Raw genomic sequence first — 72,089 nt, 5'->3', positions numbered from 1 at the left:
TTAATCCAACTTCGATCCATTATATATTCTGGAATATAGTTAGGATTTTCTAATAATTAGTATTCTCTTCAATCTCACACATTTGCTGAGGGTCGAACACCCCCGGACTCAATCCAAACACGATATTTCTATTCTAAAAGTAACAATAACTAACATAACATAAAACTTTTATTAAAATGTAATTAACAACTAACTAAATATGTCACTTCTAAAATTAAAATTCTAGAACAAAGTTTAATACACTATAGAATTATAATTCCATAAAGATTAATATCATATTCATTTTTATTTAAGTAAAAGTAGTTTAAAGTGACAATTATAAAAAATAAATGATGCCAGGGAAAAAAAGAAAGATATGCAAAGAGAAAGTGCAAAAAATAAAAATAATTACATGCAGAATTAGTGTTGTATGCTCATATTCTAGTTATTTGTTATTTATTATATATACTATAAAAAAACCAGCGAACCCAATAGAACAGTAACCACCTATATGCAGAAAACGAGTAAGGAAACGAAATGACAATGCCAAGGAAGTGAATAATGACAATGACAAAAACGAAAACGAAAACAAACGTTGAAGCAGAGAGAGCTGAAACTTACAATGCAAAGCGGAGAGAGCTGAGAACGTTGAAACGAAGAGCGGAGAAGACGAAAGTGAAAGTGAAAACTAGTGGCGCGCTTCTATTTTTAGGGTAAAATTGATTTACAAATGCAGTTCTAGGGTAAGACCGCATTTGTAAATCAATTAAAATGAATTACAACTGCGGTCATAGTAAAGACCGCATTTGTAATTCATTCTGAATTGAATTACAAATGCGGTCTTTAGTATGACCACAGTTGTAATTCAATTCAGAATGAATTACAAATGCGGTCTTTACTATGACCGCAGTTGTAATTCATTTTAATTGATTTACAAATGCGGTCTTACCCTAGAACCGCATTTGTAAATCAATTTAATTACAAAAATGCCACCGCGTTTTTTACAAATGCGTTTAAACGCAAAGCCGCACTAAATAAATGGTCGTTGTTTTCAAATTTTGTACTAGTGAACACTTCAAAAAGCTTTGGGGACTAAACTCATACTTAGTTCGGCATACCATCCTCAGACTGATGGACAATCAGAGAGAACTATCCAGTCCTTAGAGGATTTGCTTAGGACTTGTGTGTTAGATCATTTGGGCAGTTGGGATGAAATTCTACCACTGGTAGAGTTCACTTACAATAATAGTTACCACGCTAGCATAGGAATGGCTCCTTTTGAGGCATTATACGGAAGAAAGTGCAAGACACCTCTGTGTTGGTTTCAGGATGGTGAGAGTGTGTTAATTGGACCAGAATTAATACAACAAACCAATGAGAAAGTCAAAATGATTCAGGAAAGATTGAAAATATCTCTCAGCAGGCAAAAATCTTATGCAGATCAAAGAAGAAGACCTTTAATTATTCTCTGCGGGTGAGCATGTCTTTTTTAGAGTTACACCGTTCACTGATGTAGGAAGAGCACTCAAATCCAAGAAATTGACTCCTAAGTTCATAGGACCTTATCAGATTCACAGGAGAATAGGCCCTGTGGCTTATGAAATTGCTTTGCCTCCTCCTTTAGCTAACATTCACAATATTTTTCATGTATCTCAGCTAAGAAAGTATGTACCTGATCCCAGTCACATTCTAGAGTCTGATTCAATCCAGGTGAAAGAAAATTTGTCATTTGAAGTGAAGCCAATCAGAATTTTAGATTCACAAGTGAAACAACTTCTTGGAAGAAGTATTCTCATGGTGAAAGTATGATGGGATCTCATATCTGGAGATTCCACTTGGGAAATTGAAGAGGAGATACAAGCAACATACCCTAATCTCTTTCTTGGTAATTTCATTTTCGAGGACGAAAATTTTTGTAGTTGGAGATAATGAAACAGCGTGTTTTTTTTTTAAAACACCAACAAGAACCTTATCCCCCTGCACCACAGTACCTCTTTTATTTCTTTCTCTTTCTCTTTCTCTTTCTCTTTCTAAATCTTTCCCTTCTCTCTTAATTTTCCCCTCCCAATCTTCATCTATTTTAGAATCTGATCGGATCACGTTGTAGCTGACGAGTTAAGGAACATTTCTACCCGATCAGATTTTCAAACAGAGTCCGTAAATCTTGAAGCTTATCCAGACTGTGGGAAATAAAATTCTAGAAAGTTGCTTGGAAAGCAAGCAATTAAGGTAAGGGAAGCTAAATTTAATTTTTAATAGCACCCTAGGATAGAAGATCTGGATGCGGAAGGGACGTGGTCCCAATATTCAATTTCTCTTGCAGGGATGTTGTTTGTTTATATATTATTTAAATTTGTAAAAATATTAGATTTTGATGGTTTAATATTTAAGGTGTTGTTTTCTTATGTTAATTACGCTTTTGAATGTTGTGGATCGTGTTTGGAATGATATTGTATGATGAAATAAAGGTGGAATTGAATTCATACATTTGGGATAATGTATGGACTGATGTTCGCTGTGTATTAAGTATTGATGTCAGGATAATGTATGGACTGATGTTTGTTGTGTATTAAGTATTGATGCCTATGTGGTAACAGAGATCTCCGAGCTTCACTGATGATCTAAGTCACATAGACTAAGATATCAGGTGGTGAGAAGCTAATGGGGGACTTCATGCACACCGTGACATATGAGATGCACAACTTGGGTTGTATTGAACTTACCCTGATCCTTTCTATTGGATTCGCTGGTAATCTTTGGATCAGGTGCTAGTCTCTGGTAGGACTTACTTAATACGGGTCTTCCGGAAGACGTTTTTTGTTGAATATTCTGGATGTGTAGATCCATGTGAGATCTATGTGATTGTTTATTGTTGAGATTTGAAGAAAATTGAATAATTTGAGAAATTGATCATGTAACTTGGTTTTCTCTTTTGATTTAATTGTGTATGTTATAAAATTCTATTTTCATTAGCTTACCCTTGCTTTTCTTGTTGTGTTTGAACTGCGATGACTGTACTACGTACACGAGTAGATGATCTTACAGGTGTCTGAGGATCAAAAGAGTTTTAAGGCGTTGATTTTGAAACTTATATTGTAAATATTTGTATTTCTATACGTCCTAATCACGTATTAGGAATGTTTTGGAAAACTGTAAGCTTGTATAGAAATATGTAGAACCGGTATTGTCATAGTTATATGTAAATTATGGGGTGTTACAGAACACATGATTTAAGGAATAACAATATCATACATCACTGTTCATGAACTCAATTAAGAGAATCAGAAACCAGAGACACATAATTGATGATGAAGCAATTATTTCCATATTCAACATCCAAGGTAATTACAGTGAAGCAAGTGACAAAGTTATGATTGAAGAATCAGTCATAGGCTTTAAAGGGTTAACGTTCATATCAAAGATAATAAAGGTAACAATTCAAATTATTTCGTATGCTCAGAGACCCAAAGAATATAATTAAAGCAAAAGTTGTGATATTCAATGTCTAACATGAAGAAGATGATGAACAATGCACGAGAATGAAGAATACCCAAAGATTACAATATTAAAGAATCATCATTCACATTTGAACTCATAGAAGAAACAATTCAAATATAATTAAAGTCCAAGACCCAGAAGAATCAATCAAAAGCGAAAATATTCATATCAAGCGTCTAATGTCAAAGTGAACAAAGAGAAGAATCAAAGCTTCAAGGATCACAATCTAAAAACTTATATAAACACTTTCAAGATGAAGAAGACACACACAAGTATACAAGAATACAAGGTTACTACAAGTGATTAAGCGTTCGATTGTGTACATTCTTTCTGAGAGAGTACTTTATATTTGTTGTTGAGGGCACTCATAGTTTGGGGAATGTGCCTTATTGTAAATCCTTCACTGTGTGAAGATAACCTTTGAGCTTTCACTATTTGCTCTCTTGTCGGGAGTGTTTTTCTCACTTGTTGGGAGGTCTTAGTTTGAGGGGGAGATTAAGACTTGTTGTCTAGAGAGGTGTTCAATACTTACTACCTGGAGAGGTATTTAATACTTTGCCTGGAGAGGTGGAAAGTACTTGTGTACCTAGAGAGGAGGAGAATAGTTGTTGTAACATGCCTAATTTTATTATATAATAATCATAATATGCATGAAATATCAAAATAAATATATAAACATAAACAAATATATATATATATATATATATAATTAAAACTCATACAAATTCTCAAAATGTAATCCCTCTTCATAGGTATTTTAATATTTACATACACATATCAAACAAAACACAAAGGAAATATAAGCATCTTCATCTCCCTACTATGTAACTCTCTCACCTGCAGCATAATCTGCTCTCGTGCAAATTAACACAATCATCACAAATTAAAGGAAACAAAGACAAAGCAAAACACATGGTAAGCTAGCTATTTTTTAGAATTCTAATATAAATTTAACTTTTATTAACAAGCATAATGCATCAAATTCTCATAATTTGTACAAAATCATCAAGTGTGTATCAACATTCATCATCCATATTACTCATGTCAGATATATATTGACTCACATACTCAAACACTTGACTCTACTTCCGGAAGACTCATGTATTGAAATTAACATTCAGAGACCTACACCTGTCATACTACCCACTGTGAATCCACACAACCATGTTCATAATCATCTCAATATCTTTTCATCTCATATGACAGGATAAATCCATATGATATGCTCTTATCGGTTCTTTCAAACCTCAGACTTAGTCCAATGAACCTCCTTTGACTCTCACCAACTGAATAACTTCATCTATATAATTCCATTACATCAGGATCGTCTCATTCACATGATACAAAAAATTCAACACACCCTAATAACAATCTCAACACAGTATTTCCTTTCTTGAAAATACTATCTCTTGATCACACTTTCACCTCATTACATACTTCAGTTAACACATCAATACACCATTCAATCACTTCATATTTTAAACTTTATAAGAAATTCAAATATATCACAAAATTCACTTAAACATAGAGCTAAGTTCCTTTAATCATATTTTTAAATAATTTAAAATTTGCACTTAAAAACAATAAGCAATAATAAACTAGGCTATCAAAAGAAAGAATAAAAAATTAATTTTGAAAGTTTTTTTACTGGCTTGAGCGAAAATTTGCTAGCGAGAATGGGTCTCGCCCAACAAAACTCCTCTCGCTTGAGCAAGTTTGAACCCTAGAATTTACCCCATTTTCGCCTAGGCAAGATTCCTTCTCACTTGAGAGAGAATGAACCTGAGAGTACCCCAACTTTTCATTCTATTCTTGCTTCAGTTAGAATTATCTTGCCTGAGCGAGATAAGTAGAAAAATCTGCCTAATTTCATCATACATATACAATCAAATTTAACAATTTAAACACACATATCTTATTCAACATGGTAGGAATACTCTCATTAATTCACTCTATCAATCTATAGAGAGTCATTATATCTAACCCAATTTACATCATTCAGAGTCATTCAAATTCAATACTCATTCAACATTTTCAGAGTCATTCAAACAATAACAAATTCAATACTCATTCACTTGAAAAGTAACTTACACTATACCAACTGTACAAATCAACCAATTTTTCAGATTCAAACAAAAACATCTAAGATAAATCTTACATATCAAAATCAACATTTTTACATTTTATTTTAAAAAAATCACTACATTATTAAAAAACAATCAATTCTGCAAACAAATTTTGGAACTAGTGACCACGTCACCCCCACATCCAGATCTTCTAACCTAGGGTTCTATTTGAAATTAAAACTAGTTTCCCTAACCTGATTTTGAGCAGGTGCTGACTACGAGTTCCAAAGCATATATAAAAATGGAATGTATTGATTATTCTAAGATATTAAGAGAATATTATTCAGTGATATATTTGCTCTGAAATATTGAAAATATTAATATCACTGTAAATCACAAAATTTTCTGAATGTGAGTTTAGGAATAATTAAGACGTAAAGGAGAACATGCACACTTTTCCTTATTGAGCGTCCAACGAACGTAATGAAAATGAAGTTATTGCAGAGCGCAACTCATGGAAAGTCATTAATGACATTCAAATATGCTTCAAATAACCAAAAAGAAAATCTCATAATAGATACAGTTAAAAAGAATACAAGTGATATAAAGCATTAAATACGCAAATAAGAACTTTCCTAATACAACGTCTAACATAGTGAGGAGTTAGTACAAAGTCCAGAATTGGATACAAAGTTCAAGAACGCATTAATGCAAAGACGTATTTCAAGAAACACAAAACATGATTCAAGAAATATCAATATCACACATCAACATTTACGAACTCAAGCAATTATTTCCATATTTAGCATCGAAGGAAATTATAGTGAAGCAAGTGACAAAGATATGATTGAAGAATCAGTCACATGCTTTAAATGGTTAACTTTCACATTAAAGATCACAAAGAAAACAATTTAAATTATTTCATATGCTCGAAGACGCAAAAAATATAATCAAAGATAAAGTTGTCATATTGAATGTGAAACCTGAAGAAGATGATTAACAATGCACGAAAATGAAGGATACCCAGAGAATGCAATATTAAAGAATCAACATTCACATTTGGAATAAAAGAAGAAACAATTCAAATAGAATTAAAGTCTAAGATGCATTGGAATCAATAAAGAGTGAGGATTTTCATATCAAGCGTCCAATGTCAAAGTGAACAAAGAGAAGAATCAAAGCCTCAACAGTCACAATCTAAAACTTATATAAATACCTTGAAAATAAAGAAGACATTCACAGGTATACAAGAATACAAGATTACTACAAGCGATTTAGGATTTGAATGTGTATAGTCTTTTTGAGAGAATACATTATATATGTTGTTTAGAGCACTTATATTTCGGGGAGTGAGTCTTATTGTATATCCTTCACTTTGTGAAGATAACCCTATGAGCTTTCACTCTTTTCTCTCTTATTGAGAGTGCTTTTCTCAATTGTTGAGAGGTCTTAGTCTCAGGGAGATTAAGGCTTGCTGCCTGGAGAGATGTTTAATACTTGCTACCTAGAGAGGTGTTTAATACTTTTCCTAGAGAATTGGAGAATACTCATTACCTGGAGAGGTGTGTAATACTTAAGGGTCCTAAATGGGGAGTTTAAGAGGACTGGTTGAGCCCTAGTGTTTGGGGTGAACTAGTATAAATCTTTGTGTCCTTCATCTATTATATTTTGTGAATTATCTTGAGTTGGAAAGGCCAATTGAGTTCAAGCTCCATTCAACCTCCCTTTTTGGAGCCAATTGTACCTACAATAATAGCAGACATCTTAAGAGCATCAGAGAAACTAAAATTATCAACCTCTGTAAATATACTTTATTTTAGGGAACTTATATATGCTTGTGCAGTGGCCTCACTACTGGTGATGTCTCCATTGTTATTTTCGCAAAAACAACTTTATACAATCCTGACAAAAAAACAACAAATTGTTTTACAAAACAACAGGTTAAAATTTCCTTAACAGAATACTATTATAAGAAAAACAACAAATTAAAATTTCCACTTACACAAATTCAAAACCAATTTCAAGATATTCAAATAAAAGAAACTTTATGAGATTTTTCTTGAAAAAGAACAAATCATGATTTCAATCTTAGCTACCCAGATTTAACAGTTTAAAATACAAAAGAACAAATTGAAATTTTGATACAATTTTCAGTCAAGAAAATATAATAGATTATCTTCCCAATTAACAAATTAATTTTTTTAGAACAGAACCAGCAAATGAAAAACAATTGATTCATTTGTAAAACTGTACATTAAAAATTTCACACCAGATTACCCAGTTATGCAAAAAGGAAGTAGTGAGTAAGAAAGCTTTAAAGCACTCAAAGATTTATACTAGTTCACTCAAAACTGAGCTACATCCAGTCCCATCTCACACTAAGATGAATTTCACTAAACCACAATATTCTTTTACAAAAGATTGCTCAAGAACAACTATTTTTGAACCCTACAAGAACTACAAACACACCCTGTAAAACACTATTATAGCAATGTTATGCTTCAAGAAACACTATCTTAGAAGCAAATCAACACAACCTTACAAAAAAGAAGTGGTATGAAACAAATACACCTTTCTTGCAGACTTAGTAGACTTAAACAGGGACTTTGATGAATCCTTTGATCTCAAACTAGTGATGAAAATGACAACACAAAGAATTCTCAAAGACTCAAAGAACTCTCCGAAAATCAAATTCATTCAGAACTTTTTAAATATTTGTAAACAAGTATGTAAGTGTGTTTTTAAATAAGAAAACCAATCTTCCTTTTATAGACTTTACAACAAAAACAATTTTAGAAACAATTTTAAATTTGTTAAGAAAACAACAGGTGAAATGTGAAAATTGTTAGGTCTATTAGTGTCTAAGTTCAAGAGGGGAAGGGTGAATTGAACATATAAATTTTTTCGCAAATGCACACAGATTTTAGTATATCAGAAGAAAAAGAACAGATTGTTTTTAAAAGGAACAAATTGATTCTTCAGAACAGTCTAACACAATTTGAACTTGTTCAGATTAAAATTGCAATCAACCAGAGAGATATAACAGAATCAGATTGGTTAGCTTTTATCAACTTGAGGAATACAGATTATGCCAAGAAATCAACCAAGTTTATTCAGCACAAGGTTTCGCAGTGAATGAATCTTTGTCAGGTTTTAATGAATAAGACTATTTGTTCATAAACCAATTAAAACCTCATATACAAATACCTTGTTAGTGTTTAGAGAACTTTAACAGATCAGGAAGGACAGTTTTTATTAAACCCAGAAATAACAGATTTGATCTCAAAAGAACAGATTTAGTTCTTGACAGAATTAAGCAAAAACTTGAAACGAGTGCATGGATGAAGGAGAAAGACAAGCAAGTTTTTATACTGGTTCACTAATACAAAGCTACATCCAGTTTCACCTTACTCCAAGGTGGAATCCACTAAAAACAGTATCAATCACTTACAAACACAACAGTTCTTGAACACTAGAAGAACAATACAACCAATGCTGAAAAATCCTATTTCAGCACACCTTGCACTCCAAGAAACCCTATCAAGGAGTGACTAACACTTACACCTTTACAAACCAAAATAAAGGAAAGATAACACCTCAAAATAAGATGCAAGAACTCAAAACCAGTAGTTCAATTTGATGCTGAACTGCACCAGCACCTTCACCAAGATCAAAGTTTTCCTAGAACAATTACACTTGAAAATCCCTTTGGAAAACCTTTCAAAAATTCTTTCCAATCCTTCTTCTCACATAGAAAGTGTTTAATCTCTGTCAAAAACGTAATTGCTCAGCATCCTTTCATGTGAGAGAAGCTTTTCTTTTTATAGAAAACAGTTTCTAACTTCTTTTCAAAAAATAGTTGAAAAGCTGTTATGAAAATAACATATTCAGTTTTAAACTGAACAGATTTATTTTATGAAAACTGCCAACTCAGCTAACTGAAATAACTGTCTGAGTTGTACCTTTGGTGCCTTAACTAACTTTCGAAAATCCTTTCAGCAAATCAAAGAATAAACCTGTTCTTTTACAGAGAAACAGATTTAATTTTGTGCAGTATCCTGATTTTTGGAGAAAACTCTAAAAAGCTTTTGGGAAAACTTTTAACCACTTCAAGTGCTTATTCTAGGCTTGGTTAGGCATCTAGGATAGATCATGTAGCAAAAGGCAACCTTACACATACACAAGCCTAAATACAAGATCATCTAAACCTATTACAAACTTCAAAGCAAACTAGATATTTTCTACATCAAACACACACTAAAACTAGGTAGAGAAGAAGCTTCATCCATCTTCAACAAAAATAACAGGTTGATTTTTCTGAAATACACTTGTTCAGATTAAAACAAATTTTTGAGTAGTTGAAACTAAAAAAGGAAACAAAACAGAAAATGGAAAAAAAACTAACTCAAAAACAACTTCTAGAAGAGAACACATCAAAAAAAAAAAAATTAATCTACTGTTTCTTCAAATAACCAATTGAAAAATTCTACTTTTCAGGAAAAGAAAAAATTTAAACCATTTGAAAAACAATTTTCATCAAACATATTTAGTTGAGTAGCTTGAGATATCCAACAATCTCCCCTTGTTTGATGAAGACAAATAAACATTATTTAGTGGAGTGACGGTGACAAGACGAGAAGAAAGGAGAAGGTTGCACGATGAAGAAAGAGTGGAAATTTAATCCTATTTTTTTCCAGATCAATTGAAAAGGAAAGAAAGACCATAGAAACAAAGGAAATGAGATAACAGAATAAATATATGTTCGTGAGTGTGTGGACAAATAAAGCTGACTGAGAAAAAGGTTGAATTAACCATGATTTTATATGCATTTAATTAATTAGACAGACAAGTAGATTGCTTGTCCCGTCCCCGATTGAGGAAACCCTGAGAGATAGAGCACCCACTCAGCTAGCCCAACCTTCTAAAAGGATGACTAGGAGCATGACACATGACCCAGGGCTAGGTCAGAATCAGTCCATAGTCAGTGCATCAAAGCCCATCATTCCTTAAGGATTACCTGGACCAAAGCCCACATGATTGGAGCTGAGCACCAGCTAGTTTCATTGTTTATAATTTCTGTAGAATAGGGTGTATTTAGTATAAATTGGACTTGAGTCAAATCCAACTCTCCTTATCTTCTAGAAACCTTGATCGCCCCTTTGCTCAATCCTTTTACCCTAATTTCTAGAAGCTTTCCCTAGCTTCGGCGCCACATTAGGTTTATCGTAGTTTCTAGAAAGCTTCTTGTCTTTTCCGCCCCTCCTCTCTCTTGTCCATCAAGGCACCCTCTCCTATAATTAGAGTACCCTGTCCCATGTATTTTCACCTTAAATTTATAATAGATTTAATAGAAAATAAATTTATCATAGTGTTTAGTAAGAAGTAATACATGACACACAATATTCACATTTCAAAGAAAACAAAATAACACTTCATAGTTATTTAATATACATTTAAAAACATCAACCTCATTATTTAGAAATATCTTAAAAGCCTTAATCAATACATTTTATATCAAGTACATAATATTAACGTAGGGTTTAAAAACCCTTATGCACAATATCAATCCATTGTCATAAAAACATACCATAAATACAATTCTTTCAAAAATTTAAAATACAAAATTTTCTTAATTTTTTTTAAATTTTTCTGTCATAATACAATTCTTTCAATTTCAAGAATATAGGATTTTTTTTTTCGTAATTTATTAAATCATTATATATTTTTTTTTCAATCTGTAAAACTTTGTCCTTATTGTGTTCGAATTATTTTAAAATTGAAATACATGATATATGTAATATCTTAAAAGAATATTTGTATTGATAAATAGTAATGATAAATAAATCAAAATTAAAAAAAAAAAGTGTCGTTGGTGAGGGTAGGTCTAGGTATAGGTATAGGTCTATCAATAGGACAGGAACCAAATCGGAGAGAAAAGTCCAAAATGAGATGACGTCACAGAATAGAAGTAAAGAAGTAATGTCCCCACCAAAGCATTTGAATAGTGTAGTTTTAGGCAAAGATGTTACAGATTCATGGAACATAGTCCATCCCTTCCCTTTACCCACCAAACTTTCCTTTCAAACTCTTGTTATCATTATCACTCTCCCGTGCCCTTCCCACCAACCTAATCACCTCCTCTATCTTCATCACGTGTCCCTTATCTGCTACAAACTTTTTTCTTCATTATTCTAAATGTGTTTCACAATGTCCTTCTACCACAACATGCATCATGTATAACAGCAGGGGATAAACGATCAAATTTAAACAGTATTGTTGTGTTTAGCCCCGTTTTCATAACCCATCCACAATCCAAGTACGATGTTTTGTTTTGTCATCATAAAGGACTACATCATAAACGTCAAACTTTCAATCAATATGTATATATATTATGGATTCTTACGTCTTGTTTTACAATACTAATTACCTTCCTTCCTTCTGCACTCTATCCGAGAGTGGTAAACACTATGCCAGGAGATTGAATGCTTCAAATTAAATTAAAATGTCTTGGAAAATAAGGAACAGTATTTATTAAATGTTTAGGACATTTTTTTAAAAAAGGTTATATATTTATGAGTGTACTGATTTAACTTCAAATTATAATGGCCAATTAATTTTATTTTTTAAAGTAGTTATTAGTACAAGAAAATTATTAATGAGTAATTAAAATTTTAGATAAAAATAATTAGTCACTATATTAACTCAATTAAATATTATTTCAGTCACTATACAATTATTGGTATTTAGAGTGATTTCTATTATTAATAAAAAATTATAAAATAGTTTTTAAAAGATTTTAGTTACAAATATTTTGAATTCTAAATTAGTCTTTAAAAGATTAATAGAGACTAATTTAGAATACAAAGTAGTTAGTAGATAAAATCTTGGTAGTTAATGGTTAAATACCAATATAAAAACTAATTGATAATTTTTTATTAATAAAAAAAAAACTATTGTAGATACCAATATTCTTTTAGTTTATAAAATGATCTCTAATTTAGTCAATATAGTAACTATATATTTTGGTCTCTAAAATTAGTTTCTATCTAATGATTTTGTTGTAGTGCATATGGTAAAACATGTAAGGACCTAGAAAATAGTTTTTGAGTGGAAGTGATATATGTTAAATGACACCTGGATATTTTATTATTAAAGTTAAAAAAGTATATAAATAGAAAAATCAGTTATTCATGTTTCATTGTAAAAGAACCATCATCTCTCTATAAATTTTCTTTTTCCTTCCCGTACCTTCTTTCTAACTTTTTGAACCTCTTTGTCTTCAAAATGATGATTAGAGTCCGTCATTGGATTCTTGGCAGCAAATACTACAAGATTGTCCGATCAGAATCTTAGATAGAATAAGTTAATTTTTAATCTTTTACTTTGAGTCAGATTTTGAACTTGTTAGGTTTGTCTCAGTTAGGCTTTGCATGTGACACTTTCAAGATTAGTCTTTATTAGTTCAAAATTGTAGTGATATAGTTAGATTTTTTATCAGGACTATGTTGTGCAGGTTAAGCTACCATTGAGTTTTTGTAGGATTGGAACTTGATAAGTGTCATATTTCAGTATTATTTCATATTAAAATATAAACACTTATGGATATTTATTGATAAAATATCTATAATTTAATCCCTAATTTATGAATTTAAATATTTTTACATATTTTGTGACTATAATATGAATTAGAATGATTTATTCCCAAATTTGTGTTAATTTTAGAATTGTAGGGGAAAATAGAGATCAAAGGGCTAAAGGAGAATAAACAAGATGAAAAGGGAAGGTTGGAACGCTGATTCAACTCGCCCTAAACCCTAAGCCAAAAGCCTTCTAGAGGAACTCGCCCAAGTGAGCTCAATCTTGCCCAGATGATAAGTGCCTAATTTCAGTAATATTTCATATTAAAATATAGCCATTTATGAGTATTAATTGCTAAAATAAATATAAAATATTTCCTAATTTATGATTTTATACCTTTTTACATATTTTATGATCTTTATTTGAATAAGAACAATTTATTCCCAAATTTGGTGTTAATTTCAGGTTTTTAGGGAAGAATACAAATGATGAGGCTAAAGAAGAATAATATGAGCTAAAACGAGAAAGCTGAAAGGCCGCGAAATGCACAAGGGCACAAAAGGCCCAAATCATGTTTTCTTTGTTATCTTTGTTTTGATTTTACCTTTGAAAAATAATGTTTTCTTGCAGGAATTCTCGCCCAAGCGAGTCTAATCTTGCTTAGGCGAGTTAAACGACGAAAAGTGGGGTGCTCTCTGGAGTCATCTAGCTGAAGCGAGATAAATCTCGCTAAAGTGAGTTTTACGACGAAAAAATGAGTTACTTACAGGGATCTCGCTCAAGCGAGTAAATTTTCACTCAAACAAGCAATTTTTGAAGAAAAAAAAAGAATTAATTTTTTTTCTTAAAGGTAACCCCCCTCCCTTATGTATTTTGACCAAGGGACAGGTTCTATTATTCAGGGGGGGCAAATCCAACAAATAAACCAGGATCATCTACAACTATAGATGAAGATTTTAACACGGTAGATAAATTCTTAGGAAGCAAGGATTGAGCCAAAATATAATTTTGTCTTTGTAATTTTCTTTTATTTTCAGTTACTTGAATTTTGTTTATTTTTTATTTATTTTCAATTGTATTGTTTTTTGTTTATTTGCTTAGTTGTTTTATTTACTGCTTTAATTTTCTGTTATCTGCTTATTTGGTTATTTTTATGTTTTGAATTTCAATTTTAATTTAATTTGTTTTCTAGTTTATTTTTCTCAAATAAAAAAAATAAAATATTAATTTTGTTGTGAAAAAAAAAATGTGTTTAAATATTAAATAGTGAAATGAATTAGACACATGTTAACCGGACGATTGATTAGAACAAAAAATGACAAAACAAAAAGAAATGAGACTAATTAAACTAAGTGAATGTGTGATCCTTAAACGTTTGAGAGTTTTACTGATGAATTGACAGTCGTGGTTGCTTAATTTTTATTTTTTTGTTACATCATAAAACAACATGAAGATGATTGAGGCATTTGTGTTAATTAGGAACCCAGGGCCAAATAACCAACCTTTATCTTATTATAATTAATTTTTTTCGTATATCCCTTTTGAGCAAAGGATTTTTGTTGTTATTTCACCTTAACTCTTCAATGATATACTTTCCTATGTTTAAGGAAGGAGAACATAGATACAATTTACATAGAAAAAGGAATGGTTGGTTCTAATTGTGAAAATTCAAAAGGTTGAAAATAGTAAGAATCTAGTCCTATTGATGAAAAAAAAGAGAGACAAATTCCCAAAGAAAAAAAAAGAGGAAAATTCTGGCGGAACTTTATTACAGGGAGAAATGGTGTTTTCTCTGCCCATTTGAGTTTGAGTTGTTTTAAAATTGCACTATGTTTAATTTTGAACTGTTTTAGGTTTTGATGAAAGGTATGTGGTTTTTTTTATGCAACACTCCTAATCAAAATGCAGCAGCGACTTTGAGAATGGTCGTATTTCTTCCTTCAAAGCATTGGGGATTTGTCTCCAACAAACATGGGGAGATTGTTGAGGATAGTGAAGATTCTACTCAACTTTCATGAAAGAAGTTTTTCATGAAGAAAATATGTTTAAAGGTGTATAAAAATTGTATATCATGTTCAACCTCATATCTCATAGCCATGATGATGATCTTAAGCACAAGGATCTTTTAAAAGGAGTTTTAAAAATCTTCTCATATTTTACAAAATTGATTTTACTTCAATAAAATTTTAATATCTTGTTTGATAAAACAATTGATTCATTTGCACTGCACCAAAACTGTTTTGTTCTTTCAAAATTCTATTTTTTTTCTCCAAAATTCAGTTTTGTTCTTTCAAAATTCTATTTTGCCTCCAAAATTCAATTTTGTTCACATATTCAGTTTTTAACTTATCAAAATGCCTTTTCAAAATACAATATGTTCTTTCAAGTTTTAACCTATTGTTTTATAACAGCTTTTAAAAATGTTTTGGGCAAACTATTGTAATTTGAATCCTATAAAAGGATTGTTATATCATAGTTCAAATCATCCGTTGAAATTATAAAGTGCTTACACTTTTCAAGTAATTTTCATTGAGGTTCTCATGTAAGCTTAGTTTTTAAATAATTCTTGAGTCAGAAACAATATGTTTCTTCTAAAAGTAATCTATTTTAGTTTTGAAATTGCTTCCTGAACAAGAAAATCAATTTGTTTTTCTTTAAATAAATATGTTCTTTGTCTGTCAGGAGTTCTTAAATAGTGTATTTGCGAAAATTATCCTATGGACAATAAACCCCCTTCTTGAACTTAGACTCCCTTAATCTCAATACAATTATTCTTCAATCATGTTCTCTTAAGCAAAGAACTTCTCACTCAAGCGAAAAAAAAACACTAAAAACTCATCTCTCTCTCTCTGCCAATATCTCGTTCAAGTGAATCTATTCTCGCTCGAGCTAAAAGTCCATTCTTGTTTGATCTAAAAAAATAACTTATTCTTTAATTCTTTCTTTTATTTTCTTCTTGTCTTTTCAATTATTTGAATTATGTATGAATATATTTTTTTAATACAAATTGGATTGTGAAATTTATGAATAATATGGATTATATGAAGATGATGGAATTGTATGGAATGGAGATATTAAGTATTCATCTATGTTTTAACGGATATCCTCTAACTTCATTGATGATCTAAGTCATGTAGACTAAGATATCAGTAGGTGAGAAGTTGATGAGGAAGTTCATACACTGTGATCGCTTGTAGTCACATTGTACTGGATGTTTAAATATACCCTGATCATTTCTCTTATATTCACTTGTAAATCTAAGTCTTGGGTATTGGATCAGATGTTAGTCTAGAGTGTACTTAATACGAGTTTTCCAAAAGGCATCTGTTGGATATCTTTGATGTATGGATCCATGTGTGGTCCATATGATTATTGATGACGTTATTGGAATGAAATTGGGTTGTGGTGATTAGTATTGAATATTATATGATTATGATTGATGAAAAAATTAAATGGAATTATGTATATGAATCATTAATATGATTGATTATTTTTACTTATATTTTCATGTTAGAATTTTATTTTGATAGCTTACCATTGCGTGTTTTGTTTGTGTATGAATTGTTATGACTATACTATGTACATGAGCATATATATTTGCAGGTGTACAAGGGACTTTGAGAAAAGATTGGAGATCATTGTTTTCTTTTATTCCCTTTTTATTTTACTTTTTGTATATTTTAGAGTGCTACATTTATGGTATCAGAGCTGTTCATCCTAAGGATGACCCGATGTTAGTGGGTTTATTGTGTTTCTTTTGCACGTGAATTTTTTTTTTTAAGTTTAGTTTAAAGACATATGCAAAATGTTTCTAGTATTGGATGTTTAAAAAGTGATTTTTGAAATCTTGTTTATGCTTGACTTAAATGATTGTTATGAATGAAGAGGAAAGTATTAAGAATGAAAATAATCTTGATAAAGTAGTGAGGATGCACATTCATAATTAAATGAAGGTTCTGTATCTTAATTCTACAAGTTTGAAGTATATTTAAAAGATATATTTTTTATGATTAGTTATATTTTGTATGTAATTTTGGTGTTGGACGTATGCTGAATTTTAGAGTAAAATGTTTTTGTTTTATGTATTAGTGGTAGATTTTGAAGTTGTCTTTTAGGCCAATAACTTTACACAAATATTTGTGTTGGTGAAATATTTTTGTACACAAGAAGTGTTTCTTATTATTAATGACTCAAATGCTAAGTAAATATTAATAGAAGGTAATATTAATAATATTATTTTATTAATCATGATATTTATATTGATATTAATTTTTTTATTAATATTACAAATATTTTAAATATTTTTATGAGTGTTACTAATATTATTATTAATAGCATCATTAATATTATTATTCATATTAATAATATTAATAATATTATGGTTAAATTATTATTAATATTAATATTATTATTAATATTTTTAATGTTATTATTAAAATGATTTTCAATATTATTATAAAAATTATTATTAATACTATTATCATTATTATTAATATTATTATTGTTCTTGTCGGTTGACCTGGTCGCTGGTTAACTTCAAAGACAAACAGTGACTCCTCTTATTTCTGGTGGATCCTGTTTTTAGGTTAACTCACTATTCCCACCTCTCTCTCACTAGAGCCTTATCTCTAGTGAAATTAGGTTTACTCGGAGGACATTCTATTACGTTGTTACACAATCTTAGCATAACAATCGCACAAAATCATCCTCTTTGGAGTGCACAATCTTAACAGCAGGGTCGCCAGGGTACCAACTCATGTACTAGCGCTGCAGGACCCATCTGTTTTGTAGGTGCCCTAATCCTTTACGTATCATGCATGCAGCTTGCCCTGAAAACCCTAGTGCTCTTGGGCCTTGGCGTATTCAGGGAATGTTTACTTGTGCTAGACCCGAATGTACTATACGCACCCCATGCATGAACTTTCTCGTTGACTAGGCCTTTCTTATACACGGGTTTCAACATACGCATCTTTGGGGGCCCACTTACGTGGCCCACTATCACGACCAGACCATCGAGTCGACCTACTCCTCAGATGCCAATGTCCGATGTCGATGTTCGAAGTCTGGTCCAGTACAATTATTATAATTAGTATTAATATTAGTATTATAAGTAATATTAATATTTTTAATATTACTATTATTATTAATGTTAATATTATTAATATTTTTAATATTCTTCTTATGGATATTATTAATAATATTATTAATACTATTATTAATATTATTAGTATTTATATTAATATTACTATTATTATTATTGAAAAAAATAAAAATAATATTAATAATAATATGATTATTAACAATAATACTAATGATAATAATAATAATAATAATCATATGTGAATCAATCTTAGTCATGGCTAGCTATGATTTTGGGCACCCGAGTTCAGAGTCTTACTGAGCTTGGGTCGTTCCATGTGAATCTCCATATACCTCGACACTCTTATGCTTGAAATCTTACCAAGGAAAGGCTGTCTTTCTTGGGATAAGCCACCTAGACACTTCTCTCATATCTTTTGCCTTTAGGACATCTGACCTGGGTGTCATTTCACACGCCATGTCTATCATATTAATGCCTTTTGCTTGGAGTTTCTGACTTGGGCATTAACTTACAATGCCAAGTCTCATTATCAACATCGAGGTAGGTTGGATTACCTGCCTTCGAATAAAAAATCTTAAATTCACTAGGAATTATGGAAAACAGAAGTTCAGAGCACCTGAACTCAAAATCTTACTGAGACAAAGGTCATCTTGCCTTATAGCAAATACTCAGGGCGCCTGAACTCAAAATCTTTTACCAAGATAGATCGTCTTCCCCGACTTAAGCCAAACGATGGCGAGTTGCGATTCATGGTACCCGAGCTCGAAGTCTTACTGAGCAAGAGGTCATCGCGCCTTAATGGCTTTAACTGTATATACTCCCTAAAGGGAGGTTTCACCGTGATTCGCTATGAACCTTACTGCTCCCCAAAGGGAGATTTCACTGTGGTTCGTTATGAACCTAATTGCTCCCTAAAGGGAGATTTTACTGTGGTTCGCTATGAACCTAATTGCTCCCACTCTTGGGATCTTACCAAGGGGAGATTTTGCTTTTACTCTTGGTATCTTACCAAAGGGAGAGGTCCGCTAGGAACCCTGGTTTTCCCAACCTTGGCGTATTTACCCAAATGAGAGGTTCATTTGGAATCTTACTGTTTCTCGAATTTGGCGTATAATCCATGGGAGAGGTTCACTTGGAACCCTACTGTTCCTCGACCTTGGCATATAACCCAAGGGAGAGGTTCACTTGGAACCTTACTATTTCTCGATCTCGGCGTATAACCCAAGGGAGAGGTTCACTTGGAACCTCACTGTTTCTCGACCTTGGTCTATAAAGGCAAGGGAGAGGTACACTTACTGTTCTCGACCTTGGCGTATAAAGGCAAGGGAGATGCTTTCCTTGGAACCTTAATATTCTTGACCTTGGCGTATAAAAGCAAGGGAAAGGTTCACTTACTGTTCTCGACCTTGGCGTATAAAGGCAAGGCAGATGTCTTACTTGGAACCTTACTATTCTCGACCTTGGCATACAAAGGGAGAGGTTCACTTACTCTACAATATATTGCAAACATATTTTTCAACTAACTTTTTTATTGGGTGACCTCATTAAAAAACCTGAAATAGAACTTGAGGCTTGTCGCGTTCCCTGCCCGAGGAATGGCTCCATCGTCTTGAATTTCCAGCCGATGGGTTTCGTCACCCAACACTTCTATGAACCTGTATGGTATAAAAGTTTGGTGTTATACTGCCATTTACCGTCGAGCTACGGGAGGACATAATCATTTGTGATTCTCGACACATGAGTTCTGGAAAGTTTGTCAAAGTAGATCTTTGTTGCATATTGTAGATCATGAACTAGTACACCAGGTAAGTTCCCAGGAAAGAGAGGTGGGTCACCAATGGACGCGTTTAAATACCAAGTCTTTCCTCGCCAGAACTTTCCTAGACATGTACTCTTACACTACTACGCTCTGTATCCAGCAACAAGAATAAATTCTCTCCTGCGAGAGATCATGATCATGATAACAATATCACAACAGATTTAAATGATTATTAATCGTTCACGTCATCTTCAGAATAACATGATAACAAATTTATACATATCCGTTTATTTCCATAATAATATGATAACATATTTAATAATAATTATATCTTCCATCTTCAGACTAATATCACAACATACTCAAAAGAAATAATCATTATATTTGGAATAACATCACAACAAATAAAATATCTCTTTACCCTTTATCCTCAAAATAATATCACAACAGACTTAACAGATAATAATCATTTATCTTGGGAATAACATTGCAACAAATAAATATATCTTTATCTTTTATCTTCAAAATAATATCACAACAGATAAAATATCTCTTTATCTTTTATCTCTAGAATAATATCACAACAAATAAAATATATCTTTATCTTTTGTCTCTAGAATAATATCACAATATATAAAATAAAAAATATAATATCACAACAGATAAAATATTTCTTTATCTTTGTTACCTTTTCTGGGCTGACCAACATTTGAGCCAAGCTCACGACTCACCTCTTGTGTCCAAATACCGAGATGACATCTCCCAAACACTTGGGTCGAGCTGACAAGCTCTCCTGCACGCCCTCCGTCTTACCTGCCACTAGGTAATCATTTACTCATTGAGTGCCTATACTCGAGTGGTTGTACTGACACCGAGCTAGGTTGACTTAGTTGTGTTGTGCTTAAGCAAATCAACAAACAAATCAATCCCATAGAGCGCCTATGCTCGTTCTTATGTCGAGCTAGGTCGACTTACCATGTGCCAATTCAAATAAATCAAAAAAGTTAAATGCCTAATCTTTCAAGAACAAACTTATCACACATCATTCAAAAAGAAAGCATTAGACTAGAATATCTTAGCTGAAAATACAACACGAGGTTTGCCACATTCCACACTCGAGGAATGGCCTCAACCGGTCAGCCTTGGCTTCTTCGTTTACTAATTGGAGGACTCTCATAGTCTCCATGATTTGTTGCAAGGTGGGGTCATTGCTCCCTTCAGATTCCAGTGGACATTGCCTCGCGTTTCTCATCACGTCAAAAATCTCAAACACAATTGTGGATGGGATCAGGTTTTACTGAGCCCCACGGTGGGCGCCAAATATTCTTGTCAGTTGACCTAGTCGTCGGTTGACTTCAAAGGCAAGCGGTGGCCCCTCCTATTTTTGGTGGATTATGTGCTTCCCTTGAATGTTGGAAGGCGACTCCATTGAAACAGAGGGGGCCCTACCTGTTGATTGCACTCCGACGATCAAGTCAGTTTAGGGCTTATAGAAACAATGAGTAAATAAGCAAGTAGTTTCAGTCTTAGAAACTGTGTACCTTTACTAAAGATCTCAACTCCCTTTTATAGGTTGTTTTTAGGTTAACTCACTATCCCCACCTCTCTCTCACCAGATCCTTATCTCTAGTTAAATTAGTTTTACTCGGAGGACATTCTGTTACGTTGTTATACAATCTTTGCCTAACAACCGCACAAAATCATCCTCTTTGGAATGAACAAACTTAACAGCAAGGTCACCAGGGTACCAACTCATGTACCAGCACTGTGGGGCCCATCTGTTCTGTAGGTGCCCTAATCCTTTACGTATCATGCATGCAGCTTTCCCTGAAAACCCTAGCGCTATTGGGCATTGGTGTATTCAGGGAATGTTTACTTGCGCTACACCCGAATGTACTATACACACCCCATGCATGAACTTTCTCGCTGACTAGGCCTTTCTTATACACGGGTTTCAACATACGCATCTCTGGGGACCCACTTACGTGGCCCACTATGACGACCAGACCACCGAGCCCACCTGCTCCTCAGGTGTCGATGTCTGATGCCGATACCCGAAGTCTGGTTCAGTATAATTATTATAATTAGTATTAATAGTAGTATTATAAGTAATATTAATATTTTTAATATTACTATTATGATTAATGTTAATATTATTAATATTTTTAATATTCTTCTTATGAATATTATTAATACTATTATTAATATTATTAGTATTTATAGTAATATTACTATTATTGTTATTGAAAAAAATAAAAATAATATTAATAATAATATGATTATTAAAAATAATACTAATAATAATAATAATAATTATTATTATTATTATAATATGATCACAAATTTATCTTGTGTAATGGTTCAAAGTTCTTTATTGACTCAAAAGGAGCATGAGTTCAATTCTTTGATCTTTGATAGTAGTTTGTTAATAGCATTAATAATAATCATGGTTTTAACTATGGATAAAATTTTATGAAAAAATAAAAATTTGTGAGAAATTTACCTATGGATTTTGAGTCGTCCATAATTCATCAGTAATGTTTGATTACCTACGAACTTTTTTTATAGGTAAATCTATTTTTTTTTGTAGTGTATGAAAAGGTAGCAAGGCGATGATCAAGTCTAAGTAATTAGATCCCTGATTTGAATATGTAGTTTAATGTATTCTCGAGATAAGAGAAGTATATTCTTGAAAGTAAAAGAAGGGAAATTTATTTATATGTATGCTGCATTAGATTAGGGGATTTAATATTAGAATCTAATAAATGGAATGATTGTTTAAATGTGTGAAAAGTGTTATTACATAATTAGTTAGTATGTGAAACCAAAATGTTTGAATAAAGGTTATATGAAAGTATTGGTTAGTATAATATTTTATTATTAAGGTAGTTAGTGGTTTGGAATGATTTAATTATAATATTTGTATGATTTTTTAAAATTAAATTTTTTGTTTCTATATAATTGTTTCTTTGGATAATGATATCGCTCACATGGTGGTGACATATTGTTGTAGTAACACCTAATTAGTGTGTAAAAATATATGTTTATTATCATTTGAATGACAAAAAGAACATTGGAACTCAAGTGATGACTTCTATTTTGAGTGAAAGAGATCAAAACAACTATATCTCATTTGGAATAACTAACGTTCAAGTGAGAACATGGTTGTTCAAGCATTAAGTAGGTTTTCCTTAATTGTACGAAGCAAGGTCACTCAAGCAAGCTTTAACTGTGATTATGGTGATGGTGATACTTACTATGTTGTTAATTATGTATGTTGTTGAATATGATTATTGTGTGATATAAATGTTGTTATGTTTATTGATTAAAATATTGAGACTAATCATTGGTTATATATATATATATATATATTATGGTGTTATATAGATTGTGATATTTGTGTGATATATTGGTCTTCATGAGTATGATTCTTTATGAGCGTGTGGTGGTAATACTTGAGAAGGTAATGTGGTCTTAAGGGGTCATAATATTTAGCACATAACTCATTAAAGATATAATAAATCTTATGCTTCACTAATGATATGATAAAGTATATTAAGACATCAAATGCAGAGAAACTTAAAAAATGTTTTGCATTAGATTATTACAAAGTAGATGCATGAACTACCTTGACATAGGAAGATGATGATGGATTTCAACCAGGTTTCTGTAAGAATTGATGGCTTAAACAAGAGGGGGTGATTTTTTTTATGAAAGATTTTCGCAAAGACTTGATTTAGAATGAATATTTATCAAACAATCCAGATAAGCAAATAAGAAAAACAATCAAACAATCCAACAGAAACAGTTATCAGAATTTTAACCGGTTAAACCTTCGTTTTAATCGGTTGTTTATACCAGCAGCAGAAATGAAATTATCAAACAGTTATGGAGAGTTTGAGAGAAAGAGAGATTTACACAAAAGGTTTATACTGGTTCACTGACACAGAGCTACATCCAGTTCTCAGACAACCTCTAAGTTCCACTAGTAACCAATACCAGATTACAAAACACACAAAGAGGTAACCTTGCAACTCACAAGACTCCCTCACTCTCTTTGAAATACCAAACACCTCAAGATAGAACAACCTTTGTCTTTATAGGATTTCAAACACACAAAACAGTTAAAAAGAAGTATTATTAAAAGTATCTAAACAAGGATAGAAAACACCTGAATTTGCACAATACAGGAAACTCCTATGATAAGAACTTGTTACCACAAAAAAGATTGAACAACAATCTTGCCCTTTGAAAAAAAAAATTGAAAACAAATCAATTTCTTTGATCTCAAATCTGTATCAATACTTGTTGTATTTGAATTGTTATTTTGCTTTGAAAGAAAAGTTATATTTATAGCTTTGAAATGTAGTCGTTTAAGGTAGATTTAAATAACTGAATGAGTTAAAACAAGTTTTCAAAAAATTGTTATGAAAACAAACATTTAACCGGTTGAAACCACGATTTAACTGATTGAATGAGTCAAGCAATTGCATAAATAATTCAAAAAGCAGTTTTAAAAACCTCAAGCCAGCTAAGTGACAAAAAACTGATTATCTCGATGATTCAACCGGTTGTTTTCCCTTTGCTTGGAAAAAAACTTTGTTTCTTTTAAAACTGTTTGATCAAGCTTTGTGTAGGATTAAGAACTGATCTTAAAAAATATTCTAAACTCCCTAATCTAAACCCAAACCAAAAAGCAGCACAACTTCAGGCTTCATGTGGATTTGAAACATCAAAGCTCCCATGTTCAACAATTTCTATGGGTTTGGTGTCAGTCTGTAATGAAATATGTTATATGTGAGTCTTTCAATAGGTGAGAGTGTGACGAATGGCAATGTTTTATTGAGATGTGTGGTTAAGAATTTCTACATCTTGATTCACAAGGATTTGGTTGTAATTTGTGGTATGTGATGTGTTATGTGTTGATAGAAATGTGGTTGATATATGTATGTTTTATGTATATCATGTCATAGATTCTTCATGTTTAAATTAGATCACCCTTGCATGTATGATTTTAAAGTTATATAATCATACATGAGCATATAATGTTACAGGTAGTAGAAGTGAAGATAAACATAGTTAGTTAAATATTTTATTTTCCTAAACTCTATGTATATATTCTTATGTGGAACTTGAGGTTTCATTATTATGTAAATATATTACATATACATAGTGATGCATGTATGTTTAGGGATGATAATAAGACGGGTGGGGTGGGGTTTGATTATACTTGTCCTTGAAGTGAAAGTTCATACTCATCATCGTACTCATTATAGGTAAAAAAAAATCTATTTCATCCCCATCCCATTAGGTAATGAGTATAAGTGTACTCTCGCCTGTACCCCTTTGTATTGTCTCAAATATTAATTGCATTACATTTTAACAAAATAAAAACCACAACAAAGACACATTTTATTTTCTTCAATTTCAAATATCAAGGAAAAAATTTGTAGAAATCTTCTAGTAGAGTATCAAATAAAATTTACATAGATTTCAAGTAATTACAAGAAAAAATAAATGATTACACATAATTGAAATCATGTGACAACATCTATTATTTTTTGCATATATATAAATGGAAAGTTGATTGAGGATAAGAGTAACCTTACTAGATATCAAAAGAGTCAAACAATTAAAAAATAATAAAAAATTGTGTCATTAAAAAATATTCTTCAAATGAAATGAAACTAAGAAACAAAGAGAAAATAGAAGATAAGTATTTTTAGGTTACTAATAAACTAATGATTTAAACGATTGAAGATTCGGAATTGAAAGTGAAACATTCTCGCGTGAAAAAAATAAATAAAAAATAAAATATTAACAATGTGTATAAAATGATCAAATGTATGTATTAAAAATGATTTAATTCAATGAAATTAATGTTTGTGTTTCTTGTAATGCAATATATTATTTGAATGAAACCACACAAAGAAAAAACATGTACAATAAAGGTTAATGTGAAAATAAAAATACCTTGGAAAACTAATGAAATTGGTGGATATCAAACATGTTAAACGATTGAAAGAAAATAAAAAATTTGTGAAACAAGAAAATAATTATACAAATTAAATGAAACTAAGAACTAAAGAGAATTTTTTTTTAAAATGATCTAATAAATTAAAAATATTTTAATAATTTGAACAACCTGGCGTACCTTCACCGAGGGTCTCAAGCCCCTTTTATAGATATTCCGCCAACAATTTTTTCTATCAATAATGTAATCTCAAAAGAAGAGCATTTGATCATAACATAAAAATCACCTGCTAACGGGCACCACTTATCTTCAGGTGCTAACAGCAGGAAAACATTTTGCTTTACGAGTGCACCATTATTCTCGGATGCTTACTTTTTTATTCTCAACAGTTTTTTAATTAATATGTAACTAACACGTATTGATATATAACTAACATGCATATTATAACCAAAAAAAAATATCTCTTTATTTTTTATCTTAATTACCTTTCTTGAGCCGACCCACCTCTAGAGCCTAAATGCCAAGCGGACCTCTCCAAATACCTGTGCCAAGGTCACGAAACCTCTTGTACAATACAATACATATTCAAAACAAAAATAAATATTTTATATTAGATAAAAAAAATTATTAACTGCATGATTTCATGGCATCATCAATTAATTTAGTTTTCATTAAAAAAAAAATTATCGATGCATGAATTTCATGACATCATCAATTAATTTAGTTTTCATTAAAAAAATGAAATTAATGAAGTTGACTTTCATCAACCAAGTCAATTCCAAATTACAATCATATTTTAAAAAGAGAATTATTTGGAAATTTAAAAAATAAAGTAATTACCATAACTCCTTCTAAATTTAAATTTATTTTAAAGAAAACTTAATCATCAGAGTGTAATAAAAAGGTAGAACTCCCTCTGTCCAACAGAGTCGAGTTCCAAACTTGTAAGAGAAGAAAGAACAGAAACAGAGCTCTCCATCCAGTCCACTCGAGGTCAATTGGTGAGAACATTTGGCGCCAACTGTGGGACACGATAAAACCTTATCCCATCCACATTCATTTTTTAGCTTTCTTACTAGATGAGAAACAACAGACAGGGATCGTTGGGATCCAAAGGAAGTGATATCCTTGCTTTACAACAACTCATGGACACCATGAGAGCCCTTTAGGACGCAAAAGAAGAATTCAAAGCTTAGTAGGAGAGGCTGCAAGCGAAAGCTAAAGCTGAGAGAAGAGCCTTTGTCTTCGACACGACCAAGCACCCCATAGCAAACGCTTGCCCCATATGCTTCATGGCGTCTAGATAAAGGTTAACTTCATCTTGGGCCATGAGCCAGTCTTTGTCATCGCTGGGTAAGAAAGTGGGTTCACCATGGGTGGGGATGTCGAAGCTTGGGTCCCATAAGCTTTTCCCCCTTGAGCTCCCCGCCTCGCACTCTGGGACGATGTTGACCTCTTGATGGCCTTTAGAGTGAGCAGTGCCAAGGTAGGGAGTTCGACCATCAGAATGTGAGTGCTTAGCAGGGGGAGTAGTCGCCCTTCTTTTTCTCTTAATGACCAACCTAGAGGTGGTCTTCTCGTCCCGCTCGGTTGAAGTTTGGACAACTATCGCTAGGGCTTCTTTGGTTTAAGAGATTCATTGGGCATCTTAGCAGTTGCCCTCATCCTTTTTGCCATCTCTGCTAGCTCTTCTTTGTTGATTTTGGACAACATTTTTTTTGCAAAGAAAACAAGGGAATGGTTAATAACAATGGTGAAATTAGTCGTACCAAGGATAGGGAATGGAAAATACCAGTATAAGCCTTTAGAGCACCAGAAGTGAAATATTAGCTCAGAAGAGAAGTGATGTCGAAGAAGACCTTTAGGTTCGTCAGGAATTTACAGACCTCCTGATCTGAAGGGGGCAGGTCCTCCAGGCGCTGAGCAGTATGGAATCGAGGTTCTTTGGTCCAATACAAAGGAAACCCATCCAGAAGGGTTGAATCTCCTTTTTTGATAATTTACCTTTAAAAATTTTATAAGAGGATTGGAAGAAGGTGAGAAAAACTTCAACAATCGACGAAAGGCCGAGCTGGGAACAAAGAATGGTGAAAACATGAATGAATGCCCAGCTATTCGAGTGTAGCTGGGCAGGAGCTACATTATGCTCGGTTAACAACTCTTTTTCAAAGATTGATAAAGGAAGACGAAAGAGAACTTTTTAGAAAACGGTGGCATAAAAAAAACATAATGGACCATCGAGGTCAGAGGATTCATCACAACATACTGGCTCATCCTCCCTACATGGAATTATTCTTACAAATCTATCATGTTCTTTACCGAAATGACAACCACTTTTGCGTAAAGCTACAACAGTTTCACGAGAGGTATAGGAGGAGGTTTCATCTAAAAGGTTTTGGGGTGCCCAGAGGTACACGGTTTTGTAATCCATTACAGATTATATCTAGAATAAACACAAACACGAAACAGTCACAAGCATTGTTCAGAGTAAAATAAGGGCACATTCTAAAGTCATACAATGCAATCAGCAAGTAAGCAACAATCATCGGCAGAAAATGATAAATCCAGAAAGAAACCTAGCTTAGGCAATATGATTAATAATGTGAATGCTCGATGATGAGCTCAGGAAGTACAATCGACAAGATGAATGCTCGATGATGGAGAAAGCTAAAGAGAAAATACATGTTACGATAAGTGATTAAGAGGCAGGAGTTTCTTTGCTACGGAAGATCTTGAGTACACGAGGGTTTTTGGAGTGAGGAAGTGGAAGTGTGGAGAAGAAGCTGAAAAGTCTGCGAGGGTTTTAGAGGTTTAAGAGAAATGGAACAGTGACGTAAGAGTAAGTTTATGAACATTGGCTTATATGAGTATGGGAATGCCAAGCGATAATGCTTTCCCACCGTTGATGAGGATGTCACGTGTACGCTCAGGATTAAGTATGGAGAGACGTCACTTCATAGACACTTCATTTAGCGTGCCTTACCTACCTCGTGGGAAGACGTCGCGTCAGTCACCAAAACACTAAAAAGACTCTTCGCTTAACCAAGCTCAGCTAGAGCCTGGGGGCTTGTGTACTATGCAAGAGGGCTTGTGACCTCGACCCAAGTATTTGGGGAGGTCCGCTTGGCATTTGGGCCCTAGAGGTGGGTCGGGAGCTCGACCTAGGTGGGGGTTGTCTAGGAGAGGTAATTAAGATAAAAGATAAAGAGATATTTATTTTTTGTTATAATGTGCATGTTAGTTATATTTCAATACGTGTTAGTTACATATTAATTAAAAAAGTTGTTGAGAATAAAAGAGTAAGCACTCGATAATAATGGTGTACACGTAAAATATAATGTTTTCCTACTGTTAGCTCCTAAAGATAAGTGGTTCCCGTTAGCAGGTGTTTTTTCTGTTATGATTAAATGCTCTTTTGTTGAGATTACATTATTGATAGAAAAGTTGCTAGCGGGATATCTATAAAAGGGACTTGAGACCCTCGGTGAAGATACGATGTTTCTGAATACTAAGAATGAAATTGATTTGATATCTCTAATGCTTTCACTGACTTGATCGGAGTGTAATCAACAGGTAGAGTCCCCTCTGTCCAACGGAGTCGAGTTCCATACTTGCCAGAAAAGACAAATCAGAAGCGGAGCTCTCCATCCAGTCCACCTAAAATCAACCGACGAAACATGTATAAATGTATAAATGTGTTACATTCTTATTTTAATATTTTAAAATTATGTTCTCAAAAAATGTCATATGATTATAATGCATCAAGCAGTCATTTGACAAGTGTCAAATAAATGTCAGATGACTATTATGTCACCAAACATACCCATTTGACATAGTTATAGTACTATTTATTAGACACCTTTGCATTTAGCAATTCAAAATTAACATAGAATATAACCTGAAATGCAAGTAAAAAGTGTACTACAAGAAAATCATGGAATAAAAACCAATTTTTAGAGACCAAAATAATTAGTTACAATAGGAACTAAAATAGAGACCATTTTAGAAACTAAAAAAAAATGGTTTCTAAATTAGTTTCTATTATTGTTAAATAGTTTCTAAATTGGTATCTAATTAGCAACTAGAGTTTTAACTACCAATTATTTAGTTTCTAAATTTGGTAGCAAAAATCTTGGTTGCTAGATACCAATTTAGAAACTATTTAACAATAATAGAAAATAATATAAACTAATTTAGAAATCAAATTTCTTTTTAGTTTCTAAAATGGTCTTTAATTTAGTTACTATTGCAACTAATTATTTTGGTTTTTATAAATTGGTTTCTATTTCATGATTTTTTTAGTGGTGAAAGAATATAATATATAAATGTCTAACCCAGAGTTTGACTTTACAGATAGTAGAAGAAGAAAATAATATATATATATAAGATGGAATAAAAGGAATAAATATAATTTTAACAAATGGTGAGACTCAGTTTTATTTCCATATGTTTTTGTCGATCTCTCTTTTGATATTTTTTCCAATTAAACACATTTAATTTCATACTACTTCTTATTTATTTTCACTTTATTTATTTATTTTGTCTTACCTAGTCTTTTTCTCCTATTCACCAAGCACAGTCTGATTGAGAGAGTTGAGTTACTAAAGGAACGCGAGAATCTTATATTGCAAATTATGAACTATAAATTATGATATATTAGTATATTTTTAAAATTAAATAAATATAATGAATAATATTAAATATAGATACATTTATTTTACTATTCATAAAAAAAATTTCTATTTAATAATAATTTTATTATTACATTTTTTAATTTAAAATTCAAACTTCTACAAGATTAAGATATCTTATTTCACATATATGCAATATTATTTTATAAAATAACATTGTATATACATAATAAATAAATTTTATATATATATATATATATATATATATATATATATATATTTAGGGCTTACCCCTTTGATTCCAAAATACATATTTTATCCTTTATACTTCACACGATACATAGATTATAATAAATAAGTATATTTAGAAATATAAATTTATGATATATTTATATGAATAGTTTCAATTGTATTATAGGACTTTTTTTAAAAAAAAAAAAAATCCTGTTTATAATTTCTGTTTAAAAAGTTAATGTAACTCAAGTGATTGTTGTAGATAAAGATAAAAGATGGTAGATTAAACCAAATAAATAAAAAATTGTAATTTTGAATTGGGTTAGATAATATATTTCTGGACAATTATAAGAGTAGATATTTAATTAAAAAATAATTTTTTTAACTTATATAAATATTTTTAATTTATAATACAAAAATAAATAAATAAATGTTAAGGAATTGATGGAGAGTTATCGTAAACTTCATGTATTCAATTCCTGCGTATAAAAACAATTTTTGACTATAAATAAACCAGGTGATCTATGGGAGCTAAACTACTATGTAGATTTTGAAATCTGATCAATTCTTTCTGCAGAAGAAATGAATAATTTCGTGGGATTCGATGGTGGATTTACTGAAAAATAAATGCTAGTTACAGGATAGGATATAATAATAATATTTACCGCTGATAATTAATGAAGAATTGAATCAACGTTCTTTATGTTACTGGTGCATGAATCTGTGCATCCCAACAAATTAAAACTATCCTATATATAAAAAATATATATACTCCAATAAAATGCAAATGGACAAAAGCTAAAGTTGCTCATCAGTAGACTAATATCAAATCCTGTTTTATTTTGTATACAGTTAAGTCAAACAATAATTAAGTTTGAAGTGGGGCATTTTGTCTTCTCTGTAATATAAATATTCCAATAATTTCTTTGTGACTGTAGTTATCCTTTTATGAAAATGATGTTATTCTTTTATTATTATTATTATTATTAAAACAAGTAATGTTTTAAATATTTTGGATTTGAATAAATTTTGTTTGAAAATATAATTTTAAAGTGAAGAAGTCTTTAAAAACTATTCTTTAAACGTACTATTTTTTTTATTTTTTTTAGTGAAGAAGTCATGAAAAGCTCTTTATTTAATAATTAAGAATGATAAGATAGTTTTTTTTTGTGAGAGAGACCAATATGGCGAGAAATGCGTTCAATGCTTCCTAGATACAATCGTAACATTTTTTATTTTTTATTGTTTGAATGAGTTTTCTTCTATAATTTATTTTTATTATTTTTATATATTAAGAATTGAATTCAAGTTTTCCTCCTGATAAAATTGATTATAAAATGAGAATTATCTTCATTTATATAGTATAAATTAGTTTTATTTTTAGTTTATGTAAGATCTTTAACACATTTTTTTTATGTCGAAACATGTACATTTCGTGCATGAAACTAGATATTTGTGAGTAGTCCGATAACGATCTAATAACGAATGACACAATAAATCTACTCAACCTCACTAGGATAGACTCTGATAGTATATTAAAAATGAGTTTAAGTCTATTTCATTCTTATAAAACCAACTTATAAGAGGAGAATTCTTCCAACTTATTTGTATATTATAAATTGATGTAGGACCTAAAATTGATTGATAGTAAATATTACACTAAAGCCCATGATAAACTTTGCTCTTTGCTACTTTTATCAATGGTGTTGCATTTTATGCATCCCTTCGAGGCCAACTATTTTTTCGGTGGATTGGTGACAAGATGGAAGGAATGTGATGATCATTATGCTTATGATTATAACCTCAATTATTTCAGTCTCCTAATCTTGCTTCTTGTAGAGGTATTTCTCATGGGAATGCAGAAGAGTTTATTGGTGATTTCTCTGCGTTTCTTTAAGTTTAGACTGCTATGATTGCTAAGTTTTATGGAGTTATACATGCTATGGAGGAAAATCAAAAGATGGGGCTTACTATGGCTAGAATGAGATTATGTCTTGGTTTGTGATGCGTGTATTGCTAGGACTAATGTTCTGTGGATGCTTCGTAATAGATAGAATACTTGTCTTAATTACTGTGGGAAAATCATGTTTAGAATTACTCATATTTTTCGTGAAGGGAATGCGTGTGCTGGTAAGTTGGTTAATTTGAGATTTATTCATAGAGAACCATTTCATTGGTATAATAGACTTCCATCTAGTCTATTCTTAGAATTCCTCATGAATATGTATAGTCTACATATGTATCATTTTTGTTAACATATGAGTTTTGGTCTAGTCTCCCCATATTTTTTTTTATATTTTATTTCTTTTTTCTTTTTTTAATAATACTTTTTTCATGTAATGATAGATGATTGTTGTTACTTGACGTGTCGGCTTACCTAAGATATCAAGTTACATAATGATACCTAACATGAATGTTTTTATAAAAAAAAGACGCTAAAGTTGTTATAACCATCCATTATCACTTCTAGTTTCTTTCCGTCACTATTATGTTCAAGTATGTCAAAATTAAGAAAAAAAAGTGTGGTTTAAAAAAAACAAAAAAGTGTTACGAAGCAAAAGAAATTAAAAAATAAACTAAAATCGTATTTGGAAACACAATTTAAAAAATAAAAATAAAAAATGGAAAAACACAATTTTATTAAAAAGAAAAAAATGTCTTTAGAAACACCATTTTAATGCAATGCGAACGGTTTGAGTGAAATTCATGGTTGAAATCCTAAATTTTTTCAATTTGAATTTAAAAGTGCTTCAAAACATGATTTATTTAAATTTAATTTTTTAAAAAATTTATCCATTTTGATAATATAAAAAGGAATGGCAGTGTTTAAAAAAAAAACTGGGTAGTGGGTTACTTTGCATCCACATTTATATGCGAGTAGAACCATATCTTTTATAATGGGACAAAAACATTGCTTCATGAATCACATATCTGGTTTGCTCTATCTCAATATTATGGCTAGGCTCATTGTACCTACGCTTAGACAATGATTGGGGCTCATATTTCTTAAGTGTCTTCTCTCATTCACATTACTGCATCTTCTAAAACTAATGGGTAGATCGACATCACACTCTCACCATATACGAATATAAAATTATCAATGTAAATGTGAAAACTCAACTTTCACTCAAAAATTTAATATCTTTTTCAATTTCTTTAGATTATACAAGTTTAGTTAGGAATATGAAGATAAACAGATTGAAAAACAATGATAAATGATAGTTTAATTTTACTAAAATTATATTGGATGTAAGAGATTGGAGAATATGTATTGTGACCCTTGCCTATTTAAAAAGTATTTTACTATGTCTTTTCTAAATCTAAATTAATAATATTTTTCTTTATATTTTATCTACTACTAATCAATCCAATCATATGATTTTTAAGAAATCTTTCCACTTTGTCTCTTACTAGTTTCTATTGTACTAGTCAATTACACACTAAATCCTATTTCTTTCCTATTTTGATTTTAAGCAAAAGAAATTTGATTAGATGTAATAAGGATTAAAGTGTAAGGTGTGTTCACCTAACTCCAACCCACCACTGCCAAAACAGGTTAGTGATCTAACCATCCCTCAAAATTGAAATGGGTCCGTCAAGAAGTTGAAATTAGTAACTTACTTCATTAAAGGATAACTTGGTGGACTCACACACCACTTGTTCAATATTTTACCTTTTTATTTTGAATTTAATTATTTGATTATAGTCATTAATATTATTTTTTGGACAATAAAATAAAATAAAATAAAATAAAATAAAATTTAATATTTTAATAAAATAAAATTTAATATTTTAATAAAATAAAATTTAATATTTTAATAAAATAAAATTTAATATTTTAATAAAATAAAATTTAATATTTTAATAAAATAAAATTTAATATTTTAATAAAATAAAATTTAATATTTTAATAAAATAAAATTTAATATTTTAATAAAATAAAATTTAATATTTAAAATAAAGTAAATATCAATAATATTTTAATAAATTAAATGATTTATAAAAACATTAATATTAATAAAATTGTATATAAAACGTTGATCGCCACCAATTTTAATTCAAAAAAAACTTAAGATTTCTCTTCAAAACACAAAGAAGAAAGAAGTCGGGTTGGTAAACTAACTCGCTCCGTCTTTGTCCTATCAAGTTAATGACTTAGTCAAACTGAACCGATACAAGTTGACAGGTTAAAAAAATTAATTGCCCTATCCTTTTTATCATCTACCCACTAGGAGTCTTCTACTACAAACTAACATATAAAAAAAATTAAAAATAAACGTTTTCACGACCCCTTGCATCCCATTGATGTTTATGATTAGGGTATAAGCCTCCAACTTAGCTTTAGTTTAATATAATTTTATACTAAATTTAAATAAATTTAATTCAATTATGTTAAATTGGAAATACCTTTTTTTTTCTATATAGCCACTCAATTAAATTTTGGGTTGAACTTGATCATAATTTAAAAATAAAATAATTAGTTATTATGAAAACAAATATTTTAAAATACATATCTAATATTTTTTTAACAATTATCGGATAACATATAAAAAAATACTTATTTGATAAATTATAAAATTATTTTTATAATGAAATTGTTAAACAAATAGTCTTTTTATAATCGGGTTGGACGGGGTTTACTTGATTTGAATTCATACACCTATCCAACACAAGAAATATAATTAAGTGGAGTTAGATTATGCGAATTCACATATTAGGTTGGGCATAACAAGCTTACACTCCAATATCTACTCAATACAAATTTTCTATTTTATTAATGGCAGTTTCTTCCTACACTCCCACATTTTTCTTCCTGCACCCCCACATTGTTTATGCAAAGACTAAACTGTCTCTACTATTATTTAAAAACCCTAAAATGCACTTGAACTGTATTTATTTTTTGCATTCTGGATTATGAAATCCAGAAAATTTTCAGATTCGCACTTCCAGTTAAATTTTGGATCCACCAATCCATAATTCAAAATATGCATTTCACATTCAAAAATTCATCATTAAAAAAAAACATTACGAATTCACCAATCTGTAACAGAAGTATGCATTCTGGATTCAGAAATCCATAATTAAAAAAAAAAGCATTTTGGATCCATCAATTCGTAACAAAATTAGGCTTTCAGATTCAGCAATTCGGAAAACAATAATATATGCAAAATTTGCTTTTGAAACACCTCATCCAGAAAAAAAAATGATTCAGTTTCGAATTGATGAATCCGTAACACACTCCCAGATCTCAATTTTCAGTAACCACGGTGCCCTTTTTCGAATAAAAGTTATGGCCAGTTTCGAGATTTAGAAAATTGTGGGGGTGCAGGAAGAAAAACATAGGGGTGCAGGAAGAAGAAGCCTTTATTAATTCCTGCTAGAGTTTTAGTAAAGGCCCATTAGAATGCGTGATGGCCCCAACATAATTGGATTTCTCAGGTTTCTCTTTCGGCTGATTCTTCCTGCACCATACTATTTTTACATGCATCCAACAACATTATCTAAAAAGTCTTTTGTACCTTAATGAGAAATCTTTGCCTTCCAAATATTAATATCCCTAAGCTTAATCAAATCATTATGAAAATCCAGAATTCAGAAAATACTTTTAGATATGGATATCCGGAACTCATAGCTCATATACACTTTTGGATATGAATATACAAAACTCATAGCTCACTTTTGGATATGTCCATTCAGAAGCTTAAATGAGAAATAAAAATCACTTTCTAGATTTCTATATCCAGAAGCCGCGACAATGAATTCTGGATTCTTGCATCTGTAACCATACTACAGGCTTCCGGATATCGAGATCCAGTAACATTTCAGCTAAAAAAAACCGAAAAACGAACATGGAGGTTGGTTTCTTACCTTAGAACAATTTGCACTGCAACTAAGTATGAAAACTTCCCTTCACCACCATAGCAACTCACTACACCACCATCAACTTCGTTCAAAATGCACACCAAGCACTTCTCTGTAGGTCTTTTTCAAAACAACACAAGGACAATTTTGGATTTAAAAATTTATGTTGAGTGCATATAAAAAATATATGGTGCAAAGAGAAACTTCCTTCTCTTTTTGTCAATTGGTTCCTTCACTAGTACAAAAAGGTAAATTAACGACGGTTAAAATCGACATTTAAAGACGGTTCCAGAACCGTCGTTATTACAGGCGTCGTTAAAAGATATGAATTTTTAACGACGGTTCTGGGAACCGTCGTTAAAAGGTATGGACTTATAACGACGGTTGTGAAAACCGTCGTTAAAAGTGGTTTCTATTTTTCAAAAAAAAAAATTACCGTGACTTTCAAAGACGTATAAGTGTCCCTTTTAAAGACGGTTCCAAGTGGAACCGTCGTTATATGTACTGTTTAAAAAAAAAATAAAAAATTTTATTTTTTAAAAAATCTCAAATAGCCTGCATAAAGTTTTCAATTCCAGAAAATAAAAACATTTCAAATCATAATTTAAATATAAAAATTACATACAACAAATTATAACATAATACAAAAAAGTTTGGTAATATATGAAAAAATTTGTCATTGTAATGATTTATCTATACTAGAGTGTTATACATGGTTACAAAATACTTTGACCATGTTGTTCTCACATACTCCAATGCTTCTAAATCTAGCGGGTGTTGGTCGTTGAACAACTGTGACATTTGAAATATTTTGAATTAGTGCATGATTAATAAATCTCAAATTTTAAAGTGTTTATTGTATTGAGGTATTACCTTATCCCAACCTTTCATAATTTCAGCTTGCAAAATAGTCAACATCCACTGCATAACATAATAACCGCACTCATAATTTTGAGGTTGCCTGTTGGACTGCATGTGAAAATAAATGTATTAAATGAATGAGTGAAACACATTAAATTAAGTGAACAAATATACTTTAAATACCTTAAGGTACATCCAAGTGAGTTTTTGTGCGTTTGAAGTTCTCCTCCCACACAACATATTATATCCAGAGTAAGCACTAAAATAATAAGATTTCATGTTAGAATACATAACATTATATAATATATAAGTAATAATAAATGTTAAATGAAACTGTCGTACCTATCTATAATGTTTTTAAAATAGGCAGGAAGTTTTTTATGCAAGGAGCAAAACCATGCAGCGGTATGATCTTGAACAGATATGATCAATAGTTGCCAATGACGCCTGTATAACAAATCAGTTAATTAGTTTCTCTTATTTCAATAATTTATTAAAACTTATTTAATAATTAAGAACTTACTCATGGATGTACGGAGCAAAATAAATGTGTTTTCCACCATTCTTTAAGGCAGTGGTGATGTATGTTTGTGTTTCCGACTTCTTGTTTCCAATTGATTGAGTGATTTGAGGGTCTAAAAACCCATATATATTATGTTTCCCCTCATCAAAGCATAATCCAGAAAGATACCTAAATTTCAATAAGTTAGTACTAGTATATTTAATAAATCAAAAGTATAAAGAATTTAAAATTTGAACTTACATCATCCATAATTGCAGAACTATTATGTTAATCTCTTGATCTCCGGATGCAAGGTCCAACAAATCAGACATGTGAACGTACAACAGTAGATTACTATGCCTTCCAAAAACATTGGCATCCCATGGAACCTCTAAGACGGTTGTATCTAAAGCTGTAGCAACTTCCACCAATGCCGCCAGAGGATCATCAATGGAGACTATTTTCTTCTTTCCCAGAGGCAAATTTGTCTTAGGTTCCTGCTACTCATCAAAACAAAAAATACTTAAATTAGTTAGAATGTAATATATCATAATTGTATTAGTATTAGTGCAAATATATACCATAGAGTCTATAGGTCTGACGAGATGTCTAGGCCAGGCAACGAAAGTATGTAATGCCTCTGCCACAATTGTCACCTCTGATGTCGGCACAGGAACTGCAAGATCACCATAAAGGACCTTCTCCACCGTGACCTTCATCAAATTAGAAGAAAGAGGCACATTGTGTAACATTGTGACCCCTTCATAACACTTACCCAAGGCAACGAATCGGGTTGAGGAATTACACTCAACATATAATTCGCATTGGCTAGTTGAGCCAAAGTCATCCCCTGATAGATCAACTGCCGAACAACTCCCTTTAGTGCTGACTTTCTTAATAGGAGGCGGAGGTGGTTCATCTTCTACCATAGTAGGTGGTTGCTGTGAGTGTCCTAAACCCTCCAACCGCTTTTTGAACTCCATTTCCATTCGCGCACTAAACTCCTCCATGAAGCTTTCTTTAAGCTCTTGAGTTACCTCAGCCTTTAACTGCTCACGTAGTTGTAGTAAATACTCTTGGCTAGGTTCATTGGACAATTGTTCCTTGCTGTGTGATGGAGGTCCAAAGTATGACCGAATCCCAACCCCATATCCAGCTACACGAACACGTCCAGGGTGTTCAGGTCGTCCGAGAGCAACATTAAGAATATCATTGCGACCACATGGTTTAAAAGTCCCCTGTGTTGATTGCTCATTAAGAGAATCCTAAAACAAATGAAAAGAAATTGACAAACTTCAACACATTGAATTTAAAATAACACATAGAATTTAAAATAACACATTGAAAAGAAATTGTCAAACTTACAATGCGTTCAACTGTTTCTTCTGTAGACTTAGAACTCCATGTCCCTAATGTGTTTATACGGGCACCCTTCCACATCTCATGTCGGAATGGTGGGGATGGAGGTCTTAAAGAATCTACACTATTCATTTCCTCAATGGAAGTAGAACGTGCTTTAATCTTTTCTTCAAGCATCCTTTGCTCTAGCAACTTATAACCACCATGAGACAATAGGTGTGGGGTATCACTATGTGCCTGATTGGCTTTTGCTTTGTTTCGAACCTCCTATCATAACACTCAAAATTTAGTAATACGTTAATATAAACTATATTCAAATATAAAAGTGATACTAACCTGCCATTTTTCAGTTTGTCGAATATTGACAAACTGCTGCCAAGTTTCTTCATCAATGGATGCATATTTTGCACAAGGATTTTCTTCTTTCCTTTTCCCATATATATAATCTGTTGTCAATTTTGATTTAAACTGACGAAACTTGACACCCACATCTGAAAGAACCTTCGCTTTCAAGGTTTCCACATTCGGGATGTTGTAATGTGTCTACATTGTTTGAAAGAATTAGTTCATAAACAAAAACAAAGTATAAAAGAACTTTAGATTTAGCAAAGTAAAAACAGTTACATACCAGAATATCTTGCCAAATCATGTTTTTCTCGTGGTCAGTCACGTGATCCCAAGACTGAGTTAAGATAGAGATCCTTTCACGAGAAAGTACTCCGAGATAACTCCTATATTTCTTTGCATGTTGCCCAGTGGGCACACCAGTGTGGATATCAATAGACAAAGGTATTTTGTCATCTTTACTAATCTTCTTAAACATATTCTTCAATCTTGTAGGTCCTCTACCAGTTTTTGAATGGGAAACTTTATCATCTGCCATGTTCCTGTTATCAAAAAAATATAATAAGCATCAAGAATATGAAATATAATAAAAATGAAATATATTGTAAAACTAAACATGAATCACATGTACATACAAATATATATTCCTTCATCATGATCATTTCGAGTTGCATGTACAACATCAGCAACATCCTCGTACTCTTTATTGATGGTCGTTCTTGTAAGTGATTCAATCTCACAAATGTCATTGTTTGTATCTTTTGGGTCATTATGTTGTTTTTTTCCATGTAGCACAACAGACCAGTGGTCAGACGTAGGATCTTGGATATAGAAAACTTGGGAAGCTTGATGTGCCATTATAAATGGTTCGTCATGATAACCTATCTTTCGAAAGTCAACCAAAGTCATTCCTGATTCATCAACTTTGACACCAGTCTTATTGTCAACCCACTTGCATTTGAAAACAGGTACAGTAAACTTGGTATAATTAACTTCCCAAATCTCTACTATGACACCATAATAAGGCATTGATCCCACAACAGGATTTTGATCCTTTGCAGTTGAAAACTGCATAGACTCTGCCTCCAAGGTGACTCCGCTATTTTGCACTGTACTCCTATCATCTCGAGACTTTGTGTAAAACAAACAACCATTTACTTCATAGCCAGAACAACATAAAACATCAAATTTGAGACCGTTTGCAAGCCATGTTAATGTTTCAGATGCTGATGGATCATTCATTATTTGTTGCTTAAACCATGACATGAAAGTTTTGTTATGCTCAATTAACACCCATTTTTCTGATTGTCTTGGATTTTTATATTTGACAATGTCTTTGTGTGTATCTAAGTATGGTAACACCTCATCAGTGTTATTCAAGATATACAAGTGTGCTTGCAGAACCTCTTCTTTAGATTTGCTTATGACATGTACACCTCTTGAAGATTTACTTATGAATCTACGAGAGTGCCAAGCTTTTTCAGGAACTCCTATACATTTGGCTTTTGACATGTACTCGGAACAAAACTCAATAGATTCTTCTGAAATGTATCTTTCAATAATGGAAGCTTCTGGACGACATTGATTCTTCACATATCCCTTCAAAATCTTCATGTATCGTTCAACTGGATACATCCATCGCATATAAACTGGCCCACACAATCTGATTTCTCTTACAAGATGAACAACCAAGTGTACCATAATATCAAAAAAAGATGGAGGAAAAAACATCTCGAGTTGACACAAGATAACAATTATTTCTTCTTCAAGTTCATCCAACTTCTGAGAGTCAATCTCTTTACTACATATGGAATTGAAAAATGAACATAGTCGAGTGATTGTATGCCTAACATTTTTGGGCAAGATTCCACGAATAGCCACTGGTAATAATTGTTGCATCAGAACGTGACAATCATGTGACTTTAAACCAATTAGTTTCAAATCATTCATAGATACAAGACTCTTCACATTTGAAGAGTAGCCTTGTGGTACCTTAACACCTTTAAGACATTCACAAAAACTTGTTTTCTCTTTCTTTGACAAAGTGTAACACGCTGCAGGCAAGTATGTACGTTTACCAACTTCTCTCGGTGCCAATTCCTCTCGTATATTCATTTCAATCAAATCCAGACGTGCATTCACACCATCCTTTGTTTTGCCTTTAATGTTCAGAAGTGTTCCTATTAGACTGTCACACACATTCTTCTCTACGTGCATTACATCTAGACAGTGTCTAACATCCAACTTACACCAATACGGAAGATCAAAAAAGATTGATCTCTTCTTCCATATTTCACTCACCGTTTGCTTCTTCTTCATTTTTCCAAAAGTCACATTAACATTTTTGATTTTTTCATAAATTTCAACACCACTTAAGGGAGTGGGACAAATGTCATGTTCTTGGTATCCGTTAAAAGCTTTTTTCAATCGACGATACAGATGATATTTCTTTAGAAATCTACGATGCCCAAGATACACGGTTTTTCTTCCATGTTTCAACTGCTCATAAGATGTCTTGTCTTGACATATTGGACATGCTCTATGGCCTTTCACACTATAACCTGACAAGTTCCCATATGCAGGGAAGTCATTGATAGTACAAAACAACATCGCATGCAATCGGAAAGATTCATTTTTAAACGCGTCAAACACATCAACCCCTTCATTCCACAATAATTTCAAATCTTCAATCAATGGATTAAGATAAACATCTATGTCATTTCCAGGTTGTTTTGGACCAGAGATCATCATAGATAACATCATGTATTTGCGCTTCATACACAACGCAGGAGGTAAGTTGTAAATCACTAACAAAACGGGCCATGAACTATGATTACTACTTAAATTTCCAAAGGGATTCATTCCATCAGTTGCCAATCCAAGTCTTAAGTTTCTTGATTCTTTTCCAAATTCAGGAAATTCTTTATCAATATTCTTCCACTGCAAAGAATCAGCAGGATGACGAAGTAATCCATCACATTTTCTATTATCTGCATGCCACCTAAGGTTTTTAGCGTCATCTGCATTTGCAAACAAACGCTTAAGCCTTGGAATTATCGGAAGATACCAAACAACCTTAGCAGGAGGACCTTCCTTTGTCAATTCATCAATTTCATCATTCTGACCAACCTTAACCTTATAGCGTGACAAACCACACCTGGGACATCTTCTTAAATCTTCATACTCATTTCTGTATAAAATACAATCGTTAGGACATGAATGTATTTTTCTATACTCCATACCCATTGGACAAAGTATTTTTTTCGCCTCATAATTTCGATTGGGCAAGGTATTTCCTTCTGGAAGCATGTCCTTAAGCAATTGAAGCAATTCTGTAAAACTTTTGTCGGTCCATCCATTCATTGCCTTCAAATTCATCAACCTTAACACTGCTGATAATCGTGTGAAGTTAGTTGAACCAGGATACAAAGGAGTCTCTGCATCATTAGACATATTTTCAAAAACTACATTAGCAAATGATTCTGCTCCCACGTCACGAATCATGTCTTCTAATCTATCATCCATTGAGAAATGAACTTCCTCCGAACCTCCGTGCACACTTGGCAAGTCTAACAATTCACCATGCCACGTCCATGTCGTATAACTTTTCAAAAATCCATCACACAAAAGATGTTCTCTAATTTCAGAAACAGTCAATATCCTTCCATTTAAACAATTGATACAAGGGCACCTTATCCTTACTCCATTATTATAACTAACGACATTATGTTCTGCGAATTGTATGAACTCTTCCACCCCTTTTTCGTAAGTATCACTTATTCGTGATGTATTAATCCAACTCCGATCCATAGAACTGTTAAACTAAGAACCAATACTTTCAATATGTAATCATGAAAAAATAAAACAAAAATGCCGAAGGTCGGACACCTCCGGACTCAGAACCAATGCGTTCAATATGTCAAAACAATATATAATCATTGAAAATTAAATCAAAACTGCCGAAGGTCGGACACCTCTGAACTCAGAATAAATTCGTTCAATATATGCAATCAATATCTAATCATGAAAAACTAAATTCAGATTGCCGAAGGTCGGACACCCTCGGACTCAGACTTAGTACATTCAATATATAAAATCAATATCTAAATCAGAACAAACACTCTCAAAATATAATAAATCAAAATTTAATACATAATTAAATAATAAATAAACATATACTAACCTCAAAATATAAACACTGGTCGCAGGGGTAGAGCAAGATGGCGCTGGTGTTGAGTGGGGCGGCGCTGGTTGCAGGGTTGTGGCAGCGTGAGGCCACGCTGGTCACAGGGGGCCGCGGGTGAGCTCTAGTCGCGGCAAAGCAAGGCGCGTGCGAGGCTAGGCGGCGCGGGTGAGTGCTAATCGCGGCAGGGCACGCGCGAGGCTAGGACGCACGCGAGTCTAGGGCGGCGCGGGGAGCTGGGGCGGCGCGGGGAGCTGGGCCGGCACGGAGCGCACAGGGGCGCGCGAGTAGCAGGGGCGGCGCGGTGGTTGTCGGTGTGAGCGCGAGGTCTAGGGTGGAGAGCTAGGTCGCGCGGGCGGTGGAGCGGCGACACTGGCGATGGCGTGAAGGTACTGGGTGCGGGTGAGAATGAGAGAAAGAGGGAAACTGGAATGTGAAAATGAAGAGAGGGAAGGCGCGCTGGTAAGGGAAAAATTAAAAAAGCAACTCACTTTTAACGACGGTTCTGGGAGAACCGTAGCGAAAAAACCTACTTTTAACGACGGTTCAGTAGGGAACCGTCGTTAAAACCTCCTCATCCACATTTAACGACGGTTCAAGCTATAACTGTCGTTAAAAAGCCAAAAAAAATTCAATATATTTACGGAACTGCCACCGCCTCGCTTATTACAATGGTTCTTTTCTAACCGTCTTTAAAGGGAGTCGTTAATGAAGTTTTTTGTACTAGTGCTTGTACAATAAACGATTTTTTATTTAAGTATTAGAGCTATTTTGTTTTACACCCTATTTACTCATGTATTTTTATAGGATGTAAAAAAAAGATAAAATCGTCTCCTAGTTTATTTTAGGATTGAACAATGTATAAAATACTTCTAAATTATATAATTTAAAAGTTTATTTTAAATCTAAAAATCTATTAGAAATTACACATTGTAGAAATATTTTTCTTTTCTAAATTATATAGTCTAAAAGTAAAATTAACCTCCAAATTGTTTAGTAATTTAATATATATTTTTAAGTTTTAAATTACACAATTTTAGATATTTTTGAATTAAACATTTTAAAAATAACTTTAAATGAAAGAGAAAAGTAAAAAATTTAATATTTATATAAATAAGATATTTTGTATTTGAGAAACAATAGAAAAAAAGCAATAACATACCTTATGGTAGAGGGTAAAGCTTTGAAGTGGCACACAACTCTAACAAATTTTTTTCCCTATTCATCTATATTATCGTGGTCTGATTTTACTAAAAGACTGATTGAGCGTTTTGGAAATATATGTGATGACCCTATGGTAGAGTTAATGAGATTAAGACAAAGGCATTTAGTTAATGACTATCATGAAGAATTTAATTAAATTATTACAAGATTGAATATTTTAGATGTCTATGTTTTAAGTTGTTTTATTGGAGGCCTCAAGAAAGATGTACAGATGATGGTCAAAATGTTTCAGCCTACAACTGTGAGTCGTGTTTTCCCTTGCAAGGATGTATGGAGATGCTAACCTTGTATTTAATTCTAACAAGAGAAAAAGAGGAGTATTGAGTCCTACACCGACATGTCCAATGAGATTTCAACCAATTTTCTCTATGAAGCCAAAATCCTAGAGAAATCTTACACCTGCATACATGTCTAAAAGGAGAGTGAAAATACTATGTTATTTTTGTGATGAGCCTTACTCCATGGAACATAGTTTGGTTTGTAAGAAATTGCATATTCATGTGATGGAGATGGAGGACGAAAACATTATTGTCGAGGAAACTACAAACAAGGATGGGGGTAGACACAGTTGCCTGAATCGCAAATTCTGTTAATGCATTAACAAGGATAAGAGGATTTCAAGTCATGCGGATTACATCTGTGCTGTTGTGGAATGTTTAAAGTTTGTTGGTTGGTGGCGGAATAGAGAAACGAAGGGGGTTAGTTTATTGGTGAACCTACATGCTGTACAGAGGATGGCTGTGGAGTTGAGTGGATGTATGAGTGGTTGAATTTGGAGCAGGGATCTTGCTGGCAGTATGAGTTGAGGTCTGAGGAAGGTGCTAGTTTCGAGCTGAGACCGGTTAGATAAAAATCTTGTTCCCCTGTTCTCTGTTTGAATCAGCTTTAGGCCCTTGTAGGTGTAAGTATATTCAGGTCACGGGTGTGAATATGCTGGAGTTGTGTGGAAGCACCTCAGGCACTGCAGAAGCTAGTTTTTAAAAGAAAGGAATTAAAGTCCTCTCATGGCGTGTCCATTGGAAGAAAGGCTGGTGTTGGGATTCCAATGCTGGCTGCAGTTCGTCAATGGGAATATCAGTATAAGTCTGCTGTTGACTCTGATGAAGGTGTCTTTGGTAGATGATGGAAGTGAGAGCTCAAGGGGTACCCCTAATCTGCTTGGGGTGCAGTTGCAGGAAGTGATTTGGGTGGCTGTGGAGCCATGGGGCTGATCCCGGGATGGTTAGGCTTTTTATGCTGGAGACACCTTGCATGGTTGAGAGTAAGCACTGGTAATTTCTTAGGACTGTGCTGAATCGCAGTGGATATAGTGTTGACAGTGGATAGTGGTGTTCATGGTTCAGAAAACTTTTCAAATGGCAATATCATCTTGGTTGTTTTGACAAGGATCGTGGTGCGAACGCTGTGAAAAGGTAAAAGCTGTAAGTGCAGGTCATGGACGGAAGTGGAGTGAAGGTGCTGAAGCAATAAGCAGGGGTAACGAAGGAAGGCTACCTGCGGCTAAATAAATGTAGGAGTGTTTTTTGGGTTTGTATATAGTGATGCAGGAAAGAAGTTGGGTACGTATGTGGTTTCTATAGCCTTACCACATCTTTTTGGGGTTTTATCACGTTTGCTGCACCTTTCGAGATGTATTTGTTTCTGTTTAAATGTGTGAGCTGGTGGGTTAAATACCCACTATGTGTGATGTTGGCTACTTGTCTGTTGGGTGTGCCTCTGTTTATATCCTACGGAGAAGTATCTTTAGTTAGTGTATACGGGTTGGGATACCCCTGAAGTATCCCACTAATTTAATTTATTTCATTGCTGATAAAAAAAAAGTCATGCGGATTACGGGATATTACCAAAAAACACCAATGCACATTTTGATTGATAGTAACCACAATTTATTGAATGTTGTTGTGTCAGATGAGTCTAAAATATTGATTTCTTCTATGGTTAAGAATTTTAATTGGACTATTTAACATACAAATTTTACAATACACATGTTGTTACTTCCCCTAAGGTGTTGTGATTTGGTCTTGGGCATAGAATGGTTGATACAAATAGGAGATATCATTTAAAACTTGATAAACTTACTATGGAGTTTAAAGTTCAAGGAGGGAGACATGTGTTGAAAGGAGCTACAACAAACAAGGTAAAAAACTGTTAAGAAACAACAATTTGTAAAGCATTAACAAATGATGTGCACTTGTCAATGATGCAAGTAGGGGATGAAACATGAACTTTATTGCAGTCTTTAACAACCCATGAGGACCAATCAAGATTACCTATCAAAGTAGAAGAATTACTAAGAGAAGTAACCTACAAATTAGAATTTCCTGTAAACTCAAAAATTCATAATGTGTTTGCAGTCTCCACTTTGTTGCCTTATCAAGTTGAGGAGAGGTTGCAGGAGAAGGAGCCCGAAGACATCTTGGATAAGATAACTGTAAAGAGGAGGAGAATGACAACCACCAAGGTGCTTGTGAAAAGGAAGCATGAACTTTCAAAAAATTTTACATGGGAGTTTTATTACGATATGACAAGAAAATACCCTTCATTTCATTTTTGAGGACAAAAATGTGCTGATAGAAGAAGCATTGTTACATATTAAGTTTATTTTTAAGGGTTTTTTCAGTTAAGCAATTCCTTGAACTGGATTCACCACCTCTTCATTACCTAAATAAATAAGACATTGTATTTGAGAAAAGATAGAAAAAAACAATAAAATACCACATTTCCCTTCTCACCCTTTCTGTTCATTTCCTTTTTTCTCTCTCTATTTCTAATTCATTTTCGTTAATAAATACCAATCAAGGATTTTCTTTTTCAGCGGTGATCTTCAGTGACTCTAAGGTGGAACTCTATACCGTTTTTGACTTATCAATATAACATTTGTATAATTTTTTTTCTATATTTCTCTTTATCACTTCACTCTTCCTATTTCATATTTTGATTCATTTTTCTCTAATTCTTCTTGTAGAATTAAAAGTTAAACAATATAAATCAAAATATAATTTCCTTTTTATAAATTATCTTCAAGTACTTCTAAAATTTCTCATTTTTAGACTTTAACAAGAGAATTGGATAAATATATAATTAAATAAAACTATTTAAAATTAGATAAAATATTCCTAAATTTCAATTATTTTTTTATCAACAAAATGTTAGATGTCAACACGATAATTTATTTGATAGTGATATCTCATCTTTCATTTCCTTTTTACTATTAAACTAATCTTATAACTCGTCATTTTAAGTAATTAATGTTGTAACAACCTAAAAAGAAAAGAAAGAAACACAAACACCCACATGGTCTTTTTCTCTTTCTTTTTTCTCTCTCCATCTCTCTTCATCTCTCCCTTCTCTCTTCATTTCTCACTCCATACCTCATCTATTTTAGAATCTGATCGTACCACGCTGTAGTAGAGGAATTAAGAAACATTTCTACCCGAACAGATTCTCTAACAGAGTAAGTTCATATTTGCTCTAAAGATCCTTTATTATCTATTTTTCCTTAGGATTTAGTCATCAATCTTGGTGGGTCACTTGAGAAAAGTTATTTGCTCAATTTATTTTGCTATATATTGAATATTTGTTATATTTGGATAACTTGCATTAGGCCCTTATATTTTGAAGCTTATCCAGACTGAAAGACTCAAATTTTAGAGGTTGCTTTGAAAGCAAACAATTACGGTAAGGGAAGCTAAGTTTAACTTTCAATAGTACCTAAGGTTAGAAGATCTGAATGTAGAGGGGATATGGTCTCAACTTTCAATTTCTCTTGCAGGAATGTTATTTGATACAATTGTTTGATTTTATGTTGTGTGAACATGTATAAATATTAGATTTTGATAGTTTGGAAGTTAAATATGGTTTTTGATGTTGGAAAGGTTCTTAAATGTTATGAATTTTTATGTGTTATGTGATTGAATGATATGTATTATATATGAATGATGAAAATTGTATGAAAATGATGTCATACATTATAATGTATGAGTTGTTGTTTGATGATACTTTAAGTATGAAATTGCAATGTTTAATAAAGATCCTCTAGCTTCATTGATGATCTAAGTCATATAGACTAAGATATCAGGTGGTTAGAAGCTTATGAGAGAATTCATACACACCGGGTCTCGTTGTATACACTCGGTATTGGATGTTTAAAGTTATCCTGATCCTTGATGTATGGATTAGATGTTAGTCTCTGGTAGGGACATACTTAACGAGTCTTCCGGAAGATGATGGATTCATGTGTAGTTATTGGATTGAAATGAAATCCAATGATTGTGATTGAAAATAGATCCATGTGTGATCTATATGAATGATGGAATTGGTATTAAAATTTTATATGACAACATTTAAAGAAATGTTTATAAATGATTAGTCTAATTGGTTCTTTTTGCATGAATTAAGTATGTTATGGAATTTCTTTTCATTAGCTTACCATTACTTTTCTTGTTGTGTTGTGAACTGTGATGATTGTACTACGTAGATGGGAAAATGATCATATAGGTGCTGGGGTGCTTTAGGATGTTGTTTTGAACCTTATATTGTAAATATTTGTATTTGTATAAGTTCTAATCATGTAGTAGGAATGTTTTGAAAAACTCCAAGCTTGTGTAGAAACATTTAGAATTGGTATTGTAATAGTTAGATGTATTTTTGGTGTATTAAATTTAATGGTATTAGAGCAGTTCATCCTTAGCTTAACCTAAGGGTAGTGGGTTTATTGTGTTTCTCTTGCGTGTAGATTTTTGTTTAGTCTAACTTCAAGACTTAGTTAAAAGTTTCTAATAGGATGTTTAACAAAGTTGTTTTCTTGAAATCCTGTTTGTGCTGAAGTCAAACTAGTTGTTATAAATAAACATGAAAGTATTAAGATTTAAAAGAATCTTGATAGAGTGGTGAGGGTGCACACTCATGACTAGATCAAGATTATTTTCTATCTTAATTCTAATTAGTTAGAGTACATTTTAGAGCTAAGTATTTATTGTTTTTTTACTTGTTTCGTGTGATTATTTCTTTTAAGTTAATTTGTCTTAAAGATGTAGTTGGAAATTTTTAGTAATTTCTAACCCAATTCTTTATTTGCTTAGAAAATGGCACATAGATTGTTGGAATTAATGGCTTAAAGAAAATGGGGGTGAATTGTTTATCAAAGATTTTCGCAAAGATTGAATAAGAATGAAGCTTTAATACAATTCACATATTAAGCAATCAAGGAAAGCAATCAAACAATGATTAAGAAACTGTTTGCAGAATTTCAATCGGTTGAAACTTCGTTTTAACCAGTTGTTTATAGCAAGTATTAAAGGAAAAGAAAGAATAGGGTAAATCCCTTGTGTATATTGAACACATAGGGTTATGTTTATATAGGAAAAGAAACATATGGGCGAAGCCCATTACATAAATACGAGATATCTAACAATATCTATAGTATCTAATAATATCTAACACTCCCCCTCAAGCTGGTGTATATAGATCATATGTACCCAGCTTGTTACAAATGTAATCAATCCTAGGCCCTCGTAAGGGTTTAGTAAAAATATCTACTAATTGATTATTTGAATTAACAAACTCAGTCTTGATATCTCCCGATATAATCTTTTCTCGAATGAAATGACAATCAATCTCAATATGTTTTGTCCTTTCATGAAAAACTAGATTTGAGCTAATACGAAGAGCAGCCTGATTATCACATATAAGTGTCATTTGAGTAACCTCTCCAAATTGCAATTCTTTAAGTAACTGTTTAAGCCAAATAAGCTCACAAGTAGCCGAGGCCATACCTCTATATTTTGCTTCTGCACTAGATCTTGCCACAACACTTTGTGTCTTGCTCTTCCAAGAGATCAAGTTATCACCAATGGAGACACAATAACCAGAAGTTGATCTTCTATCAGATGGAGATCCTGCCCAATCAGCATCTGAATAACAAATGACTTTAGTATGGTTATTATGACCATATAACAAACCTTTTCCAGGAGAGCCTTTAATGTAATTTACTATACGAATGACTGCATTCCAATAATCTTCACATGAAGAATTAAGAAATTGACTCACCACACTGACTGCAAAGGAAATATCAGGACGAGTAACAGTGAGATAGTTCAATTTTCCAACTAATCTTCTGTACTTCTCAGGATCTGAAAGAGGCTCCCCCTGATTGGGTAGAAGCTTGACATTGGGATCCATGGGAGTATCAACAGATTTCGAATTCATCAACCTAATTTCCTCCAAAATATCTAATGCATATTTTCTTTGAGAGATAACAATACCAGTATTGGATTGTGCTACCTCAATCCCTAAGAAATATTTGAGTTTGCCAAGATCTTTGGTCTGAAAGTGTTGACAGGTGTTGTTTTACTTGTGAGATGCCATGGTGATCACTGCCTGTAAGAACAATGTCATCAACATATACTACAAGATAGATACACCCAACACTCGAGTGACGATAAAAAACTGAATGATCTCCTTCACTGCGAGTCATACCAAATTGTTGAACAACATTGCTAAATTTTCCAAACCAAGCCCTAGGAGACTGCTTGAGGCCATATAAGGATTTGCGAAGATGACATACCAATCCAGAAGACTCCCCCTGAGCAACAAAACCGGGAGGTTGCTCCATATAAATTTCTTCCTGCGAAGAAAAGCATTTTTAACATCCAGTTGATAAAGAGGCCACTGTTGAAGAGCAGCCATAGCTATGAATAAGCGAATAAAGGCCATCTTTGCTACTGAAGAAAAAGTATCACCATAGTCTAAACCAAAAATTTTGGTATGACCCTTAGCCACAAGACAAGCTTTGAGACGATCAATAGTACCATCAAGACCAACTTTGATAGCAAAAATCCACCTGTAACCAACAACAGATTTCCTAGAAGGTAAAGGAACAAGTTCCCAAGTTCCATTATTCTGAAGCGCATTCATTTCATCAAACATGGCCTGACGCCAACCAGAATGAGCTAAGGCATCACCTACAGATTTTGGAATGGATACAGAAGAAATAAATGAAAGGCAGGTATAAAAGGGTTGAGATAGTCTATGGTAACTCAAAGAAGTATAATGTGGAGAGGGATTACGAGTAGAACGTATACCTTTACAGATTGCAATAGGAAGATCAGGTTCAACAGTCGGAGGTTCAACTGTAGGAGCCGAAGGGGGATGAGGTGTTGGCACCGGAATAGAGTTTGCTGATGGACGATGAGACGTTTGACGACGACTATACACTTGAAGAGTTGGTGGCGGTGGTGAATCGTTAGGTGCACTAGGCACAACAAGAGGAATATTAACTTGATTAGATGAAGAAATTGAAGGAGAAAGACAAGACTTAAAGTAAAGGGAAGATTCACTGAAGGTGACATCTGTTGAAATAAAATAACGGTTTAAAGACGGTGAGAAACATTTATATCCTTTTTGTGATCTAGTGAACCCTAAAAAGACACATTTGTGTGACTTAGGAGATAATTTATCAAGACGAGGACTAAAATTATGAACAAAACATGTGGACCCAAAAACTTTGGGAGGTAAAGAGTGGAGAGGGTCTTGTGGAAATAAAATAGAATGAGGAATTTTGTTATCTAAAACTGAAGATGACATGCGATTAATGAGATAACATGCACTAAGAACAACATCACCCAAAAAACGCTGAGGAATATCACCATGGATTAAAATAGTACGAGTTGTTTCTACAAGATGTCTATTCTTGCGCTCAGCCACCCCATTTTGTTGAGGCGTATAAGAACATGAAGTTTGATGAAGAATACCATGAGAAGCCATAAATTTTTTAAAAGAATGAGAAAGATACTCACGTCCATTATCACTGCGCAAAATTCGGATGGAAATTCCAAATTGATTTTTAATTTCATTGTAAAATATTTGAAATATAGAAAACAACTCAGAACGGTTTTTCATTCAAAATACCCAAGTACATCTTGAATAATCATCAATAAAAGTAATAAAATACTGAAATCCTAAATTAGACTTAATACGACTTGGTCCCCAAATGTCAAAGTGAACTAAGGCAAAAGGAGATGAAGCACGTTGTGAGACACTACTAGGAAAAGAACTACGAATGTGATTCCCTAACTGACACGACTCACGATAAAGTAGACACATTAGACAAACTTGGAACAAGCTACTACATCTTGGCAAGAATAGGATGACCCAACCAAGCATGAATGAGAGATGGAGAATCCATAATTGCGCCAACATGTGCAAAGATCTATAGTTGATAAAGTCCATGAGACTCACATTCGGTGCCAATCATCTGTCCCGAACTCCGGTCCTGTAAAGTAACACAATCTTTGGTAAAAGAAATAACACAATCAAGGGAACGGGTGAGACGACTAATGGATAATAAGTTAAATGGAGACCCAGAGTCATAAAGAACATTATCAATAGATAAAAAAGAAAAAAGATTAATAGTACCAACACGATGTGATGGTACCCTATATCCATTGGCAATGGTAACCGAAGGTAAATAACCTGTAGTAGATAGGGAAGAGAAAAAAGATTTATTACCAGTAATGTGATCAGTGGCACCTGAATCTAGAACCCAAGGGCCATGGGAAGTGAAGTGAGTGAGGCCAACAAAAGATGTACCTGAATGTGCAACAGAAGCCGTGGAACTAGGGTTCTGAAGATCCTCATACCATTTAAGAAATTCATTGAAAATAGCAGGCTGGCCTGGGGTATCAATTGAAGTATGGTCCATGGTAGAAGGTTGCACAGGGGCAATTTGAGCAACCGCAACAGATCTAGGAGGACGACCATGTATGGCATAACAACTGTCAATTTTGTGGCCAAGTTTGCCACAATGGTCACACTTGTGACGCCCTTTGCCCGACTTGTGAGGGCGAGTACGATCATTATGCTGAGAGACTAAAGCAGAAGAGTCATCAACATGAGACGTTATATCAGTGGTGTGTTTACCTGGCACGTGCAAAAGGGTAGATCAAGTGGAAGTAAAATTGGGCACAATAGGAGATCCCAAAATTTGATCACGAACATGAGAATAATCATCAGGAAGGCCATGTAAACCCAATAACATGAAGAAGAGCATGAAGTTTACCTAGATGTTCTGCCATTGTACCATCAAGACGTTTGGGAGCAACAATTGTGAGAAGATTTTGACACACACCATAAAGACATTGAGTATCATTGGTGTATAATAATTTTGCTTGTTCCCAAACTTCTGAACATGTCTCATAGGTATGAAAAATTTGTTTTAAAGATGAGTGAATGGTCGATTTGATACCAATGCATAATTGAGCCTCAATTTTCAACCAACGGAAAACCTCATTTTCAGCAAGAGTAGGATAAGTAAGATGATCAACATAACCTTAACTCTTAAACCATAATTTAATATCTGATGCCCAAGTGTCATAATTGGTTCCATCCAATTTGTCAATGGAAAGATGAACATTGACGTAATTAGTATAAATAAATGAATCCGGCATAATGACTGCGGAAGAAGCCACAGTGGTAGCGGCAACAGAAGAAGCCATAGTGGCAGCGGAAGCGGAAGAAGTCATAGAAGATAAGGACAAATCCAGTCACCGGTTAATTGGCGGCAGCAACAAAGATGAAGGCTCCGGTAGCGATTCCGGCAGCGTCTCCAGTGGAGGCTTCGACGAGATTCCGGTGACGGCTCTGGCAGGATTCCGGTGACGGCTCCGACGAGATTCCGACGGCGACTCCGGTGAGGGTTCGATGGTTGCTCCGGCGAGACAGTGGGGTGGTGGCTGGAAAATTCCAGTGAATAGTGGGTTCACCAATAAAAATTGAACCCAAAACCCTAACCTTATGCTCTAGATACCATATTAAAGAAAAAGAAAGAATAAGGTAAATCCCTTGTGTATATTGAACACATAGGGTTATGTTTATATAGGAAAAGAAACATATAGGCTAAGCCCATTACATAAATATGAGATATCTAACAATATCTATAATATCTCATAATATCCAATAATATCTAATTATATCTAATAATATCTAATAATATCTAACAGCAACAATCAAAACATAATTAAAACAAATAGTTTATAAGGAGTGAGAGAGAGAGAAATTTACTTAGCCAATTTTATACTGGTTCACTCAACCTTGAGCTACATCCAATTCCCAGAACAACAACTGGGTTCCACTAGTAATCACTCACAGATTACAAACAACACAACCACAAAGAGGTGATCTTGAAACCACAAGAACCACTCACCCTCTTTGCAACCACACACCTCTAGTTCAAACATGCTCTGACTTTACAGTATTTCACACACACTTACAAGTTTATGAAAGAGCAATTACAAGAATCATGAAAGGAACAAATTACACCTGAGTTTACAGAAATCAGAAAGCTCCTATGATCAGACCTTGAACCAGTGCACAACTATTCAACAATCTTGCAAAACTTTTGAAAAACTTCTTTCAAAACTAATCTCAATCTCACTGTATTTGATATAAAACTTGTGTATTTTTTTTTAAAAGAAAAGTCATATTATAGTACTCAAAACTAGTCGTTATAGGCAGCATTTATGAGCCAAAACAATTTTGATTCACATCCAAAATAGATTAACAGATTTTCAAAAAGCTGTTATGAAATATCACAATCAACCGGTTGAAAAGTCGGTTTAACCGGTTGAATTGGTTAAGCAGTTATTTAACCAAATCAAAAACAGTTTTAAAACCTTAAAACAAGCCAAGTGACAAACAACCGATTATTTCGAGGATTCAACTGGTTGTTTTTCTCTTTGCTTAGAAAAACACTTTTCTCTTTTAAAACAAATTAAGCAAGTTTGTCAAGGGACTAGGAAATACAAAGATTTTAAACACCCTAGAATAAACCCAAACCAAAAGCAGCACAACTTCAACCTTCATCATGGATTTGAAACATCAAAGCTCCCATGCTCTTCATAGACCACTTAATACTCCTCCAGTAGTATATATGCCCAACATAGCTCGAGCAATAGAGATGATGACAACAGACTTCCAACAACAGAGTGCTACTATGGCACAACAACATTAGGTCGCCCTTCATCAATTAGAAACAACTAGATTAACAACAGAAGCGTCTCAACTTCGTCAACAACCCCATACCTTTAGTATGGAGGATTTTTTGAGACATAATCCACCAAAATTTAATGGGAGGGTAAATCCAGATGAAGCAGACCAGTTGATGTTAGAAATAGAAAGAATATTTGAAGCTACTCAATGTTTTGAAGAGAAGAAGTTATCCTATGCCATTTATGTTCTAACTGAAGAAACTGAATTTTGGTGGATAGACATGAAGCAAATGATGGAAGACAAAGGAGAATATGCTACTTTCAAAGCAAGATTCTTGGAGGAATATTTTCATGAAAGTGTCAGATATGCAAAGGAGATTGAATTCATGTAGCTAGATCATGGAAATATTTTTGTCACTGAGTATGCTACCAGATTCAAACATTTGGCTAGATTTTATACCCAGACTATGATTGAAGCTTGGAGATGCAAAAAATTTGAGTTTGGATTAAGACATGAGCTTAAGGAAGTGGTATTCCCAATGTCCACTAGAGATTCCCTGCTCTAGTGGAGAAGGCAAAGGTGGTGAAGAGTTGAAAATTTGTAGTAGAGCTATTAAGCCACAAATGGTGGAAGGACCTTATACAAGCACACCCAAATATGAAGATAAAAATAAGCCTTATTCTGGACCTCAATTCTTCAGGAGTGGAGGGCTTACTTCTCAGTTGCTACAAAATGTCAAATGTTTTAGGTGTGGTGGGGAACATATAGTTAAATTTTGTCCCCATCCAGTGCCAAATGTTACATGTGATAGAAGCCATAGATATGGTCATGCTACAAAGGACTATCGTGCCAGACTTGAGGCCCTAAGTAATACTGGAGTGCAACAGAATAATAATCAGAAACCCAGAGCATCAGGCAGAGTTTTTGCCATTAGTGGAGTTGAAGCTCACAATCTAATAGCCTTGTTAGAGGTATTTTTTCTATCCCTGGAACATATTGCATTGTTTGATTATGGGGAAACCCATTCTTTTATATCTTTTGATTGTGTTGAAAAACTTAAGTTGCTAGTCCGAGAATTAGAAATTGAGTTGGTGGTATCTACACCAACAAAAGGTATGGTAGTAACTTCTTCTATGAGTGTTGAGTGTCCAATAATTATAGATGGGCAGAAGTACAAGATCTACATGATTTGTATACCACAGAAAGATTTAGAGGTTATATTGAGAATGAATTGGTTGTCTACTAATCATATCCTTATATATTATGGTTAGAAGAAGTTAATTTTCCCTAAATTAGAAGAAATGCAAGTTATCTCTACTCAATAGTTTGAGAGAGATTCAAGAAGGTACATAATGTTTTGTGCTCTTAGCTTGTTCTATAGTTATTGATAAAGTGCAAAAATATATGTTTGTAGTTCAAGAGTTCATGGATGTATTTTCTAATGAGATTCCCAGACTTCCACCTAAAAGAGAGATAGAATTTGCAATAGACTTGATTCCTGGAGCAGACCCTGTATCAATTACTCCATACTGAATGGCACCATCGGGGTTAGCTAAATTGAAGAAACAACTATAAGACTTACTAGAGAAACAATTCATTCAACCTAGTGTTTCTCCATGGGGAGCTCCTGTGTTATTAGTGAAGAAGAAGGATGGTTCATCTCGTTTATGCATAGATTATAGAGAGTTGAACAAGTTAACAATCAAGAATAAATATCCTCTTCCTAGAATTCATGATTTGATGGACCAGTTGCATGGGACAATTGTCTTTTCTAAGATAGATTTGCGCTAAGGTTATCACCAAATTTTAGTGAAAGCGAAAGATGTTCAGAAAACTGCTTTTAGATCAATGTATGGTCACTATGAATTTTTGGTTATGTCATTTAGTGTGACCAATTGATACAACCCAACTAGACAATGAGATAACCAAGGACACAACAACCACTTCACAACTAAGTCCGTCATCTCAGCAGAAGAAGAACTGAACATAGACCAGAGTATCAAATGTTCTTTCTTCTGGTTTTTTAAAACACAAGTTTATGTAAATAAATTGGGCTCACTTTGGAGGTCCAAATAGAAGAATAAGCTAGAGTATGGTTGACTTAGCATAAACTAGGTTGTACTTAGCATAATCTGGGCTTGTACCAAGCCCACCTTTCATGACAAGTGCACCTAGGTTTAGGATTTTTTGACCTACCTTCTAGAAGGTTTCTCATAAATGACACCCCTACCGCTTTCACTCTTGCTTCCCAAGTCACTCTCTCTTATATAAAGGGAACCTTGCCTCATGTAATTGAGACATTTAATTTTGAATAGAAAAGAAACTCTACATGAGTGTTTAGTGTGCTTGGTCTCCTAGGAATTGGGTCTTATCTTGGGTGTTTGTGCATTTCAAGTGGCGGCTCTTCACCACTCATCTTGGAGTCTCCTCCCCCTTTAAATGACGTGATTCCTTATTCCATAAGCATATCTTAATATCTTTACCCTTTTGTTTTTCTTTCCTTTCCTTATGCCATTCTTCCATACTTTTATTCATTTATATTTAGCTATCTTCATCATCTTATGCTTATTTTCATGTCCTTTATTTCCACACCTTCATCATCATAATCACCATATTTGTGTTTTTTCTTTTCCCTCTAGAAGTGAACCTTCACACTTACTTAACCACTTGGTTAAGTTTGTGTCCAGTGAGAATCTTCTTTGGGTTTCTTACCATAATTGCTAATGTCAAAACTCAAACAAAAGAGTAACCCATAAAATGGGCAATCCTAAAATCAACTCACATCACCAATGCTCCAACTATCTTCATGGATTATATGAATTGAATATTCAGACATTTTCTTGATAAGTTTGAGGTAGTGTCCATAGATGATATCTTTATCTATTCAGAGATCCCCTAGCTTCACTAATGATCTAACTCGTATAGACTAAGATATCAGGTGGTGAGAAGTTGATGAAGGAGTTCATACACATTGGGTACCGCTGTAGAAACTCGGTATTGGATGTTTGAACTTAGCCTGATCCTTGATGTATGAATTAGATGTTAGCCTCTGGTAGGGGCATACTTAATGAGTCTTCCAGAAGACGTTGCACTATTGCAAAAAAGATTTATTTTGACACAACATTTAAGGCGCTTTTACAGCCAGACGTGTCCCTCAAAATGCGGTGGAATTTTTTAGATTAAATTTCTCTAAAAGGACGACTATTTGGTAAAGTCGCCTTCTTACAACAAATCGCTTAGTGTAAGGAGGCTTTACCTCATAGCTGCCTTCTTATACCAAGCACTTTGTTGTAAGAAGTCAACTTTACTAAATAGTCACCCTCTTAGACTCTTTTTATTACCCTAGCTTAGAGCGTGCCAGTTACGCTTTCATACTTCCTTTGTCTCCGACACTTCATTTTCTCTTTTTCTCTGTGCTTCTTCTTCGTTTTCCTCGAGCCATTGTCTTCTTCGTGCCATTGTGTAAGTTTATTTCGAGCTCTTTACTTTTTCTTTACCATTGCTTTTTTTTTTTCTTTCTCTTATTTGTTTCTTTTCTACCATTTCTGTGAAGGTCACCATTCCTACTGTTTCATTGCCTTTAATGTTAGTCTTTCGGTTTTCACTATGCCCCATTTGCTCGATCACCGTTGTCGCTGCTACCGTTGCCACCGCTCTTCACCTCCACCGATGCCTTCACGCACAAGGTTGGTGGTGTTTTAAATTTTTTTAATGTTATTAATTTGTTTATTTTTTATTTATTATAATTTTTATTTTTTAAAAATTTAAATTAATTTTGTTTTTAGGTTAGAATAGAATTATTAAATTATTAGATGGTAGATAGAATTATTGTGTTGCTATTGAGTCTAAGGGTGTTCGACCATCAACAATTCATATGTGTTGGTATTGATGGCGAGGATGTTCGACCGTCGACAATTGATACGTGTTGGTATTGATGGCGAGGGTGTTCGACCCTAGATAATTGATATGTTTTGGTATTGAGTCCGACAGTGTTTGAACTTGAAGCTTTAATGTCTCCAAATCCATGAAGGTTGCTTGAAGACTAGGTTTTTTCTTGTGGGTAGATTAGAATTTGTCAAAACCACTCTTAGGTTAATCCAAAACTAAATCAATCAAGCTCTTTATAGAAAAGTGTTTTTCAAAGAAAGTGATTTTTCAATCGGTTGTTTTGCACTTGGTAGTTTTTGAAAGGATTTGAAAAAGCTAAAATTGCCTGACCTCATAATCAAAGCCAATTGAATCGATTGATTCACACTATCAATCAGTTAATTTTTTGAAACCTTAACAAAATTGGTTAAATATGTTAAAACTATTTTTGCTTATTTCAAATCTGTTTTGGCCCTTGATTGATAGTCTGAAAGGACTATTTTTGAGGCTATATAACTGGTTTTTGAATCTCTAATTAATGAGAGAGATCATATTACAAAAGTTCAAAAAGGTTTTCCAAGGATTGCAAGATTGCTTAAAGCTTTGCATTGCTTAAGAGTGGAATAGGATCTACTGTATTCATTTTCGTATCAGGTGTGATCCTTCCTATTCTTTGTTGTTTTTCAATTCATACTGTAAAAGTGTAAGAAACTGGTGTCTACAGTCAAAGGGTGTTTTGACCTGTAGTGGTTGTGTTTCAAAAAGGGTGAGTGTTCTTGAAGGGTTCAAAATCACCTCTTTGGTGCTTGTGTTGTGTAATCTATATTTGATTGCTTAGTGAAATACCCAGGAGTTTCTGGGGATTGGATGTAGCTCAGGTTAAGAGTGAACCAATATAACTCTTGTGTGTTAAATCTCTTTATCCCTAACTATTTTTAAAACCGTTTAATCTGTGATCTTCCAAAGTGCTAATAAAAAAGAATTGATTGATTCGTATAAATAATCGATTGATTTTCTAGAATCAAATTAAAACAACTTTGTTGTTTGGCTAATCTGATTGCTTCTTCTCTGATTCTGCATTAATATTCATTCTTGTCCAGAATATTTGAAAATCTTTCATTAAACAATTCAACCCCCCCTCCCCATCTTGTTTAAGGCCCCTAATTCTAACATAATGGATGGACTGATAAAAGCTTCACAAAATTGCTTCAGTTGTTGAAGGATATGCTTCCAGAGGGAAACACTCTTCCTAATCATAATTATGAGATAAAAAAGATTCTTTGTCCAATGGGTATGAAGTATAAAAAGATACATGCATGTCCTACTGATTATATATTATATAGGAAAGATTTTGAGTTGTTGAAAAGTAGTCAAAGGTGTGGGTTATCACGTTATAAGTTGACACAAAAAGATGATGATACTATTGAAGGGATAGAAAAGCATGGACCCCTAATGAAGGTTATGTGGTATCTTCCCATCATTCCAAGGATGAAACATTTGTTTGCAAACCCAAATGATGCTAATAATCTTAGATGACATGCAGATGAGAGGAAATGTGATGGCATGTACTGACAACCAACAGATTCTATTCAATGGATGAAATTTGATGACGAGTTTCCATAGTTTAGTAAAGAATCAAGAAATATTCGACTTGGTTAGCTACAGACGGAATGAATCGATTTGGTAATATGAGTACAAATCACATTTCATGGCCTATTTTACTAGTTATTTACAACTTACCTCTTGGATTGTGCATGAAGCAAAAATACATGATGTTGTCTATGATGATATCCGGTCCAAAACAGTCAAGAAATGACATAGATGTTTATCTACATCCCCTAATTGAAGATTTGAAGTTGATGTGGGATCAGGGTGTTGAAGTATTTGACGGATTTGCTAATGAAACTGTCAAAATGCATGCCATGTTATTTTGCACCATCAATGACTTTCCGACATATTGTAACTTATCAAGGTATGGTGTTAAGGGTCATAAAACATGTCCAGTATGTGAATAAGACATTGCTTCTCAACAATTGAAACATGGAAGAAAGATAGTATATCTTCGGCATCGGAGGTTGAGAAAAACCTTTAATGGACATCAAGAGATTAGTAGTCCACCAACTCCATTAACTGATGTTGAGGTTTATGAAAAAGTAAATAACATAGACCACACCTTCGGTAAGTAAAAAAAAAGTCATTTGTGACAAACATATGGAAGAAAAATTAATCTTCTTTGATCTTTCGTACTGGTTGAGGTCAGAAGTCAGACATTGTATAGATGTAATGCATGTTGAGAAGAATGTGTGTGATAGCTTAATTGGTACACTTTTTAACATTAACGGGAAGATGAAGGATGGTCTAAATTCTCGTTTAGATTTGATTGAGATGAACATACGAGGCGAGTTGGCACCGATAGAAATGGGCAAGCATACATATTTGCCCCCAGCCTGTTACACCATGTCAAAAGATGAAAAAAATAAGTTTTTGTCAATGTCTAAAGGGTGTGAAAGTGCCACAAGGACATTCCTTAAACATGAAGAGCCTAGTGTCAATGTAAGATTTGAAGTTAATTGGGTTGAAGTCTCATGATTGTCACATATTTATGCAACAATTGTTGCGGTAGCTATTTGTGGGATCTTACAAAAAATGTTAGACATACCATAACCCATTTGTGCTCATTCTTATCTTCCATCTGTTGTAAAGTCATTGATCCATTAAAATTAGATGAAGTTGAAGATGAAATTGTTGTTATCTTGTGTGAATTGGAGATGTTTTTTCCTCCATCTTTTTTGAAATCATGATTCATCTAGTAGTGCATCTGGTACGAGAGGTTAGAGTGTGTGGACGAATGTACCTAAGATGGATGTATCCTGTTGGGCGGTATATGAAAATTTTGAAAGGTTATGTGTAAAGACATTATCGTCCAGAAGCTTCAATGATTGAAAGTTACATAGTTGAAGAAAGTATTGAATTTTATTCAGGGTACATGTCAAAAGCAAATCCCTTAGGTCTTCCAGCTAACTCATGGCACCACAGGCGGTCTACAAGTAAATGTTTACGTGGTGTACATGTGGTAAGAAAATCTTGATCATAAATCTTGAAAGCACATTTGTATATATTGAATAACACAAATGACGTTATACCTTACATAGATGCTCATAAAGCCATTGTGAAGGAAAATAACCCAAGACAACCAGAGAAAGAGGTCTTGATGGAACATAATAGAACTTTCATGCCTTGGTTTAAAGACGAGGTGTTAAAGGATTCAACGACATTGAAGACCTTGACCTGGTTGACTGCTGGATTGAAGTTTGATGTCATTTGTTGTACAGGTTACAAAGTGAACAATTGTATATTTTATACGAAGTCTATGGATGAAAAGAGTACATTTCAAAATTTTGGTGTTACTCTTGAAGTCGAGTCAATGCAGTTTTCCACTTTGAAAGATACAAATCCTGTACTTGGATCAATGACATACTATTGGATTATAGAAGAGATATGAGAGGTTGACTATACTAAGTTTTTTGTTTCAGTTTTCAGGTGTAAATGGGTTGACAATAAAAGTGGGGTTAAAATTAATGAATCAGGATTCACACTAGTGGACTTTTGAAAGTTATGGTATCAAGATGAGCCATTTATAATGGTTCAACAAGCATCTCAGGTTTTCTACGTCAAAGATCCTATGTTAGAACATTGGTATGTGATTTTACACGGGAAAAAAATAAGGGGAGGCCATAGATGATATTGAAAATGGTGACCCCCGTTCATTCACACCAATGATAATGAATAAAGATGACGATATAGTTGATGATGTACATGCAAATCGTAAAGACCACAGTGAAGGAATTTACATATGAACATTCAACCCACTATGGTAATAAATTTAGAAATATTTTTTATAATACGAATTTAGAATTTGATGTATTTGTTTTATATGATTTTCTTTCGATGCAATGTAACTAATGTTTGTTACCTATTTTTTTAACCCAAAAATGGATGACGACCAAACTCCGATCAAACCCTGATCCAGACGAGCCAGTAGAGGACCTACTAGGTTGAAGCGTCTCTTATTGAGACGTGTTGTTGATGAGAAGACACTTGTTGACATTGACATCAACACTGGAGTGGCTTCTGGTCCTAATGCTGAGACTTTTACCAACTATCTTGAAGTTGTTTCTCGTGAGAGGCTCTCCATTTTGATTAATTCATGGGATGATGTGTCAGAGGTCGATCGGAACATGCTTTGGGAGGATGTTCTGGTAAGCTTTACATTATTATTATTATTATCATATAATGCTTTTTAATATTCACTGATCAATTTTAATTTGATAATATTATTTTTGCAGACACATTTTGAAATCCCTAATGTGGAACCGCTTCGATCAAATATCATATCCAATATCAAAATTAAATTATGTTAGTTTAAGTCAACAATGAAGACGAAATATAGTTTTGGTAAGTATAAAGCCAAAAATCCTTGTTTAAAGTACAAACATATTGATGAAGTGACATAGCGTCTTTTTGTTCAAACCCGTGAATGTGAAGCATGGATGGTAAATGAAGTTACTTAACTATTTTTATTTATATAACATTAATAATTTAATATTATTTAATTCACTTTGTTTATTTCATTTATGACATGATCGTCGGAAGAAAGCTCAAGAATAGCATTAAAGAATGTTACCCCGCACGTATTGTCTCGTCTGGGGTATCGAAAGATTGAGTAATCACTTATGATGGAAAAGGAGCAATCCAGACAGGGGACTGGGTCTGACACTGATATAGGGGTTACTTCTCTCCATCACTACCTTCCTACAACGAAAAATGGAAGATTGCCCGAATTAAAAAGTCAGGTGCATTTAGTTCTGACCAATCACAAATAGTCTGAGAAAAAATTGTAAGTTATTTTTATCCTATTTTGAATTTATTTTAAAGCATTAATTATAGTAAAACTTATATGATTTTGGTCTCTTGCAGAATTCCTTGGTTGAGCAAAGCTCTCAAGGTAATTTTGTACCTGAAGGTCATCACGATATCCTGGTTGAAGCAATTGGACAACCTGAACACTATGGTTGTGTTCGTGCAGATGGAAAAGGGATTGGAATTAAACTATATTTTGGAGCTACACCACGACACTCATCCTCCTCTTATGTGAGTTGATTTTAAATGTTTTCATTTATGGTGAAACTTTTACTTAAGATTAAGATTTTTAACAATTAATGGTGAGGACTTAAGGAAGATTCCCACTGGACACGAACTTAACCAAGTGGTTAAGTAAGTGTGAAGGTTCACTTCATAGAGGCAAAAATGAAAAAAAAAAAGATTTGGTGAGGATGAGATGCAATTGCAGAATTGAAAATGGGCACAAGATAAACATCAAAGGTGGTCATGGTGATGAAGACCAAGGAGAACAGACACTTGAAGGCCAAGATCAACAAAATCAAGCCCAATTTAAGGTCCAAACCCATCCTATGAGTACTTCATCTATTATGCCTCAAAGAATTACAAGAAGCAAGGCACAAGCTTTAGGTGATGGACATCAATTAATGTCTCATTTTGTAATATCTTTAGAATAGTTTCAAGATAGAACATTAAAAGGGAAGTAGTAGGAAAAGTCACTTTTTTCTAGAATAGGAAGTGACTTGAAAGGGGCGGCATTTGCAATGCCTTTTCATGTACCTTGCCTCTTCATTTGCAATGCTTCTTCATGTATCTTACCCATTCATGACCGATCCTCTATTCCTATATAGAGAGGAGCTAGAATTTTTGTAAAGAGAAATTGATATTGAAATTGAAAGCGTTACTCTCCTCAAAATTGAGTGGGTTCTTTGTGAGACTTCTTCTCCTTCTTCTAGTCTTATCTTGTGGGTTTTGGGAGCTCTCAAGTGGTGGAATTCTTCACTCATCTTGAAGCCATTCATCCTTCAAGTGGCGTGACCATTCCTGATGTGAGTCGATTAAGAGATGAAGAATTAATAGAAACTTTCAAGAATTGGATCAAGATTCTAAAAGCAATTCAAGAACACAAATCAAGAAACCCATTAGAAACCCATTTCAAGAACACAAATCAAGAAAACCATGGGAAACCCATTTCAAGAACATGAACCGAATAGAACATCAACAAGTAATTCCAACCGATTAAAACAAGAACCAATGAAAAAATATTGATTAGAAACATTCAATAACAACATTTGACCGATTGAAAATCAAGAAAAAGAAACAAAAACATGTTTTAGAGTTTTTGATATAGAATGGGTATGGAAGAAGAATATGAAGAGTTGAAGAAACTTATGTGGTTGAAGACAATGGGAGTGATCACGCCACTTGGATGGTGGAAGGCTCCAAGATGACTGGGAGTGCCGCCACTTGAGGATTCTAGAGACCCACAAGATAAGACAAAGAGAAGGAGAGCAAGTCTCACAAAGAAACCACTCAAATTCTAGAGAGTAACCTCACTTTCAATTTCAATATTCAACTTATGTTTACAAAAGCAAGACTCCTTTTTATATAGGCATAGAGGATCGGTCATGAAAAGGTAAAAATACATGAAGAGTCACTTGTAAATGAAAAGGCAAGGCATATGAAAAGACAAGGTAAATGCCACCCCTTTTCAAGTCACTTCCTTATTATAGAAAAGTGACTTTTCCTACTAATTCCCTTTTAATGTTCTATCTTGAAACTATTCTAAAAATATTACAAAAGATATTAACTGATTCAGACCTCATCTTTTGAGAAAACTAATAAGTAGAACTTCAAATGCTTTGGGCTTTGTCCATTTCTCCTATTAATGAGGTCTTTATTTGTAGTTGAGATGACCCTTCAAGGGTAGCATCCTTGGTCATCTTTATGTATTTTTGGATCACATCATGCCCTCCAAGTTGGAGAAAATTCGACCACGAATTTAGTACTCCTGCATAAGGCAAAGTCAGATTGCAATTAGATAAGAGAATGCACGAAGAGATAGGAAAACTTGACTTAGCATTTTGAAACATTGGGAGTTCATAAAAAGATATCCTAAAAACAGACCATGTTGGAAAAAATTGTTTGGGAATGATGATATTCTTTGGAAAAAATCCTCTTAAAAGGTGAAAACCATTAGGAGGTATGTAAAAATCATCCTTAACATTCTTTATCCAATATGGTGTGGTAGTAGGAACTTTGGGAAATTAAAAAGATAAAGAAGAAGAATACCTTGGAGGTTCAACTTGAGGCATAGCACGAGTCAACATTAGTGATTTAGTTGATAAAGTATTGTGACTCGGTTTATCATTTCTTTTTTTTGCTTTCTCATTATCTCTTTTAGTTTTCATTTTTATTTGGTCCTCATGAACCTCGTGGGGAGAGAGGGGTTTTAAGGTAACCTTGCACCCTTGGAAGGAAAAAGACTTGGTGTTGGATAGGCCATCATGTAAAACATGTCTATCATATTGCCAAGGACTTCCTAAAAGAACATGAGTTGCTTCCATGGGCACAACATCACATAAAACCTCATCTTTATACTTTCCTATTAAAAAGTTTATGAGGACTTGTTTGTTAACAATGATCTCACCTATCTCACTTAACCATTGTAATTTGTAGGGCTTTGTATGAGAGATAGTAGACAATCCAAGCTTATCTACCACTCTTGTACTAGCCACTTTAGCTCAACTACCCCCATCCACAATTAAAGAACATAACTTGTTACTAATGAGACATCTTGTATGAAAAATATTTTCTCTTTGACTTTCATCAAAGGTTTTTAAAACTTGACCAAGCATACGTCTCACTACTAGCAAGTCACCTTCAAGTGGACTTTCACTCTCATTCTCACTTGGGGATCTAGAAGGTGAGGAATGTCTAGAGGTTTCAGAATCATGCTCACTAACCACTACCCCATCATGTATAAACATATTTCTCTTTGAAGGGCAATTAACAACTATATGACTATATTCTAAGCATTTAAAACATTTCTTACTAGACGATTTTGTTGGTGACTTATGAGTAGAAGTTGAAGGCTTAGAATCTCTAGTTTTGAAAGATGATTATTTAGGAGGATACTTTGAAGAAGATTTGATTTTATTCTTCCAAGAGTTGTTGTAGTATTCATCATTATGAGTGTTTTTGAAAGCATTTTTCATTGAAATTTGAGATTCAACCTTGATGGCAAGGTGAACCAAATTTTGTAAAGATGAATACTCATAAAGTTCCACAACATCTTGAATATCCCTCCTAAAATCACTAACAAATCTAGCCATTTTAGCTTCCTCATTTTCATGCATATCTATTTTAATTAAAAGTGTTTCTAGCTCCTTGAAATAAGCATCCACACTTAGTGTGCCTTTGTGAAGTCGTTGGAGCTTCAACAATAGGTCTTTCCTAAAGTGTGGTGGAACAAATATATCGTGCATACACTCTTTTAAATCGTTCCAAGAAACCACAGGAGGTCTCTTGTTTAGTCCAATGTCCATAAGAGTCTTATTCCACCATTGCATGGCATAGTCTAAAAATTCTAAAGAAGCTAGTCTAACCCTTTGGGCTTCTAGGACCTCATGTACATGAAAAATTTGCACAACCTTTGCCTCCCAACCCAAATATACATTAGGATCACCATCTCCACTAAAACTAGGTAATTTTACAAATGGAAAATAAGGCTTTGCCACATTTTGGCACCTATCTTCGTGATGATGATGATGCCTCCTCCATCCATTTTCTTCTTCATGGTCGTGAGAATTGAAAGAACTTCTTGAAGAATGTCTATGAGAATGACGGCTTCCATGGTTGGAATGGTTGGATCTATCATGAGTCACTTCAAGTCTTTGTAATCTTTCCTCCAATTGTTTTATGGCTTCAAATTTTTGTGCAAGGGAGCATTTTGATTCCTTCAATTCACCAAGGATAAATGCACTTTGTGGAGAATGTGGCTTGGAAGATTCACCACTTCAATAAGTAGCCATTTCAAAAAAAAAAAAAGACAGCAAACACAATGAACAAACAATTAAAGAAAACAAGGTTAGAAAACTAGAACAAGTAGTGTTGCGGTAATGTCAAATTAAAGGCACTCAAACCACTCCAAGAAAATGAGTCTTTCCTCAACCAAGCTTCTCTTGGGGTTTGGGTAATTCTCAAATGAAAGATGTCAAAGCAACCCACTCTTTCTCAAGGCCAAAACACCACAAAACTTTAAGGAACAATAAAAGACAATCAAGAAAAGGTGTAAACAAGAAAAGGCTATAGCAAAAGGAATACAAGATATATGACAAACTCAAAGAATATTGAATGAAAAGACAATCAAGAAAATAATTTACTCAATTAAAAGATAGCACACAAAAGGAACCTAGAGAAAAACACTAGAATAGGATGAAGAAAACCAAAAAACTACTGGAAATTTGTATAAAATGTGCGTGACTTTACAGATTTATGGTAAACTGGATAATGCAAATTAGAAGTTGAAATTTAAACCACAGAAATTTTAAGATCTTATCTCAAATTTTGCACTGGAATTACACCAAAACAGTGTGCCAATTAATTGTGATAAATTTTTCAAAATCACTGCCGCATCACCGTTTTTCCAAAGTCATAATTTTACAGTCTGTACTTATTTCATTTATCATTTTTTGTATTTTGATTTTTGCTATACTTCTTTTTTTCACTCTTTTGTAACACTTCAAACTACTTAAATCCAGAGTTTCAGAATTTTTTGCCAACAAAATAAATTTACATAAACCATTTTAGTCAGCACAGATTCAGGAAAAACAGAGGAAATCTATTCTGGAATTAAAAACAGTATTGAGAACTTCAAAAGACACAATAGAATTGATGTTTATGAACTTGTATGGATCTAACACACAAGTATGAACTCAAATCTAAAAAGAAAAATGCACAAAAGGATCAAAAACAGAAATATAAAACTGCACTCAAATAAAATCAATCAACCAAAATTATCAAGAAAAGCACTACATAGAATTGATGACATTTTGGGAGAAACATGACTTGACAAAACTTATGTGGATTAAAAAATCAAAATGACTCAAACACAATTAATTTTTACCAATTAAAAACAGCAAGAAAGACTCAAATATAGTAAAAACAGAACAGCACACACCAAAAAGGAACATAAAAAAAATTCTACACAAAATAAGGTGCCGGAAAAACAAATTGCTTGAATTAAAAGTGTCAAATCAACTAAAAAACAAGAACAAACCCATGGCTCATGATACCACATGATGTGAGTTGATTAAGAGATGAAGCATTAATAGACACTTTCAAGAATTGGATCAAGATTCTACAAGCAATTTAAGAAACCCATTTCAAGAACACAAATCAAGAAACCCTTGGGAAACCCATTTCAAGAACATGAACCGAATAGAACATCAACAAGTAATTCCAACCGATTAAAACAAGAACCAATGACAAACTATTGATTAGAAACATTCAATAGCAATATTTGACTGATTGAAAATCAAGAAAAAGAAATAAAACATGTTTTAGAGTTTTTAATATAGAATGGGTATGGAAGAAGAAGATGAAGAGTTAAAGAAACTTATGTTGTTGAAGCCAATGTGAGTGATCACGCCACTTGGATGGTGGAAGGCTCCAATATGAGTGGGAGTTCCACCACTTGAGGATTCCCAAGACCCACAAGATAAGACAAAGAGAAAGAGAGCAAGTGTCACAAAGAAACCACTCAAATTCTAGAGAGTAACCTCACTTTCAATTTCAATATTCAACTTATGTTTACAAAAGCAAGGCTCCTCTTTATATAGGCATAGAGGACCGGTCATGAAAAGGTAAAAATACATGAAGAGTCACTTGTAAATGAAAAAGCAAGGCATATGAAAAGACAAGGTAAATGCCACCCCTTTTCAAGTCACTTCCTTATTCTAGAAAAGTGACTTTTCCTACTACTTCCCTTTTAATGTTCTATCTTGAAACTATTCTAAAAATATTACAAAAGATCTTAATTGGCTTTGACCTCATCTTTTGAGAAGACTAATAAGAAGAACTTCAAATGCTTTGGGCTTTGTCCATTTCTCTTATTAATGAGGTCTTTATTTGCTTTTTGAGACGACCCTTCAAGTGTAGCATCCTTGGTCATATTTATGTATTTTTGGATCACAGCAATTCCCATGTCTACAACCACATAAGTTTCTCCTTTCATCTTCTTCTCCCATTTCCATGTCATATCAAAACTCTAAAACATGTTGTTTCTTGTTCTTGATTTTCAATCGGTCAATGTTATTATTGAATGTTTTAATTCGGTAGTTTGTTATTAATATTCATTTTAATTGTAAAAAATGTGTTGTTCTTCCATTTAATCGGTTCATTTACCTTTGTTAGTCATTCTATTCGGTTCATTTTCATGTTGATAGGTTTCTATCAGTGTCAATTCAGTTTTCTTGTTTTGGCTTGTGTTCTTGAATTGATTGTAGAATCTTGATCCTAATTTTTGAAAGTGTCATATTATGGGTTTTTCTCTAATCAACTCACATCATGTAGTATCATGAGCCAGGGGTTTGTTCTTGTTTTTAGTTGATTTGACACTTTTAATTCAAGTATTTTTACATTCTTGTTCTTTAAATTCAAGTTTCTTTAATTTATTGTCATTACATTCTTGTTTTTAATTTTCCAGCACCTTTAATTCTTGTGCAGAATTTTTGTTTCCTTGTTATATTCATTGCATTTTTCGTTTTGAATATGTTTCTTGTTGTGCCTTTTCATTAATCTTGCTTTTACTTTATGGCATATGTTTTTTAGTGTTCTGGGTGTTCTTATTTTGATTCTTCTTACTTACTTTTAATTGTGACTCTTCCAATTTTATTAGAACTGTGTTTTAGTAAAAGTTGATGTTAAGTTCCAAACATATGATTGCAAGTGTTTATTTGTATTGAATCCACCAAAATTTTTGTTGTGAAATTGAATGTTCTTGAAACTTTGTTTGATGCAATTAGGATAAAGAAAAAAAAAACAGCATGGGTTTTGTATTATAATACCCAAAACAGTACCTAATTAACATCAAAACAGTGAGTATTTGTTTCCAAAACAGTGAGCAATTGTTTCTAAAGGCATCTTTGATGGCTTTGAGTTCTTCATCTTGCGGTTTT

The 72,089-nt window shown here is 33.1% G+C and overlaps 2 protein-coding genes across 2 annotated transcripts; one reads left to right on the top strand and one right to left on the bottom strand.

The window, feature by feature from the left end:
* Positions 1-37,228: 37,228 nt before the first annotated feature.
* Positions 37,229-43,559, bottom strand: LOC137829116 (uncharacterized). Its single transcript, XM_068635910.1, has 8 exons — positions 40,490-43,559; positions 40,033-40,280; positions 39,741-39,947; positions 39,411-39,671; positions 38,627-39,310; positions 38,327-38,545; positions 37,556-37,651; positions 37,229-37,237 (listed from the first exon to the last, which is right to left on the bottom strand). The coding sequence occupies exons 1-8, from the start codon at positions 43,557-43,559 to the stop codon at positions 37,229-37,231; spliced, it is 4,794 nt and encodes a 1,597-aa protein (XP_068492011.1).
* A 13,095-nt stretch (positions 43,560-56,654) lies between these two features.
* Positions 56,655-57,675, top strand: LOC137829115 (uncharacterized). The gene is made up of 2 exons (XM_068635908.1): positions 56,655-57,255; positions 57,557-57,675. Exons 1-2 carry the CDS (start codon positions 56,655-56,657, stop codon positions 57,673-57,675), a joined length of 720 nt encoding a protein of 239 aa, XP_068492009.1.
* Positions 57,676-72,089: the final 14,414 nt, after the last annotated feature.

Source organism: Phaseolus vulgaris, chromosome 7 (genome assembly GCF_000499845.2).
Source record: "Phaseolus vulgaris cultivar G19833 chromosome 7, P. vulgaris v2.0, whole genome shotgun sequence".
NCBI lineage: Eukaryota > Viridiplantae > Streptophyta > Magnoliopsida > Fabales > Fabaceae > Phaseolus > Phaseolus vulgaris.
The sequence above is the reverse complement of the archived record's forward strand: the minus strand, read 5'-3'. Positions and strand labels throughout refer to the sequence as shown.

Bases quoted from the DNA above. Each gene is read 5' to 3' on its own strand.
- LOC137829116 (XM_068635910.1), bottom strand. From the start codon at position 43,559: ATGGATCGGAGTTGGATTAATACATCACGAATAAGTGATACTTACGAA. The intron at 39,672-39,740 runs GTTAGTATCACT...GTGTTATGATAG, and splicing joins GACAAACTGAAAAATGGCAG to GAGGTTCGAAACAAAGCAAA. The intron at 37,652-38,326 runs GTTCTGCAATTA...TTTCACATGCAG, and splicing joins ATCAAGAGATTAACATAATA to TCCAACAGGCAACCTCAAAA.
- LOC137829115 (XM_068635908.1), top strand. From the start codon at position 56,655: ATGAGCTTAAGGAAGTGGTATTCCCAATGTCCACTAGAGATTCCCTGC. The intron at 57,256-57,556 runs GTATGGTAGTAA...ATATGTTTGTAG, and splicing joins GGTATCTACACCAACAAAAG to TTCAAGAGTTCATGGATGTA.